The 60,671-nt window shown below is 44.2% G+C and overlaps 9 protein-coding genes across 12 annotated transcripts; 6 read left to right on the forward strand and 3 right to left on the reverse strand.

Moving 5' to 3' along the window:
- Positions 1-13,984: 13,984 nt before the first annotated feature.
- Positions 13,985-21,396, forward strand: mrps5 (mitochondrial ribosomal protein S5). 2 transcript variants are annotated; one of them, XR_011087887.1, is made up of 13 exons: positions 13,985-14,081; positions 14,375-14,506; positions 14,664-14,789; positions 14,862-14,975; positions 15,082-15,201; positions 15,311-15,345; positions 16,321-16,411; positions 16,741-16,787; positions 17,010-17,067; positions 17,294-17,356; positions 17,454-17,590; positions 19,003-19,179; positions 21,325-21,396. XR_011087887.1 is itself a non-coding variant. In XM_049736834.1 (12 exons), exons 1-12 carry the CDS (start codon positions 14,033-14,035, stop codon positions 18,169-18,171), a joined length of 1,197 nt encoding a protein of 398 aa, XP_049592791.1. In that variant the 5' UTR covers positions 13,985-14,032; the 3' UTR covers positions 18,172-18,297. The 2 variants fall into 2 exon arrangements, 1 of the variants encoding a protein (XP_049592791.1); XM_049736834.1 differs by lacking the exons at positions 19,003-19,179; positions 21,325-21,396 and adding an exon at positions 17,947-18,297.
- LOC125978922 (myelin and lymphocyte protein) lies at positions 18,513-20,156 on the reverse strand. The gene is made up of 4 exons (XM_049736838.2): positions 19,918-20,156; positions 19,001-19,168; positions 18,808-18,930; positions 18,513-18,721 (listed from the first exon to the last, which is right to left on the reverse strand). The coding sequence occupies exons 1-4, from the start codon at positions 20,008-20,010 to the stop codon at positions 18,647-18,649; spliced, it is 459 nt and encodes a 152-aa protein (XP_049592795.1). The 5' UTR covers positions 20,011-20,156; the 3' UTR covers positions 18,513-18,646.
- On the reverse strand, positions 20,301-24,852 carry LOC125978921 (myelin and lymphocyte protein-like). Its single transcript, XM_049736837.2, has 4 exons — positions 24,669-24,852; positions 21,767-21,931; positions 21,515-21,688; positions 20,301-21,395 (listed from the first exon to the last, which is right to left on the reverse strand). The coding sequence occupies exons 1-4, from the start codon at positions 24,753-24,755 to the stop codon at positions 21,321-21,323; spliced, it is 501 nt and encodes a 166-aa protein (XP_049592794.1). The 5' UTR covers positions 24,756-24,852; the 3' UTR covers positions 20,301-21,320.
- A 1,482-nt stretch (positions 24,853-26,334) lies between these two features.
- Positions 26,335-30,646, reverse strand: nphp1 (nephronophthisis 1). The gene is made up of 20 exons (XM_049736828.2): positions 30,419-30,646; positions 30,132-30,193; positions 29,996-30,056; positions 29,785-29,924; positions 29,506-29,701; positions 29,321-29,422; positions 29,107-29,231; positions 28,982-29,030; positions 28,824-28,911; positions 28,635-28,729; positions 28,417-28,545; positions 28,250-28,324; positions 28,072-28,182; positions 27,914-27,996; positions 27,744-27,820; positions 27,561-27,660; positions 27,384-27,496; positions 27,248-27,321; positions 26,991-27,035; positions 26,335-26,912 (listed from the first exon to the last, which is right to left on the reverse strand). The coding sequence occupies exons 1-20, from the start codon at positions 30,482-30,484 to the stop codon at positions 26,643-26,645; spliced, it is 2,061 nt and encodes a 686-aa protein (XP_049592785.1). The 5' UTR covers positions 30,485-30,646; the 3' UTR covers positions 26,335-26,642.
- Positions 30,647-30,898: 252 nt separating this feature from the next.
- Positions 30,899-32,835, forward strand: zgc:65997 (uncharacterized protein LOC794398 homolog). Its single transcript, XM_049736836.2, has 4 exons — positions 30,899-31,367; positions 31,536-31,713; positions 31,787-31,881; positions 31,962-32,835. The coding sequence occupies exons 1-4, from the start codon at positions 31,041-31,043 to the stop codon at positions 32,151-32,153; spliced, it is 792 nt and encodes a 263-aa protein (XP_049592793.1). The 5' UTR covers positions 30,899-31,040; the 3' UTR covers positions 32,154-32,835.
- Positions 32,836-32,968: 133 nt separating this feature from the next.
- On the forward strand, positions 32,969-42,333 carry pank1a (pantothenate kinase 1a). 2 transcript variants are annotated; one of them, XM_049736831.2, is made up of 8 exons: positions 32,969-33,773; positions 36,836-36,982; positions 37,046-37,251; positions 37,321-37,574; positions 38,168-38,344; positions 38,688-38,811; positions 39,201-39,326; positions 39,487-42,333. In XM_049736831.2, exons 1-8 carry the CDS (start codon positions 33,536-33,538, stop codon positions 39,544-39,546), a joined length of 1,332 nt encoding a protein of 443 aa, XP_049592788.1. In that variant the 5' UTR covers positions 32,969-33,535; the 3' UTR covers positions 39,547-42,333. The 2 variants fall into 2 exon arrangements, with proteins under 2 accessions (XP_049592788.1, XP_049592789.1); XM_049736832.2 differs by lacking the exon at positions 32,969-33,773 and adding an exon at positions 34,140-34,311.
- A 1,278-nt stretch (positions 42,334-43,611) lies between these two features.
- slc16a12b (solute carrier family 16 member 12b) lies at positions 43,612-49,586 on the forward strand. 2 transcript variants are annotated; one of them, XM_049736829.1, is made up of 9 exons: positions 43,612-43,750; positions 45,752-45,934; positions 46,833-46,936; positions 47,023-47,166; positions 47,221-47,316; positions 47,390-47,549; positions 47,636-48,271; positions 48,354-48,613; positions 48,767-49,586. In XM_049736829.1, the coding sequence occupies exons 2-9, from the start codon at positions 45,810-45,812 to the stop codon at positions 48,952-48,954; spliced, it is 1,713 nt and encodes a 570-aa protein (XP_049592786.1). In that variant the 5' UTR covers positions 43,612-43,750; positions 45,752-45,809; the 3' UTR covers positions 48,955-49,586. The 2 variants fall into 2 exon arrangements, with proteins under 2 accessions (XP_049592786.1, XP_049592787.1); XM_049736830.1 differs by lacking the exon at positions 43,612-43,750 and having other exon boundaries at positions 45,651-45,934.
- Positions 49,587-49,734: 148 nt separating this feature from the next.
- On the forward strand, positions 49,735-52,609 carry LOC125978919 (aftiphilin). Its single transcript, XM_049736835.1, has 6 exons — positions 49,735-49,988; positions 50,603-51,339; positions 51,406-51,530; positions 51,652-51,778; positions 51,851-51,920; positions 51,994-52,609. Exons 2-6 carry the CDS (start codon positions 50,614-50,616, stop codon positions 52,011-52,013), a joined length of 1,068 nt encoding a protein of 355 aa, XP_049592792.1. The 5' UTR covers positions 49,735-49,988; positions 50,603-50,613; the 3' UTR covers positions 52,014-52,609.
- A 244-nt stretch (positions 52,610-52,853) lies between these two features.
- LOC125978916 (actin-related protein 2) lies at positions 52,854-59,917 on the forward strand. The gene is made up of 9 exons (XM_049736833.1): positions 52,854-53,022; positions 54,470-54,580; positions 55,345-55,560; positions 55,679-55,751; positions 55,839-55,975; positions 56,047-56,196; positions 57,242-57,387; positions 57,461-57,593; positions 58,365-59,917. The coding sequence occupies exons 1-9, from the start codon at positions 52,864-52,866 to the stop codon at positions 58,533-58,535; spliced, it is 1,296 nt and encodes a 431-aa protein (XP_049592790.1). The 5' UTR covers positions 52,854-52,863; the 3' UTR covers positions 58,536-59,917.
- Positions 59,918-60,671: the final 754 nt, after the last annotated feature.

The following is a 60,671-nucleotide window of genomic DNA, read 5'->3' on the forward strand; positions in this document are numbered from 1 at the left end:
ATTGTATGTTCATGCTTTTATTTTGAAGGTCTAACTGAGTAGAGGTTCACACTCCATTGAGTGTCGTCCGACTAAATATCGAATTTTCTCTTTGCCTTCCCCCCGTCCATGCTTGGCATTTAGCCTAACACATGACAGCGGCACGCCTCGTTAGCATGCAGCGTTAGCCCTCTGACATTTCTTACCTGGCCAGCGAAACGAGGTTGACATGACCTTGAGGATGTGTCATCATTTTAAGACTACCTGGTGTTTTTGAATCCAAAATGAAAGACTTTTTTTCATAACCTGCGTGGCCTCGGATGTCGCACCTCTGCCATTGTGCGTGTACGCAAATCCGATTGTACGCTGTATATAATACGACACACAAATTAGCATGTGCGGCAGCTGGAGATAAGAAGGTGGTACTGGGAGGATCCACCTTTCCACCTTGAACTTCCACAACCAAACAGGTGCAAAACAAAGGAGTGCCGCATAGATGGATGACAGGATAGAGTGGGAAGTATCGCAGTGTGTGTGTGTGTGTGCGTGTGTGTGTGTGTGTGTGTTTTCATTGCAAGCCATTCAATTCCACTAAGTGCAGCAAGCAGGGAGATGGTTTTTCATCCAAAGCATAAAGATGGAAGAGAAGAATACAGAGTGCTGGCTAAATGTGAGCGCAAACACACACACGGGCACAGACACACACACACACACACACACTGATTTCCACAAGCAAGCATTTTATCATTGGGTAAAAAATAGCATTTGGAGCGTACCTTGGCCATGAAATAGCCAGCCTGCGTCTTGAGGAGGAAAGATAAGTGTTCACGCTGTCGGAGACTCCAGCTGGATATGAAAGAGAAATTGGAGCACAATAAAATAAGATAGAGTTGTCAATTTCTATGTATCTATAGTCAAGCATTTGGACATAATTATTGCTATAATAATATTTGAATAAAATTATAAAACAAGATTAAAATGATGGTACTGTAGATTTAATTACCTACTGTAAGTTTAATCGTATAAAAGATGAACTGAGAAATTAAATCAAGATAGTAAGATGAAAGGGCCTCATTTGCATCATAATTAGAATCATAAATTTATGCTCATAATGAATGCGGTACAGTTTAGGGCAGGGCAAGGGCAAGGGCAAGGGCAAGGGCAAGGGCAAGGGCAAGGGCAAGGGCAAGGGCAAGGGCAAGTCAAGTCAAGTCAAGTCAAGTCAAGTCAAGTCAGGGCAAGTCAAGTCAAGTCAAGTCAAGTCAAGTCAAGTCAAGTCAAGTCAAGTCAAGTCAAGTGAAGTGAAGTGAAGTGAAGTGAAGTGAAGTGAAGTGAAGTGAAGTGAAGTGAAGTGAAGTGAAGTGAAGTGAAGTGAAGTTAAGTGAAGTTAAGTTAAGTTAAGTTAAGTTAAGTTAAGGCAAGGCAAGGCAAGGCAAGGCAAGGCAAGGCAAGTACAAGGGAAGGCAAGTACAAGGCAAGGCAAGTACAAGGCAAGGCAAGGTAAGGCAAGGCAAGGCAAGGCAAGTACAAGGCAAGTACAAGGCAAGTACAAGGCAAGGGAAGGCAAGGCAAGGCAAGGCAAGGCAAGGCAAGGCAAGGCAAGGCAAGGCAAGTACAAGGCAAGGCAAGGCAAGGCAAGGCAAGTCAAGGCAAGTACAAGGCAAGGCAAGGCAAGGCAAGGCAAGGCAAGGCAAGGCAAGGCAAGGCAAGGCAAGGCAAGGCAAGGCAAGGCAAGTAGAAGGCAAGGCAAGTACAAGGCAAGTACAAGGCAAGGCAAGGCAAGGCAAGGCAAGGCAAGGCAAGGCAAGGCAAGGCAAGGCAAGGCAAGGCAAGGCAAGGCAAGGCAAGGCAAGGCAAGGCAAGGCAAGGCAAGGCAGCGCAAGGCAGCGCAAGGCAGCGCAAGGCAGCGCACGCAAGGCAGCGCACGCAAGGCAGCGCAAGGCAGCGCACGCAAGGCAGCGCAAGGCAGCGCAAGGCAGCGCAAGGCAGCGCAGGGCAGCGCAAGGCAGCGCAAGGCAAGGCAAGGCAAGTACAAGGCAAGTACAAGGCAAGTACAAGGCAAGTTCAAGGCAAGGCAGCGCAGGGCAGCGCAGGGCAGCGCAAGGCAGCGCAAGGCAGCGCAAGGCAGCGCAAGGCAAGGCAAGGCAAGTACAAGGCAAGTACAAGGCAAGTTCAAGGCAAGTTCAAGGCAAGGCAGCGCAGGGCAGCGCAGGGCAGCGCAAGGCAGCGCAAGGCAGCGCAAGGCAGCGCAAGGCAGCGCAAGGCAAGGCATCTGTGGTCTCTTAAGGCAAATACAAGGCAAATACAAGGCAAGGCAAGTACAAGGCAAGGCAAGGCAAGGCAAGGCAAGGCAAGGCAAGGCAAGGCAAGGCAAGGCAAGGCAAGGCAAGGCAAGGCAAGGCAAGGCAAGTACGAGGCGAGGCGAGACGAGGCGAGGCGAGGCGAGGCGAGGCGAGGCGAGGCGAGGCGAGGCGAGGCGAGGCGAGGCGAGGCGAGGCGAGGCGAGGCAAGTACAAGGCGAGGCGAGGCAAGGCAAGGCGAGGCAAGGCAAGGCCAAGTACAAGTACAAGTACAAGTACAAGTACAAGTACAAGTACAAGTACAAGGCAAGGCAAGGCAAGGCAAGGCAAGGCAAGGCAAGGCAAGGCAAGGCAAGGCAAGTACTAGGCAAGTACAAGGCAAATACAAGGCAAGGCAAGGCAAGGCAAGTACAAGGCAAGGCAAGGCAAGTCAAGGCAAGGCAAGTACAAGGCAAGGCAAGGCAAGTCAAGGCAAGGCAAGTACAAGGTACAAGGCAAATACAAGGCAAGGCAAGTACAAGGCAAGTACAAGGCAAGTACAAGGCAAGGCAAGGCAAGGCAAGGCAAGGCAAGGCAAGGCAAGGCAAGGCAAGGCAAGGCAAGGCAAGGCAAGGCAAGGCAAGGCAAGGCAAGGCAAGGCAAGGCAAGTACAAGGCAAGTAAGTACAAGGCAAGGCAAGGCGAGGCGAGGCGAGGCGAGGCGAGGCGAGGCGAGGCGAGGCGAGGCGAGGCGAGGCGAGGCAAGTACAAGGCAAGGCAAGGCAAGGCAAGGCAAGGCAAGGCAAGGCAAGGCAAGGCAAGGCAAGGCAAGGCAAGGCAAGGCAAGGCAAGGCAACGCAAGTACAAGGCAAGGCAAGGCAATTACAAGGCAATTACAAGGCAAGGCAAGGCAAGGCAACGCAAGTACAAGGCAAGTACAAGGCAAGGCAAGTACATGGCGAGACGAGGCAAGTACAAGGCAAGGCAAGTACAAGGCAAGGCAAGGCAACGCAAGGCAAGGCAAGTACAAGGTAAGTACAAGGCAAGTACAAGTCAATTCAAGTCAAGTCAAGTCCAAGCACAAGCACAAGCACAAGCACAAATCCAAATCCAAATCCAAGTCCAAGCACAAGTCCAAATCCAAGTCTAAGCACAAGCACAACCACAAGCACAACCATAAGCACAACCACAAGCCAGACACAAGCACAAGCACAAGCACAAGCACAAGCACAAGCACAAGCACAACCACAAGCACAAGCACAGGCACAGGCACAGGCACAAGCACAAGCACAGGCACAGGCACAAGCACAAGCACAAGCACAGGCACAAGCACAAGCACAGGCACAAGCACAGGCACAAGCACAGGCACAAGCACAGGCACAAGCACAGGCACAGGCACAAGCACAGGCACAGGTACAAGCACAGGCACAAGCACAGGCACAAGCACAGACAGGATCGAGCACGGGCAAAGCGCTGGCACCAGCACAAGCACAAGCATGCGCAGGCTCAAGCAGTGGCACAAGTACAGGCGTGGCGGAGCACAAGCAGGCACAAGCACAGGCACAGGCCCAGGTTCGGCACAGTATTGTACGGCTCGACGCAGGCACGGGCACAAGCACAAGCCAAGCACAAGCTGGAGCACAGGCACAGGCACGGCCCAGGAGAGCACGGCACTGGCACGGGCGGAAGCACAGGCACGGGCACGGCACGGCACGTCAAGGCTCGGCACGGCACAGGCGCGGGCAGCCACAAGCACAAGCTGGCACGCCACAGCACGGTACGGCACGGCATGACACAGCAAGGCATGGCGCAGCAAGGCAAGGCAAGGCAAGGCAAAAGCCAGGCAAGGCACCGCAAGAGACGGCGAGGCAAGTACAAGGCGAAAGCATGGCGAGACGACAGAGCAAGGCAAGGCAAAGTTACTCAGGGCTAGGCAAGGCAAGGCAAGGCTGGGCAAGGCAAGTACAAGGCAAGGCAAGTACAAGGCAAGGCAAGTACAAGGCAAGGCAAGTACAAGGCAAGGCAAGTACAAGGCAAGTACAAGGCAAGGCAAGTACAAGGCAAGGCAAGTACAAGTACAAGTACAAGGCAAGGCAAGTACAAGGCAAGGCAAGTACAAGGCAAGTACAAGGCAAGGCAAGTACAAGGCAAGTACAAGGCAAGTACAAGGCAAGTACAAGGCAAGGCAAGGCAAGGCAAGGCAAGGCAAGGCAAGGCAAGGCAAGGCAAGGCAAGGCAAGGCAAGGCAAGGCAAGGCAAGGCAAGGCAAGGCAAGGCAAGGCAACGCAAGTACAAGGCAAGTACAAGGCAAGTACAAGGCAAGTACAAGTACAAGTACAAGGCAAGGCAAGGCAAGGCAAGGCAAGGCAAGGCAAGGCAAGGCAAGGCAAGGCAAGGCAAGGCAAGTAGAAGGCAAGGCAAGTACAAGGCAAGGCAAGTAGAAGGCAAGGCAAGGCAAGGCAAGGCAAGGCAAGGCAAGGCAAGGCAAGGCAAGGCAAGGCAAGGCAAGGCAAGGCAAGGCAAGGCAAGGCAAGGCAAGGAAGGGCAAGGCAAGTATGAGGCAAGGCAAGGCGAGGCAAGGCAAGGCAAGGCGAGGCGAGGCGAGGCGAGGCGAGGCGAGGCGAGGCAAGGCAAGGCAAGGCAAGGCAAGGCAAGGCAAGGCAAGGCAAGGCAAGGCAAGGCAAGGCAAGGCAAGGCAAGGCAAGGCAAGGCAAGGCAAGGCAAAGCAAGGCAACGCAAGTACAAGGCAAGGCAAGTACAAGGCAAGTACAAGGCAAGGCAAGTACATGGCGAGACGAGGCAAGTACAAGGCAAGGCAAGTACAAGGCAAGGCAAGGCAACGCAAGGCAAGGCAAGTACAAGGTAAGTACAAGGCAAGTACAAGTCAATTCAAGTCAAGTCAAGTCCAAGCACAAGCACAAGTCCAAAATCCAAGTCCAAGCACAAGTCCAAATCCAAGTCTAAGCACAAGCACAACCACAAGCACAACCACAAGCCAGACACAAGCACAAGCACAAGCACAAGCACAAGCACAACCACAAGCACAAGCACAGGCACAAGCACAAGCACAGGCACAGGCACAGGCACAAGCACAGGCACAAGCACAGGCACAGGCACAAGCACAGGCACAAGCACAGGCACAGGCACAGGCACAAGCACAGGCACAGGCACAAGCACAGGCACAGGTACAAGCACAGGCACAAGCACAGGCACAAGCACAGACAGGATCGAGCACGGGCAAAGCGCTGGCACCCGCAAAGCACAGGCATGCGCAGGCTCAAGCAGTGGCACAAGTACAGGCGTGGCGGAGCACAAGCAGGCACAAGCACAGGCACAGGCCCAGGTTCGGCACAGTATTGTACGGCTCGACGCAGGCACGGGCACAAGCACAAGCCAAGCACAAGCTTAAGCACAGGCACAGGCACGGCCCGGGAGAGCACGGCACTGGCACGGGCGGAAGCACAGGCACGGGCACGTCACGGCACGTCAAGGCTCGGTACGGCACAGGCGCGGGCAGGCACAAGCACAAGCTGGCACGGCACGGCACGGTACGGCACGGCATGACACAGCAAGGCATGGCGCAGCAAGGCAAGGCAAGGCAAGGCAAAAGCCAGGCAAGGCACCGCAAGAGACGGCGAGGCAAGTACAAGGCGAAAGCATGGCGAGACGACAGAGCCAGGCAAGGCAAAGTTACTCAGGGCTAGGCAAGGCAAGGCAAGGCTGGGCAAGGCAAGTACAAGGCAAGGCAAGTACAAGGCAAGTACAAGGCAAGTACAAGGCAAGTACAAGGCAAGTACAAGGCAAGGCAAGTACAAGGCAAGGCAAGGCAAGTACAAGTACAAGTACAAGTACAAGTACAAGGCAAGGCAAGTACAAGGCAAGTACAAGGCAAGTACAAGGCAAGTACAAGGCAAGGCAAGGCAAGGCAAGGCAAGGCAAGGCAAGGCAAGGCAAGGCAAGGCAAGGCAAGGCAAGGCAAGGCAAGTATGAGGCAAGGCGAGGCGAGGCGAGGCGAGGCGAGGCGAGGCGAGGCAAGGCAAGGCAAGGCAAGGCAAGGCAAGGCAAGGCAAGGCAAGGCAAGGCAAGGCAAGTAGAAGGCAAGGCAAGTAGAAGGCAAGGCAAGTACAAGGCAAGGCAAGTACAAGGCAAGGCAAGTACAAGGCAAGTACAAGGCAAGTACAAGGCAAGGCAAGGCAAGGCAAGGCAAGGCAAGGCAAGGCAAGGCAAGGCAAGGCAAGTATGAGGCAAGGCGAGGCAAGGCAAGGCAAGTACAAGGCAAGGCAAGGCAAGTAGAAGGCAAGGCAAGTACAAGGCAAGTACAAGGCAAGGCAAGGCAAGGCAAGGCCATGGCAAGTACAAGGCAAGTAGAAGGCAAGGCAGCGCAAGGCAAGGCAAGGCAAGGCAAGGCAAGGCAAGGCAAGGCAAGGCAAGGCAAGGCAAGGCAAGGCAAGGCAAGGCAAGTACAAGAAGTACAAGTACAAGTCAAGTCGAGGGAAGTACAAGGCGAGGCGAGGCGAGGCGAGGCGAGTACAAGGCAAGTACAAGGCAAGTACAAGGCAGGTTCAAGGCAGGTTCAAGGCAAGTTCAAGGCAAGTTCAAGGCAGGTTCAAGGCAAGTTCAAGGCAAGTTCAAGGCAAGGCCAAGGCAAGGCCAAGGTAAGGCAGCGCAAGGCAGCGCAAGGCAGCGCAAGGCAGCGCAAGGCAGCGCAGGGCAGCGCAGGGCAGCGCAAGGCAGCGCAAGGCAGCGCAAGGCAGCGCAAGGCAGCGCAAGGCAGCGCAAGGCAAGTACAAGGCAGCGCAAGGCAGCGCAAGGCAGCGCAAGGCAGCGCAGGGCAGCGCAGGGCAGCGCAAAGCAGCGCAGGGCAGCGCAAGGCAGCGCAAGGCAGCGCAAGGCAGCGCAGGGCAAGTACAAGGCAAGTACAAGGCAAGTACAAGGCAAGGCAGCGCACGCAAGGCAGCGCAAGGCAGCGCAAGGCAGTGCAAGGCAGCGCAAGGCAGCGCAAGGCAGCGCAAGGCAAGTACAAGGCAAGTACAAGGCAAGGCAGCGCAAGGCAGCGCAAGGCAGCGCAAGGCAGCGCAAGGCAGCGCAAGGCAGCGCAAGGCAGCGCAAGGCAGCGCAAGGCAAGGCAAGTACAAGGCAAGTACAAGGCAAGTACAAGGCAAGTCAGCGCAAGTCAGCGCAAGGCAGCGCAAGGCAGCGCAAGGCAGCGCAAGGCAGCGCAAGGCAGCGCAAGGCAGCGCAAGGCAAGTACAAGGCAGCGCAAGGCAGCGCAAGGCAGCGCAAGGCAGCGCAGGGCAGCGCAGGGCAGCGCAAAGCAGCGCAGGGCAGCGCAAGGCAGCGCAAGGCAGCGCAAGGCAGCGCAGGGCAAGTACAAGGCAAGTACAAGGCAAGTACAAGGCAAGGCAGCGCACGCAAGGCAGCGCAAGGCAGCGCAAGGCAGTGCAAGGCAGCGCAAGGCAGCGCAAGGCAGCGCAAGGCAAGTACAAGGCAAGTACAAGGCAAGGCAGCGCAAGGCAGCGCAAGGCAGCGCAAGGCAGCGCAAGGCAGCGCAAGGCAGCGCAAGGCAGCGCAAGGCAGCGCAAGGCAAGGCAAGTACAAGGCAAGTACAAGGCAAGTACAAGGCAAGTCAGCGCAAGTCAGCGCAAGGCAGCGCAAGGCAGCGCAAGGCAGCGCAAGGCAGCGCAAGGCAGCGCAAGGCAGCGCAAGGCAGCGCAAGGCAGCGCAGGGCAGCGCAAGGCAGCGCAGGGCAGCGCAGGGCAGCGCAGGGCAGCGCAGGGCAGCGCAGGGCAGCGCAGGGCAGCGCAGGGCAGCGCAAGGCATCTGTGGTCTCTTAAGGTTTCTCATTTCCGCTAGCTGGAGTTTTGAGTTTTCCCCTTGCCCTCTTGGGAGTTTAAGATCAGGGGATGTTTGAGAATATTTGCCATTTTTCACATGTCATGAGTGTTGTTGTTAGTCACCTAAATGTTGAACAGAGGCTGTGATTTACCGAAGTCAAATTCTTTGTTTGGCAGCCTCAGACATGGCAAATAAAAACTCTTGAATCTTGAACATTGTTACATAATGGAAACTGCTAACACCGTTAGCAAAGTGTGGAGTAGCACACTAGTTCTCATTTGTGTCTGCATGTTTGAATTTGTTTTAGGATTGCCCCAGCGAGCTGACACATCATGGAATCCGCCACTGAGGGGCTGACACCGTGAGCAAAGCGTGGAGTAACACGTCGACAGACGATTTAAATAAGTCATAGTTGTTGTTCAACTATTCCTCTTTTTTTTTTCTTTTTTTTTTCATGAAAAATGTAGTGTAAATGTAATGTAGCGTTGGCCATCGCCTGAACGCCGACGGCAGTTGCGCCTCCGTGCGTCAACTGCTAAGGAACATTGAACGGGACGACGCCGCGCGGCGCATCCCCCGATAAATAAAAATAGAATAAAGGCTTCACCGTGTTATGTTGCAGGTGCATATGCTGTCCACCGTCCGTAGAGACGGCAGGCGGGCGGAGAATCGATTAAATCCCCGCGATCGTTATAATCCAAGGAAAACGCTGACACTTCGGGCAGCCTGTTATTTTGAATGACTGGGGGGTGTAACGCGCGCCAAGCAAATGCATTCTATATGGACAGGGGAGCGCGGGAAGATCAGGGGCCGAAATGCATTAATGTCACATGTCATTATTATTTGCCGCCAAAAAGCCTCGTCCGCTACCACTAGACTCGTGAGGGTGGGGGCCTTGGGTGGGTGGGGGTCGTGAGGCCGAAATGCATTAACGTCGCAAGTCCGGGCGGCCATTATTATTTGCCGCCAAAAAGCCTCGTCCGCTACCACTAGACTCGTGAGGGTGGGGGCCTTGGGTGGGTGTAGTGAGGCCGAAATGCATTAACGTCACATGTTCGGGCGGCCATTATTATTTGGCGCCAAAAAGCCTCGTCCGCTGCAAGAAAGCCGCAAGACATACCTTGAAAAGTTGAAAAAAAATATTTAAAAAAATAAAAATATAATCCGCTGTGGAAACCAAGTAAGAACGCCATCAGAGGGAAAAAGGGAATATCCGAGTAATAATAATAAATTTTATTACAGGCTCTTGGCCCACAGGGTAAAAAAAATACAATACAACTGTTTTGCTTTTATTTTGAAAACTTCACACCCAGAGATGCAGCGGCTTTATCATTTGAGGAAAAGTTAAAGAAGTTAAGAATAAATTGTACTGATTAATAATTGTTTTTTTATTTGACCTTTACACCACAATTTCACATAGCTTAATATAAACATAAATAGAATTCTTCTAATTACCAGTACCAACTATTTAAAATAAATAATTTAGTGCATTTTACAATGGAAGAAAATTGAGCAGGTTTAAGTTATCGTAGGTGTGGCCCTCTGACACAACTCAGGTTTTTCATGTGGCCCCTTGTAAAAATAAAATTAATTGCCCACCCCTGCTCTATTGTAAAGCTACGTCAGCTGACAGCGCCCCCTAGTGGCAAGAGTGGCGCAGTTTAAGATGTTGCTCATTCATGCATTGATTTTTTTTTTTTTTTTTTTTTTTTTTTTTTTTTTGCACTCCCATTGATCAGGATAAGTGTTAGTGACGGAGCAGAGGCTTGAACGAAGGAAACCAAAGCTGGGCTGACAGCCATGTGCATGCCCTTCCAACATGGAACATGAAACGCCGTCCATCCAGGATTTTACTTTATACATTCTTTTTCTGTCAATAAAGTGCCTCAAATGTTTACCAAATGCTTGGTTTGTTGAATACTGTCTTTAATGAATACTAAACAGTTGCGGTTTATGGGACATTCAGAAAAACATGAAATTGCCTTGCGTTTATTTAGAGACATTTATTATTGAGGGAGGTCAAAATATTAGGATCAGCTCTGTCTTCTGTTTTCGTATTCATCAAAGACAGTAAAGCGGTGACCAAAGCAGGCAGGAAAACAAGACGGATGGACTGTCAAAATTGAGCAAAGAACGGAGAGAGAGAAAAAGAAGGACGACGAGAGCATGAATGATGGAGCGATTACGAAAAAGTGGAACATGAGGGAAGGAGGGAGAAGTAATGGGCAGAAAGTCCCTCATGCATTTGGAGTGCATAAAAATACAGTCACTATTTATTAAATATGAAAACAGACAAAAAAGAGGAGAGGATGTTGGGAAGGGGTGATGTCACCAGCGTTCTACAGATGCTAAGCTAACCAGATACTTGTCAGTTCTAGAGCTCCAGTTTAGCGGTGTAGCAGTTAGCCACTAGCTATACGTGCATGTGTAGAGTTGACAAATTGCGCTTGCCTGGAATTCGTCAGAAATCGAATCAGCTTCTGCGTCTGCGAGGAAATGGAACTGTCACATCAGATAAAGTGATGGATTAAAACTGCCTACATACATACATATATACATATGGATATGTTGATTCATGCAATTTGTGTGTGTATGTGTGTGTTCAAAGGAAACACACAAGTGATGATCAACACTTGCTTCCGCATAGCAGTGTTAGGACGAAACCTTCAGGTCACCTCTCGAAAGCATAAAAACATCCGGAAAAGTCTACTAGATTATCTGAACTTTAAATTGTGACACTCTGAATAGTGGCAGCTGCTCATTCGACACTTGTTTGAATGTGATTGGTTAATTTGGAACACAACTTCTTTTCTAATTTTAAGGAGGGTGTGCACACTTGTGCAACCACGTATCAGTTTACTTTTAGGTCCACTTTCAAATTGATTTTTCTAAAGTGTACCACAAAATATACATCACCATACTTAAATAATAATATTAACATTTATTTATTTATTGTCCTCGGAGTGCTTGTTAAATGTCTACACATCTCAAAAACTCTACCTACGTTTTAATACATCTCACGATTGATATGTGAGGCCTGATTTTATGGCTTTCAGAGGCACACTCTACTGCACATATCGTATACGCAGCTATGACAGTGATTTAGAGAGCGGAAAAGGCGGATCGTACACACACATCATTCTCACGCAACTCTGATGGAGAGATCAGCATCATTGCACCAGTGGCTTCTATCAATGACTCCTGAAATTGTTCTGTGGATGAAAAAGTCAGAGTAGAGGTTTTTGGCACGGCGGGGGCGGCATTTTTTTATGTCACACTTCCCCTTGGTGACATCATCGGGAACATAAACAATTTTTTAATATTTTTTTTTAACCATCCGATTTGCAATGGCCTTTCCAGGTATCTGTACTTGGTGTTACCCTATTCGACCTAAAATGTATAAATATTAAATATTCGGCCTATTAGTGCGTGTGCATTAATATCATTATTTCAAGTAAAATAAAGGAATGAGAAAATGACGATTGACAGGTTGGAGTAATTTTACCTTTTCACAAAAATCTTGCTATCGCACTCATTAGCAGGTCACAAAGCTGTTTGAGAAGCCATTCAAGGTTACAAGCGCCGTCGTGTGATTCAAACGTGTGATTCAAACGTGTGATTCAAACGTGTGATTCAAAGTGATGCGGAAAGAGGAGGCCATAAATCAAAGTGTCAGCATCCTTGCCATGCTCACCTGAAAATGTCCACACTTCTAAACGTCTACCAAGTTTTCCACTCCCAAGTTTAAAGCGGCAAATGTTTTGACTTTCAAAGAAAGGTAAACAATATGTTTGTGCTGTTATAATGTCTCGCTGCTCCTTTTGTATGAAAATCACACATAATATGGCGCTCAGAAAAAGCTCCACTTATCACTTTACTGACAAGCTGATAATAACATGGCTTTACGGCCACCGGCTCCCACGCAAACACACTCTCACACACATTATATTGTATTCCTTTGAATACATCAATGATTCATGGCTTATGGCCAGTGTCCATGTTGTTTCTGCCCACAGCCAAAAATCCTTGTTTGATGTTTTCATCCGCGCACTGATTGTTTTTATTCTCACGAGGAGCAGAATATTACGTATGACGTCAGACGCTATTGCTTCGAGAGGGGCAGGAATGGGAATAAAGCTGTCTGACCTGAATGGAAATCACAGGTGCTTTTCTAGGGACATGGTGAAGCAGCATGTGGCTCGTTATCGAAGGGTACCGAAGGCGCTGTTTCGTCCCCGTCACAGGAAGTTGTCGCGCATGTGTTACCTTTCTCCAGAGGTGGGAAAATTGCAAGTCCAAAAAAAAATAATCATTCTCCCACCTATACTAGGTGTAAAAAAAAAAAAAAAAATTGGATCTTTCACAGATTTTCATCAAGCATAGTAGCGGGAAAATCATGGTGCTGAGCAGGAATTAATCCACCTTGGGGCATCCACTTGTGTCACATTTGAGGATGTTTGTCTGCAAAATTACTTATTGATTTTTTTTTTTTAGGGGACTATGGCACTCTCTTGCTCTCTGCTCTGGCCTTTTGCTCTCTCGTTTATTGACTTTTTGGCGTGTTAACACCATCATTCTTATGTCAGCTTCGTCGCAAATGTTTGCGATTCATCTTACTGCTGAAACAATCGTTTTTATTACACTTTGGTGGCAGCATTACCAAACAACAAAAAAATCACCAAAAAAAACTGAAATTATGTTTAGTAATAGTTGTATTTACAGAGATGATATGAGATTTGCTGGGCTGTCTGACATTGACATAGAATGGGGCCACTGTGAGATAGTGATGTGTTCATATTAATAGCGGCGTACATGCTTTTTGCCCCTCAAGCTAGCAAGCATGTAGTAGCCACATGCCAAAAAGAATTAAAATTACACCGCTTGAGAGCAAATGAAGGCCAGTGCTGCTTCATATGCTTTGGACTCCCAGCCAAAGTTGCCGTTTAAAAAAGAGCAAACAGTGTCTTATACTCTTCCATGCGGAAAAAAAAAAGTATTGGGATATGTGCTTGTAACGTTCTATAGGAATCGTATCGGGAACTTTTAAAATATTTTCCATGTAGGGCCAAAGAGTCAAATAATGCCTTGAAGTCAATTCTTTGTGTTTATTCAATGTGACATCACAAGTTGAGCTATCAGTGCCCGTTGGCCGAGTCGTGATACATTCATTTTGGAAGGGGAAGATAATATGACACAACAGTATAATACTGAAGAAGATACAGTGTGAGACCCAAGCACAAACCTGATGATATCAGCTCGAAAGTAGAAGCTTAAAATCGACTGTTAGCTCGCCACTAAATGCTTACAAAGATTTACCATTTGGCCTGAAGTGGGAAGTCAATGACGGTGCATTTAAACTTGGATTCATGAAAATGACCTTTGTTGTTATTCAGGATGCAGGTGGACGAATATTGATCGGCGATCAAAGGCGCTATTGTCGTATAATGGCTCACGTTAGCATCCATTTGACTAGGAATAGTTAAAAGTTGGCTTTTTGTATTCATTTGTTTCATCTGTGACTTCAATTTATTCTGCATCTTCTAATTGTTCCTTGTCTCTTGATAGGATAATTGATGCCAAAGGGGGGAAATGAGGCTCTGCGGGGTCTTGCACATGCACTCAATCGTCACAGAAGCATCTGACTCAAAGAGTCTGTAATTTTTTTTTTCTTCAGTTTTCTTCTTCATTAATGTTACTAATTAAACACATGATTATTTTCAAATGAGTGAGAAAGTAGTACAATAAAATTACAATCCTATAATACAAATCCTATATTACAAATAAAATAATGCAATATAAAATGAACAAGAAGAATATAATATAGAATAGAATAGAAAAAATATATATATAACGAAATTGTCATTGTAAATATTCGAATTTCGAACAGGCAAAGCTCGGCCACCTCTCTTCTGCCTTCTGAGGACCCGTCAGAAATCCAAAATGGCGGCGGCCATACGCGTGTGTTGTGCCCTCCGCATCACCGTTGGAGGTGAAGTATTCCTTGTTTATATCATTTTTTGGACTAGTTTATTGTGTATATGTGTTGTATGATATCGCTTATGATTTAAAATGTCACGTCTGTGTTTCAATTGGGACAAATCCCACATAATCCGTCTGTCATGACTGGCGACTTAACCGTATACCTTCTATTAAGGCGTCTGTCCTTTTTTTTGTTCTTCCTATTTTTGAGTCTACAATGTAGTGGAGAGATGAACAATAGCCTACACTTGCACTAACTCTGACTGTCTGTATTTATCGAATAACGCCTAGCTGTCTTCTCAGGTATGTCTTCCTTCCGCGCCATAGGTGGCGCTATCCATGGATGCCAGGTGCTAAATCGAGCGAACCCCGCACTACCTTGTGTGCCCGTCGGATGTTGGCAGCCAAGCAGACACGGCAGCTTCTTCAACAAGCGTAAGAACACGTTATCATCATACAGCATTACCTGCTGAGCCCTTTTAAATTGCGTTGCTAACCAAAACGGTAGCACCAGTAGAGGGAATGATATTTTGTGAAAATGTGTTGAAAGATGATCCTGCAAGATGATCATTGTCATTTCCATGTGTGCCAGTGACGGCCGAAGAGCTTTGGAAAGGCGTACTGGCCGAGTCTGGAGCTGGCGCCAGGAAGGGCAGAGGAAAGAGAACCAAACGCAAACTGAGGCGCGATCTGAACCGAGGCCAAAGCATCGGAGAAGGTGACTTTGGACTTCTGAAGTGTTCACGAGTTAACTTTAAGAGACCATTTTGTCCCTGAATCTACTGCGTAGGTCACGGAGGCTTCCTGTGGCCTGGTCTCAACATGCCCGTGTTAAAGGACGGCACCGTGCAGAGTATGAGCCGGAGAGGTCAGGCAGAGCAGCAGGAAGTGAAAGCTGAACTCGGTACTCGCACACGTACACACTGACATTTTTCTACATGAACAAATGCACACTCTTTTGTTGATGTTGTGAAATGGAATGTACGTTGATGTCGTTTCCTCCCTTTCAGTGCGTCAACGTGACGAGTGGGAGAAGAGGAGGAAGATGAAGGTGAAGCGGGAGCGAGGCTGGACGGGGAATTCCTGGGGGGGCATCAGTCTGGGCCCCCCTGATCCAGGACCTAATGGAGGTACATTGACTTTTTTTTTTAAATCACTGTATGGAATAAGATAATTTAGTTACAAGAAGATGCAAGTACAGGCACAAATATATATACTTTTTTTTTTTTTTTTTTGCAGAGACCTATGAAGACTTCGATTCTCGTGTCATCGAGGTGAGTGCCGTTTGTTACCATGCAGTCGCACAATATTATTAAAAAATAAAATCTAGAGTCAAAATGTCACTCTACTCACATTTCAACTGCACTGCAGCCATAGAAAATGGATTAACCACTGTTGACGTCATCGTACAAATTGTATTTAGTTGCTAAAAAGGAAAAAATGAGTCATGTGTGTGTGCTCGCAATGGCGTACTGATCTATGCATGTGTAGACAGAAGGTGTGTCTCTTCATTTGTGCGTGCAGGTGTAATGGTCTCAGTGTGTGTGTGCGTGCAATGTACCATTTTTATCCCAATGCAAAATTGCAAATGTGTGTGTCCGTATGGGTGTGCTGATGGTAAACAAAATCTAACCCGAACTCAATTGGCATTTGCTCATTTGCCACTTTGGTATATATGTACATATGTCCCTCTATTCTCTTTTGTTGGCGTACACACACACGCTATTAATTTATGTGCGTGTGCGTTTTATTGCCGCTTCTAGAGCCCTCCATGAATAAAGAGCCCTGCTGCCAGGAATTAGACTACCCCCGATGGCCACTTGAGTGCTTTTCTGTGCGCATGCACATTCACTGTAGCCTAATGAAATGAAAAAGCCTTACTGGAATAAAAAGGCCGGGCTCCCAAGGACAATGACATCAGCAGGCAGTGACAGACTGCAGTCGGTGAAGAGGAGCAGGCAAAAAGAAGATAGTGAAGGATGTGGCTAGAGAAAAGGGTGCCAGTCGGTTTAGCTTCCGTTTATTAAATTGGTATTTTCTTTTTATTAGTGAAATGTGCAACCTTGACATTTGTGTTGACTCACATTGGAAGAGAAAGCGTACACACATAAAAACAATTAAAACATTGAAATAAAGTTGGGTTCAGCCTAAAATCAAGAACAAGGCCATTTCAGTGCCGCCCCCCCAGTGTTTGTAACGCCATTTTATACTTGTTTGAATGTCTCACTTTAGCGATTGTTGTGCCGCAGGTGAAAAGCGTGTTCAACATGACAGCAAAGGAAGGCAGGAAGAGGTCCATTAGCTGTTTGGTTGCCGTGGGCAACGGCCAAGGCGCAGCAGGTATATACACTCACCCAGGGACTTCAATTGTCCGCCAATGCAAACCACAAACATTGGTTATATTATGTAAATAATTGTGTTTGACTGATCCCATTTCAATGCCCTTTAGGATTTTATATGAATCTTTTTTGTCCGTGCACCTTAAGTCTCATTTCTGCTAAAGTTGACTTAGTTCAGCGCCGTGTGGTACGCCATTCTTGATTTAGATTTAATACAACATTGATCTGTATAGGATGGATTGAAAGGAAAACAATTTCACTGCAAAATCGGTAGTTCTTTTTCAATCTAGTTACAAGGTGTGAATGGGGGGGGCTCCGTTTTGTGCCCAGGTTTTGCCTTGGGGAAGGCAGCAGACAGACCCACAGCTCTGAGGAAGGTGAGAGCAATGATTATTACTCTTTGAAATCATAAGCACCTTGAACATTGATTTTTTTTTTTTTCACTTGTTGCCGGACGTAATCGTCCTGTCAAAGCAAGAGTTTTTCAATCGGCTCTCGAACCAGATGTTTTATAGCGCAGACTCTGAAGTGTCTCTCATTGTATTTTATTGACGTTGGAGTCGGAATTGCTTCTATTGTATGTGTGTGTGTTTGCGCAGGCAAAGAATCGAGCCATCCACTACTTGTACTACATCGAACGATACAACAACCACACCAGTAAGTACAATCGCAAATTTTGAGAAGTTGTTTGGAGGAGAAATGTCTCAAAAAAAAATTTCACATGATGTCATCAGCTAGCAAGATGAAGAACATAAGAAAAGAAAGCCGGTAGTTGGAGAGACTCCTAGAAAAGCGACGAGCAATTCACAATAATTTCCAGTGGTCAAAGATATAATGACACCTTTTTGTTTTCTTTCAATTTGATCTCTGTGTTTGTCAACAGTTTATCACGACATTGAATCCAAGTTCAAGAGGACGACGCTCCGTATGAAGAAACAAAACGAAGGTACTCAGTCGACCCGTCCAACCGAGTCATTATTGTCTTAGTTTGAACGATTTCTAAAGCGTTCAAACGCATCTCCTCCGCCGATGTGCCCATCCAGGTTACGGCCTTCACTGTCACCGCGCCATCATCACCATGTGCAAGCTGATTGGCTTGAAAGACATGTATTGTAAAGTGGAAGGGTCGGTCAACATGCTCAACATCACCAGAGCGCTCTTCGCTGGCCTGGCCAAGCAGGTAAAGGTTCTCATTTTGCTAAGGCGGCTTTATTTATAGTGCACCTTTTGATAATCGAGGTAACAACCAAAAGCACATCGAAACTGAACTGAAGAAAAAGACAGCAGAAAGTATCTTATTAAAAATGCTAAAAGAACGTAGATTGACATTTCAAAATATTCGAAGATATTTAAAAGCAATGGGAAGAAACAAAAAGTAGCCTGCTGAGATATGGAAAAAAAATATATATAATATTTAAAACGGCACCAGCAATATTTTTTGACGTAATATTAGACTATATATAGATACACAAATACCTGCAAGAAAGCGCGTGATCACCCTGCCAACGACCGCCGCCATCCTCATGCGTCTCCCAGGAAACCCACCAGATGCTAGCGGAGAAGAAACAGCTCCACGTAGTGGAGTTCCGGCAGGAGCGCGGCTTGTTACCCGTGGTGGTGGCGTCCCCCAAGAATGGGGTTCAGGCCCAACCGGAGCCGGAGGACGAAATCCCTGACACGCGTCTGCACTGGGACGACGTGCGCGCCGCCCAGGGATTCAAACGCTCCATCTGGGCTGGTGTCAAACGCACCATCTGGTAGAACTGCTTTGTTTTATTTTGGTTATTATTTTGTGTTTTTTTTTTTTTGTATAATATTATGAAAATCATAATTACAAGCCGACATTCTTCTGTGATGCATTGAAATAAAGTGCAACTTGAAAAGGAACTGATTCATTCTTACATTTTGTTTTCATGCTCAATTTTGAGGTGCTCTTTTCATCAAAATGTCTGACCTCCTTTTCAATTCCAGGTATTGAAAATTTTTTTTGTATGTCCTGTTACTTATCCACCTAATTTTGTATATATATCGATTCTCGACACTTGCAAAAATGTCAGTGTTGATGTATCCAACATGAAAACAAAAAAAGCTGGAATAACAAGTCAGACCAACGTGATTTATTTTATTTTTTGAAAGTATAAAAGTAGTAGAAAAGAAATAAATGGCTAAAGCTAGTGCAGGTTAATGAGGAAATGCTAAAGTTTTTGAAATGTTGCTCAAAAATCAAATTGTCTTTTTAGAAGTGTTTCCATCGTAGGGACGACAGGACGGCGTGAATGAAGTAGAGCAGCGTGGCCATGAAGGCAAACACCTGCAACACACAAAAACACAATAGACAAAAAAAAAAAAAAAGAACCGACTCAATATAAGCTTTTTTTGTGTGTGTGTAAATGTTACCACAGCAGCAATGTCAATCCGGTAGATTCTGAGCTCTCCAAATTTCATAACGAAGGTGATGTAGGCTAAATTGACCCCAGCACTGAGGTAGAACAACGCAGCCAAAGAGTGATAGGCAAAATCCTAACACACACAGAAAATAAATTAACCCCAATCTCATTTCATTTTTATTTCCCTTTATGTGTGGCCTTACAGCGGCGACCCACGCTGAGCTGTTCTTGTGACACCCGGCGATGAAGATGATCACCCAGAGGAGCGTCATGACGAAGCAGAAGACAGACACGAACATCACCCAGCCCAGAGGGTTGGGGGGCTCCACATGGGTGGAGGCCACCAGGATCCAAACCAGCCCACCCGTCACCTGCACGTAAGGTGAAAATAATTTGTGCTTTTCTCTCACATGGTGGACTTTTTAGTATTACACATTTGAAAGTACGTGAAGATGCACCTCCCATAGAAGTGCCTGAATATTTTTTTTTTACCTGTTACCAGTGGTGGAGCTAGAGGGTTTGCCTCAGGGGCACTGCCCCCCCCCCCCCTCCTCCTGGTGCCACATGATTGACTTTTAGGTATTTTCAGATTTTTCCGGAATTTTTTTTCCACATTAAATTGGATCTTTATCAATCTTTATGTTTTGGGTTTGCAAAAAAAATAAAAATTGCTGACCCTGAGATATTCTCCCCCCCCCCCCAGGAAAAAATCCTAGCTCCGCCAGTGCCCCTTACGTAAATTATTAAAAATTGCGTTTTAGGGAAAGTGGAAACATTGTTGAACAATTTCTATTTATAGACATCTTACAGATCACATTTTACATTTTTACAATTGATAAAAAAACTAAATTGATCAAATGAAACTCTTACTGCAATGCATTTTTTTTTTTAATATTTAATATTAATATTTACCACATTCTATTGACAGAAAATGACATCATAGTGCCGAACGGGCTCAGCTAACGACCATTTTTTTTTTTTCTTTCAACCAGATCATGTTAGTCATCAATTTTCAGAGAAGTTATCAATTTCATCTAACATTCTTTTTTATTTTTTGTGTCAAATCAAATGAATGACGTCATTTCACATCTGAATGCCGTCATCGGTGAAGGTCACTCACCAGTTCAGGCAGGTAGAACAAATCCGGCACAGTCACGCATATTGCTAGTCCGCTTGGCAGACTTCCCATGGACTGGGTAGTGGTCGCCGCCATTCCGGAATAGTCCGACCTTTGTTCCGATCGGTGGGGACTAAAGAAAGAACAAGCAGGTGGAAATGCTAGTGAGGCCAATTTGGCTGCCAAACCTGTTCTGGTATTGTTAGTGTTTCCCTCATCTTCATACACGCCCTTTTTTTTTTTTTTTGAAGAGCTAAGGTAAAATTTTGTGGCCCCGGGGCCTCAGTGAAGCCAGATGGAATATCACTCTTGTTTTCTTTTTGTTTGCGTTTGACACACTGGACAAGAATCCCAACACATCGATAAAAGATCCAGCCTTCAACACGTTTGAAATCTAGTTATTTTATTTCACATTTTGTAAATATACGTGAAATCAATCAAATATATACAACATGTAAGTGTTTTTAATCATTTTGGAACATTCCTTCGGATGTGATGTTTATAGTTAGCCTTTCAGAAATGAAAAGTAGGATTAAAAAGGTTGAGGATGTTTTATAGGTTTGGTTGTAAACAGAAAAGGAAGAAAATGTATTTTGTATACACGTGTCGCAAAAGGTCGTCGAGATTGGCGAGTCAATGTCGACAGTTGGTTTCATCTATTTAGCTCGATTCTGATTTTAAAAATGGACAGGTGGTTTTGTTAGTAAAATATAAAACGATTTTTGGGTCACTGATAGTTTAGTAGGCAATTATAAAAAACACAATTGTAACTTTGAAAATGGTGCTGCATTGAATGTATTTTATTTTAAAATGTAAGTTTTTTTGCATTTAAAAATTTTTTGTTTTTAATTTTTGTTTGTATTTTTTTTTTTCTTTCAGATTTATATTCCAGACGAATGCATTATTTTAACATGGTGCATGTGCGGTGCTATAAACGCTAAATTTAAGCACAATTTGAAGAGTTTCATTGATTTTTATACATTATTTTATGTTATATTGTGTATATAGATTGGACAAATCCTATTTTATTATGTTTGAAGTTGGAACTGGTTAAACAATAATATTTCAAGTGTCCAAAAAATATAAGTGACGATGACTTAAGTGTCTGTTTCCGCGACATAAAAAGTAATTTGATATTTTTTAATACCAATCTGAACAACAAATAAAAAAAAATGCTTTTAGAATGCCAAATATTTCATAATTTGATATATTTTTTGCAGAATTGATTAGTTAACCTCACACATGTGACATTTAGTTTGTTTACCGCTCATTCAGTCATGTGACTTTTGCAACTTGCCTGTAACAGCTTATAAAAGAATGTATGTATATAATAATGAGAATAAAAGCATGAATAAGTGTTTCTGTCATCAGGATGAAGCGTTTGACATCTTTTTTGGTCGTCCCCTTTAGGCTCTGTGCCATCGGATGGCGGAGAAAATGGCGTGCAGGAAGTAGAGCAGCGTGGCCAGGTATGACATCACCTGGATGACATCACAAAGACAGGTCAGTCATTTTTAAAGTCGAGAAAAAAAAAGCTGCTTCTCTAAGAATATGGAATGAATGTTACATCAGACAAAAAAAATCACTTGAGACATCCTACCACGGCGGCTATGTCCAGCCTGTAGATCTTAAGACCTTCTCCGATGAGGGGCACGATGGTCAAGGTCCCCCCCGAGTTGATGGTGACCCCCCAGCCTTTGAGCACGGTAATATAAGCCAGGATCACCGAGGCGCTCAGATAGAACACCACCGCCAAGAAATGGTAGAACGTGTCCTGCGAGATGGAGGAGGGAAATGATGATGGGATTCCGCTAGACGTAGCCAATCGGTGTTCGGGGTGGGTGTGTCTTACCAGAGCTGGCCAGACACCGCTCTGATTAGCCCCGCACAGGAAGAGGAAGAACCAGAGCGTGGTGAAGACAAAACAGAAGACGGAAACGAACATGACCCAGCCTAGCGGGTGGTCCGGGTACACTCGAGTGGACGCCACCAGGATCCACACCAGACCGCCAAAAACCTGTCGGAAAAATAAAATGGATCAGAGTTTGGGAAGATGAGCCAAAGTCAAAGTTGAGGTAGTTAAAGCGGTGATCAAACAGCTCCTAGGACTTCTCGGCATCTCTTAAAGGAAACCATAAGGGCACTCGAGAAGCCTTCAAAAAGGCGTAACTGCCCCCACCCCGCCCTCCTTTGACAAACATTCCCAATGAGAGATGTTAACATGGACACAATCCACAATGGTGAATATTTAACTCCACCGCCCTGTTCATGAAAGCATGAAAAAGTTGGATTTGACTCCGAGATATGACTAGAAAGGCGGCATTGTTGGAAGAATTAGTGCCACCTGGTCTAGTCACATGACCACAAACAAGGACCAATCTGTCTACGGGCTCATTTACCAGAGCAGAAATGATGTTGGTGAAGCAGCATGTGGTTCACGGTCTACTATATTCCTCGTTGTATGCAATTTTTTCTCTAATCGTGTATGCACACAATCGGAGCCACACCCCGAATATTACAAGCGGCTTTGTGTACTTCTCAAATATGAAACGCTTTATTTGATCTCGGATTTCCGCTCAAGGAATTTTCTTGGCTCGTATTTGCACTCACTGGCCACTTCCTTGGGCACGCCCCTTTCTTGAGATTGGAATATAATCGAAAGTTCGCAAAGACAAAAAAATAGCACTTAAGCTAGCTTGGCTAATCGGCACTTAGCAGTTTAAATACATTCACATTCATTAAAACATGCTTCAAGCAAATCTTATCATTTGAGCTAACGAAATTTTGCTAGCTTAATGCTAATACAAAGAGAAATGTTATAGACAAACAAAATCCTAAAAACATGAGATGAACCGTGATACTGCAGGAATTGACTTTTTGTTACTCGCGGCTAAATCCCCGCCGCCAAAAGCAAACATTTCGAGTCTGCCGCGCTCCGGCCACTTGTTGTCGGAAAACACGGGCCGCGTTTGTCCCAAAACCAGACTGGCAGGTTTTTGAATGATTGACTCGACCGGCCCACACCGTAAAAGGAGCCGAGAAGATGCCTGGTTTCGATTTACGCCCTCTCTCACCTCTTTGAGGTTTCCCCCCCAAACTGAATCAAACAGATTTAATCGCTCTCTTTCTACTACACCAAAGAAAAATTGCCTCCAATTGTGGGCGGGAAGGAGGACATAGGATTTTTGAGGCCCGAACGGCTCAAGGAAAGGAAGTTAGCTCTAAAAGTTAATAAAATACCAGTTTTATGAAACACAAATTTAATTATAAGAAATTGTTTCGCTACAATCGGTGCAGCGTCGGCAGTAATGCGGACCCTGTACCGGTCCGTGGTGGTGAAGAGAGAGCTGAGCCAAAAGGCAAAGCTCTCAATTTACCGGTCGATTTACGCTCCTACCCTCACCTATGGTCACGAGCTATGGGTCGTGACCGAAAGAACGAGATCTCGGATACAAGCGGCCGAAATGAGTTTTCTCCGCAGGATGTCCGGGCTCTCCCTTAGAGATAGGGTGAGAAGCTCGGTCATCCGGGAGAGACTCGGAGTAGAGTCGCTACTCCTCCACGTTGAGAGGAGCCAGATGAGGTGGCTCGGGCATCTTATCAGGATGCCTCCTGGACGCCTCCCTGGGGAGGTGTTCCGGGCATGTCCCACCGGTAGGAGACCCCGGGGACGACCCAGGACGCGCTGGAGAGACTATGTCTCTCAGCTGGCCTGGGAACGCCTTGGGATCCCCCGGGATGAGCTGGATGAAGTGGCTGGGGAGAGGGAAGTCTGGGAGTCCCTCCTGAAGCTGTTGCCCCCGCGACCCGACCCCGGATAAGCGGAAGAAGATGGATGGATGGATGGATGGATGGATGTTTCGCTACAAAAAAATACTCAATTTAATTTTGTGAAGTGATTGCACAAAAAAAATCTGGATTCAGATACAGTTTAAAAATTTAATTCAGATTATTTTATTTCACGCAATTATTTGAAGAAGTCAATTCAGTCCAATATTTTATTTTTTTCCTCAGTGAAAAAAATGAGATGTGCTTTTCATAACAAGCAAAAATTGATATTAGCACATAATGTACTTTGACCCCTCCCTAAAAATATATTTAACGCTATAAAACATTTGAAAAGCCTTTCTCCCAAATTGAGCACATATTCTGTGTCGTACATTTCTCCCGCTCGGGGACATAACCAAACTTTATCCGACTCGACGAGTTTGTGTGAATTTGTTCAGTCAAATGTTTTGTTTGTCACCGTTATAACGTGACGATGAACCAAAAAGTCAACAGTAACCTGCTAAAGTCTGCACAAAAATGCTCCTTATATTAGACAGCACATTTAAACATTTTAATGTTTCTCTGTGTTTTTTGTTGTTGTTGCTATGGCGATTGACTGGCCTCAACTGTCCATAGTTGCCATGGTGCCACTATAAAAAAAAAAATAGTCGATTGGAAATGAAATAAGTCAAACTAACATAAAAACAACCTAAAATTAAGTATAAGAGTGCAAATAAAATATTGAAAAAAAAATCAACCAAAATGAATTTAAAAATAAAAATAGATATTTTTTAAAACCTTCCTGGTTCTAATTTTCCAAACTCTTCATCCTGATTGGTCAGCCTCGCTCATCCTCGACACCCCTAGCAACACTCACCCCTCATTTGAGCGCAAAATCGAGACAACTATACACAACAAGCTCAAAAAAAAAACCAACACAACGCGCGACACACATCTCCGTATCCCAAGTCACCAAAACGACTCACAAATTCCGGGATGAAGAACAAGTCAGGGATGCTGGTGAAGATTCTGCCGCCGGTGGGCAAAACATCTGCCGACGTGGTGGAGGCCATAGTCCTAAACGCGCTATCAATGTGTGTGTTTATGTAGAATGAGATGTGCGGTCGCTTTTAATATGCTTTTTACGTAAAGGCCGCCTCCCGCACCTCCTCCTCCACCACCTGCCCTCCGCCTACCATCCATGTGTGCATGTGTGTGTGTGTGTGTGTGTGTGTGTGTGTTTGTAGAAGGGCCTGTAAGAGGCAAAGTGGCTGTTTACATACACATACAAAAAGTGATTGTGAGGCAAATTGTGCATGTGGGACATGAAAAGGAGATGCAAGTCGCTTGACTGCACGGAAAATGAGAATTGAATGTGTCAAAATAAAACAGGATTGTTCGCCAAAGTCTGCTAGCTTGTTGCTAACATGCAATGCAAAATGCCATAGACGGGCTAACGGAATTAGCATTGTCTATTGCAAAATTGAACAAAATCTTCCACAAAAAATGCAGACAGAGTAGAACAAAATACTCACAGGAGTATATTTTTTTTATCCTCTGGTTAATGTCTCCAAAATAAAAGCATGGGTTGAACGATGTTGACAAAAGTATTGGAACAGGTGGTTCATGCTACCTAGAGGCAGTAGTTACATTTGATAAAAATGAAGAAAAAAAAAACAAGCTGTGAATTTAGGATTCAGTCCATGTTATTAAACTTATGCTTTTATTTTGTCACATTTGGCGACTTCCTACAATGAGTCCTAATCCGCCCGTGTCGAATACCGTTTTGTACACCCCATCTTGTTGATAGTGCAGCTACTTGGAATCTGTTACCGTGGAAACCACTTACACTGTGTTTGGATGCATAGCTGCCAGGAGACACACTCATTCACACACACACACACAGACACACACTCTTCTTTCCCAATCCTGCCTTTTGTCACTCCTCAGTTCTTGTTGAACCTGCTCAAAACTTTTTGTTTTTTTCCTTTGCTTTTGGTTTCAATTGACTTGAGTAAATCGACCAAAATAGAAAACCCTTGACCGTTTCCGCCTTTATTAAGTACAAAAAAAAAGTCTGCCGCACCGACTACTTTTTAGCTGTTCTTCCACACCAAAGTCGTTAAAGCGGAAAAGGGATTTTTTTTTCAAACTGGAGGAAAATCAAAAGTAAATCTGTGCTGTTGTTACCTGGGCTTATAATAGCGTGACCTATGAGGGTTAAAAAAAAAAAAAAAAACTGGTCACCTGGGGGATGGCAATGGAATGTGGAAATACACGCTCTATTTGCCAGCAAACAAGCAGTCCGGGGGGGGGATAATAATATGTTTACACACCAGCATTGTCAATTTTGAATTCAATCCATACAATAAAGTATCATATTAAACTTTGTCAAGGGCTTTTGTGGCTCTACCACTAAAAACATAAAAGCAGAAAAATAAGTAGAAAGTTTTTGTAGCCGTAGCAGGGAAGCTGAGACACAAAAAAATGTGGACCAAAGCAAACCAATGTTCTGAAGCCATTCCAGTGGACTGACCAAGTGAGTGGCGACATGGCTCCTTTTATAAGGAACTATAAAAAGAACGCACACTACCACTAATAATTAACACACAACACTCCTTTGGTACCCCATAACTCGACACTACACACACAGTGAGTGATGTTGACTTTATGGGTGGAAGTGGAAGGATGCGGTTCAGTAAGCACGTTAATGGCAAGCCTAGAAAAATGACGATTTATGATTGGACCATGAGGAGAATGTGCCAAACTAAATCATTCATTTATAGCTATGTGATTTAAATTTTAAAAAAACAATTGTAATGGTTCACAAGATATTTTTTATGGTAATGTGCAGTTTACATTTGATTAAAAACATTACAAAAATATTTACGTGTTTTTTTTTTTTTTTACTGATCTCAATGTGTTTAAAAGTTTAATATTGCTGTGTTCTCTCTTTTGCTCTAGCGCGCCACCCGCAGGAGGTCAAAAGTCATCTCGTTGATGTCAAAGGCCAGGGGAGAGTGGGCGGGGTCGGCCAGGACCTCCAAGCTCTCCGACTGTCCGCGGGTCCGCTTGAGCGCCTCCAGAGTGGACAGGATGAGACAGTACCGCTGTTCCTCTGATGGAGTGTCGGCCCAACGGTGGGGCGGGAAAGAAGACGTGTGGAGCAAGAAAGATGCCGACGACTGGAACACCTTTGCGAACTCCTGCTTCACCTGCGCCTCGTCTTTCTGAGTACGTGCACACACACACACAAAACAATTTAGGTAGGCGAGCTCCCTCTATAGGTGAAACCAAGTACCACACACCTTCTGTGCCCTGCTCATGTTGCTTTCCGCATCCATCCAGGCACTCTGAAAATTTGAAAAAACATTTTTTGCATGTCTAGAAATGTATTTATTATAGCATAAAACTAATCAATTTACAATTACAATGTTACAATTGTATTTTGATTACTTTTTTAACAACATTCAATCTTTTTAAGAGAGGGGCTCTAATTTTGCTCCCTTAAAACATCAGCCTTGAAAACCATTTTATAAATAATAATTACAAAGTGGATACGCACTCTGACCGCATCCAGCAGATCCACTTGGTCCAGCAGGATCGGGAAGGTGGCAACCACGGGACTGAATATCAAATCTGAACAAAAGAAAGTTGAGGAGTGATGCGGAAACCAAAGTGTGTGTGTGTGTGTGTCTTACCTGCGTTCTGCATGGTGGGCCGGTTCACCAGCAGCTCGTCGGCTAGCAGTTGTCTGTACATGGCCAGCAGGGGGACGCAGCTCAGACAGTGCAGCAGCGTGTCGGGGAGGAGGCTGGAGAAGGAAAACGTACTCGCCGATTAGTTACACACACTCGTACGCACGTCAAACCTCTCACCTGAGTTGCGTCTTGATGCGGCTGTTGGGCGTCTTGAACTTGACGATGAGTTTGGATAGTCGCCGCGCTTTGAGCATCTGCTGGAACACGCCAGTCGCAGCTGAAAAGAAAATAACACTTTTAAAGTTCGTTTTTTTATAATACCGTAATTATGATCGGAGCAGGTTTGTGCGTCGCTCTTACATGATCGAGGGAGCAACCCCTCCATGTCGACGTCCTTCTCGTAAGGAGTGCCGCCGCTCACCGGCATCTCGTATGTCCTGTGCAATAACACAATTTAGTCATCAATAAAAAAAAAAAAAAAATGTGGCAGGCTGCTATTGAGTGTAGTGTTATACGAAATATGAAGATACCTGTTCAGGAGTGGATTTCCTGCAGCGTCATTTAGTTTGAGGAAAGCCCAACCGCAGCTCAAGTCGCCTCGCTCGCCTGTGGACTTAAAACACAGCACGGAGCGCTCCTTCAAACGACTGCTCGGCTCAGCGCCTTTGATTTGTGTTTTTCTCATTACGTTGCGGATGAAGGTGACGCCGAGCTCAAAGAGGATACCGAGGTCGGGGCTGTCGGCGTCGCAGCGCAGGAAGCAGTCTCCGTCCAGGAGGGTCGGCAGGATGCCGGTGGTCTGCGACAAACATGGGGTTAGTCAAATGTGAAGTTGCTTAATATCTGTGTGTATTGGGGGGGGGTACCCGTGGAGAGAAAAGCCAGGTCTTGGGGCTCTTGGGGTTGTAGGTGGCCCTCACTGTGTGGATGTTACTCAGCACCTGGAGTGTAACAAAAGCAGGATTTAAAATTTCCAGAGGAATTAACGGATTGATAAAATATCATAATAATGAATAGAATATCTTCGACAAACCCGAGTGCCATCAAAGGCGCAGAGTCGGATGTGTCTGCTAAGGACCTGGACGCCGACCCCGGGTGTGGGGATCCTCTTGCAGCTCCACAGGGAGAAGCAAACGCACGTTCGAGGGTGTCGTGGGCGCACCTGCGTGGCGGGAGGAAACCCGAGAGTGACAGCGGCTCCACGTTACTTGTATAAATACACAGGCAGAAAATGGTCTGATATTTTCTCACCCTGCCAGTGTCAGGATCCAAGAAGAGGTCGCTGAAGGAGAGCTGTGATTGGCTGAGCTGTGGTTGCATCAAATGACTTCCTCTGTATTTGGCGCCTAAAACACAATCATCACGTCGACATTCAACGATGTACTTTCGATCTTGATTAGCGGCTAGTTTAGCAGTTTTGTTTAACCAGATGACACCAACCTTCGTCCGTCAGCAGTTTACTGAGAGTGGAGGGCCTGAACCCGGAAGGGATGGCGCCCATTGCGGAGAGGACATCGGTAGCGTCAATCTGTCACGAGAATCATGCAGGAATTAAAACGAATGTTTTAGAGATGGTGGTCATAAATGATTTCTTGTACCTCGGTTAGAGCCTTTCGTAAAGTGGACCAGTTGGCGTGAGGAGTGTGGCTGTGGAAGAGCAAGTCTGTTTTTCGATGAATGAATAAACAGATGACTTCACAAGGGAAAGAAAACCAAATCAAACCTCTGCTTCTCCTCTTCTTCTTCGCTTTCCTGTTCTTCCGAGTCCTCTCGCTCCTCCTCAGCCTCGTCGGACTCTTCATCTTCTTCCTCCTCCTTGTCGTCGTCGTCACCGAGGACAGAACCGATCTGAATAGAAGAAAAGTGTTTTGATACTGTTGATGTACTATCATTGGATTATGCAGCTGTGCCTAATATTTTGAATGGCGAGCCTGGACCTTGAGGTACGTTCTCGGCACCACTCCTCTGTCGCCTTTGGCATTCTCGGCCAGCCACCAGCCATCACTTGTCTTCTTGAGGATTTTCAACGTGTCACCACGCTGAAGCAGTATTGTTAAATTGGTGAATTTGCTATCATGTTCCAGATTGGAACCAGTTTCAAACCCTTATATAAACACATCACCTCAACTGTCAAATCTCCTTCCTGGTCCCCCTTGAAATCACTAAGCGCCGTGTAGACGCAAGGCTCCGACTGCGGGGGTGCGGTCGACGCCTGACTCTCATTTTTGGGGATGTCCTCCTTATCGGCGGTGTCTTCGTCACTGTCCTCCTCGTCACTTTCTTCAGTTCCGTCCTCGCCATCTTCATTCTGGGCTTCACTGCGAATGAAAAGGACTTTTTTTTTTTTTTTTTTTTTTCTCCGAGAATGGCCTTTGGAAATTATACCATGAAAGCTATGGACCTTGTTGATGGCTCCGTGCTTGGTCCCGGTGGCGAGAGCTCCACGGAGAGTTTGTTCAGCTGCTCCAGGACGTTGTGCAGTCGTCCTTGCTCGTCTCGTTTTCTCTGGTCGTAGTTGCCCACAGGAGCAATCTCATCGGCCTACAACGTACACCGCTACTTTTAAATGTCTTGCAGCAAAGTAACCTGAAGACACTTCATAAAAATGTCACCTTGGTCAGTTTTGTCAGATGTTTCAGTGTTTTCTCTGCAGATATCTGAAGGTCTTGGCATCTTTAAAATTGGACACTTTTAGACACAAAACACAAATTTAAATGTTGAATAGTTCTAAAAGGATGAGAAGTTCACCTTCTAAAGGACTCCTCTTTGGTTTCCACCTCACCCTTAACATCTTTCAACAGACTCTCCAGCTGGGAACAAAGAATACAAGTGAATCATTTATACATAGGACTAAAATGTGTCATTTAAACAACAAAATATGGGCAACACTTAGCTTTTAAAATGTCTGGGGTTGCATTATTGCCAAAATATTCTCCTGAAGTGGAGCGAAAGCTAAAGCTAGCTGGTGACTGACGTGTTTAGGAACACCCCCCTCGAGTTTAACGTCATAAAAGTCTGCGTTTTCGATGACAAACCTTCCCCCTCATGTCGTCCACCTCTCTGTGGACCACCTGCAGGGGCCCCTTTCCCTTGGATGGCATTTAATCGTCCTTTTTAGCGACCATAATTTTAATTTCTGTGCATGCCGGCTAGCGGCTAGTGACGCCGTGCGGCCATTGGTCAGCTGGTCGCTTAGCAACAAGGGTCTACTTCCGGGTAGTGTCGCTTCATATTCAAAACAAAATTTTAACTGTTCGACCACTTTCACCAGTCTACAGTTAATTTTGGCGTGCGAAGGTAAACCTAATGTAAAAAAAAAAAAAACTAAATTAGCTTTGTGTAACTACTCCGATGACCTTCACCGGGCGTATCGTGCTTGTTGTGAAACGCGTTGCCTTCTGGAACAGCTCGTTATCTTTAAACGGTCTAAACTCAGCACAATATATAATTAAAATAATTTTAGTCCAAACTATGTGCATTAAATGTTCAAGTCAGTTTACGCAGTTTAGTATGTTCTGCACATTCAACAACACTCATCTACTTCTATCCCGTGAGAACGAATTTATTTTAGTTAGAATCCCCACGCGTTTTTTTAGACAGTGAACGCAACAAACACATGTTACTTTCTTCTGCATAGCATTATGTCATTTCGGTGTCATGGCGGCTCCCGTGGCCCTCGTCCAAGGTGCAAGCCGGGGTCTGGGACTGCAGTTTTGCAAATACATTTTAAAAGACAAACCCCCAGCGAGTGTCATAGCAACGTGTCGGAACCCGGACGGGGCCACGGAACTGCAGGGCTTGGTCGGACAACACCCGAACCGGCTGACGGTGCTTCAGCTGGACGTGAATCACGAGGAGGACATCCGCAAGGCAGCTGAGCGGGTGAAGAAGAGCTTTGGTCGGCTTGATTTGATGGTCAACTCGTCTGCTCTGCTTCACCCCTCCGGGAAAGGAGAGACGAGCCTGAGGGATGTTTCTGCACAAGTATGCCATTCACTTGTAAAAAGAAGCACCAAAAACAGTTTTTATTTAACTTGCTCATTAAGAAGTGCTTCCATCAAACTTCTAATTATCCCCCACTTCACATGTTACTCCTCAAACTATGTTCTGCGATCAGCATGTTTATTTTTACTCCTGGTTTTCTCTTTTCAGGGCATCATCGCCACCTTGACCACAAACACGGTGGGTCCGCTTGTGATGGCCAAGTACTTTGCTCCACTCCTGCAGAAGGGCGGAGGTGGCTTCGGTCAACAACCAACAGACCAGGCTAAGCGGCACAGCGGCATTATCGTCAACGTTACTGCCAAAGTTGGCTCCATTGGCGACAACGGTAACATAAGAACCATTACATGTTCTACAATATGTTTGAATACACGTGATATACATATTTTTTTAACCTGAAGGTCTTGGCGGCTGGTACAGCTACAGAATGTCTAAAGCGGCTCTAAACATGGCCACAAAAAATCTTTCCATTGAGCTGGGCCGAAGTCGACCCAAGGTAATTTAATCTTATTTGCATTTATACATCAGTAAAATACCAGTGGCCTACCAAATGATGCTGTATCCTACCCCCGCTAGGTGGTATGCGTTTCCTTGCATCCAGGAACATTGGACACCGACTTGTCTAAGCCGTATCACAAGAACGTACCCGAAGGGAAACTTTTCAGCACGGAACGTTCTGTGGAGTACCTGATGGGCATCATAGAAGCACTGGATGTGGAAAAGACAGGTAACGCCTACAGCTGGGATGGAACTCAACTGCCCTGGTAGCAAAAAGTAGGAAGAACAGGGACTCTTTATATATTAATCTAAGTAATGGGATTGACAATATTCATTTGAGCAAGACATTATGGTGTGATGTGATTTTCATATATCTAATGTAAAGTTGTGCTCTTGAATTTAGATTTGGATAAATTTGAGAAATATTGGCAAATGACCACTCTCTTTATTTCATCAAATTCTGCAAACTAATGATGTTAAACTAAATGTTATTGTGCATTATTTCCCTTTTATATGTTTACAGATGCTTTTTTATACTATTATAGCAGTAGCCTATTTTTCAACTGGTTATTGCTCACTTTTCTTCCAATATATTACAGTACAGTAGGCGCTGTCCAATGTGTCTTACCCCAACCCACCGCCAGATGGTGCAAAAGTACCTTGTGAAGAATTGAGCTGGGTAAAAACGCAGGCCAAAAAAAAAAAAAAAAAAAAAATTCTATCTTTCCCGACATCATGAACTGCTGCGTTTGCACGACACGCCTGCAAAAATCACAGATCATCTTATTTGTTTTTAAAACATTCAAATACTTTGTCACGGTAGCTTATGAGCTGTCATTTTATCTCTTAATCCGCGCGTCTTTTCTGCAATTGTACTTTGCATTGTTGCGTTGAGGCGATCGATATGTAATTATGCTGTGGCGTGCAATAAAAGCAACATGTCGTGACTGTGTGTTGACAGCCGGCTTTGTGCACATCAGTCGTCAGTCCGGTATGTGGAGGGGAGGGGGAGCACTCCACGCTGCACAAGGGAATGACAGCGGGTCTTTATAAATAAAGACCCCCCCCCACCCCACCCCCCAGCTGCACACTCCCTGTCTGCTTGCGTGGGCTAACACACCCCCCGCTTAAAAAGTGGGCGAGGGGAGGAAGAGTGGACTCAGTTGTACGTTTTGACACGGTTGGAAGAAAGAACCGGTCCAAGGAGGTTAACGGGTTTTTTCCGCGACTTCGCTCGGTGACGTCGAAGACGACGCGGAGTCGTTCGGTCCGTCGCCCGCTTTTCGACGCGCTCGCGAATGTAGGGAAATGACCGCGAGTGACCTCGAAGCGACTGCTGTGTTGTTTTCAAACGATTTGCACGTTTTATCTTAAAACAATAACATGCACCCGTGATAAAGGTTTTGACCTGTAGGAGGGGTTCGGTTGGGTTCATTTGAGAGGACGGAACGGCTGTCACTACGGGGCTGGCTAAGGCTAATTTAGATCCCGTGTTAGCTTCGCCGCCATTCAATTGCTTAGCCGAAGCTAAGCTAATTTAGCACTTCCCGGCACCCGTAGATGCTTCAGCGAAACTAGGCCAGTTTCTCCGTTTTTTAGCGACTCTCTTCCCCCCTTGTAGAGGCTAGACTGGCGTAGCTATCGTTGCTGCTATGGATAAAGCAAAATCAGTGATGGACAAAAAGGGGGCGTCGGGACCTTTTTGCGTCAGCAACGGCCCGAGTCAGAGGAGCTACAACGGGCACATCAACAGCAGCACCAGCAGCAGCAGCGGCCAGTATGACAACAATCGCCATATGCACCGAGGGGAGAAGGTGGAGTGCAACGGCTCGCCGGCCAAGAAGAGCCGGCTACGGAGAAGGACCGAGTCGATGAGGCGGCACAGACCCCGTAAGTGTGAGAGGAAATGTTTGGTGCATGAAGTCAGGATGTTTACACATCAATGAAACATCTTTTTTTTTGTCATTTTAAGTTTTTAAAAAAAATCAAAATAACATTTATTTTATATACGCTGTGGTTAAATATTCACAGTTTTCTCCATCTCGTTTATTGACGGGCGATGTCGCCTTTTCGGCTCCTATATACGTCGACTGCGTTAGCCGCGTTCTGATTGGTCGACAGCCGGCGGTGGAAAAGCTCCTGATAAGTGGGCTTGGCTTGAAGCGGCCAATCAGCGCTCGACTCTTGTCTCCAGGCTGGCGTATGAATGGGACAAGACCACGCCCCCTTTATTTACTCAGGGCAACGTGAGTGAAAAATCACCCTGCTAAAAACTTTTATCAGTGCAGGATATTGAAAACTGTCAGAGTGAGCATCACACTGGGATGCTTTGCAGTTTTGGTAGTCATACGTGACATTTCTTTTTTTGTTTTATTTGGTGAGCTGATATTTTGCCTCATTATGAAGCTGAGAGATCAGAAGAAACCTGGTGAGTGTTAATTTGTAATATTTCCACACATTTTTTATTGCATCTGCGCTAGGTATTTCTCACCTCTTTAATATTTAACCCACGTTTAATCTAATAACTTTACAGGGTTTAAAGTCTCTTCGGTATGACGCTGCACATATCTTCGAGATGAACAGAGAACAGCTTGTCGTAACAAAACCAGTCGTTATTGTTCAGCCGGCAGAGATTAGCTGCACGTTTAGGGACTTGGTGATAACTGTAGACTGTCAACATTCCTAACTTAAAGGGGGCGGAGAATGTGGGGTGTGTGCATCACATTTTTTTTGTTTCCATTCTCAAGGAAACTCCAGTCACGTTGTGTCTTTTTCAGATTACTCCTGATCCCCAATTTATTTCCTGTGAAAATGATTTGATATCCAAGCGGGTTTTTAAACTTCGTCAAACTGAGGTAGAAATGTGACTGTTGCCCTGAAAATTATTTACTTCTTGTGTGACACCCCATTTCACATGATTTATTGGTTCACATAAAGATTTGCACTCACCAAGCCAATTTTATCGATAATAATAATATGAATAAGAAATGAGAAGCATGAGAAATAATTGCTTAATAAACAATGCAGAAGACCAGAGCATTCCCAATGTATACAAAATGGACTTCCTGGTGATAAATGATGGTTTCAAGAAGATTAGCGATGGGTGTGCATCACGGCAAGCTGTGATCAGCCGGCAAACATGTCGCTCTTACGTAATAGTGGTTGCGGGGTCCCGCTTGCACACCCACCTCCTTTTTTATGGTCATGTTATCTTTGGATGAAGGCCAGTCAGCCGTCCCGATGAACCCGAATGCCACTCAGATCCTTTCGGCGGCAATGTGTGTCCCCTCGAGCGTGTGATTTTTTAACCCCGTTTGTTTCCTGCTCCACTTTTAAGCACAAAAGCCCTTTATTTTATCTCACAGCATCAGCCTTAGGCTGTTTAAATGGCTCAGTATGAAAGAGGAAACTTTATTCTTTTGACCTTTTCTGAAAAGTCTGTAAAATGACACCGGAAAACAATCGCTATTCATACAAACCAGCAAAATAAAATGACTCACACGGATGTAATATGCATGCCAGGCCAGTAGGTGGTAGTGTCAGTATTTATGGATGATGCAAATCAACAGCAATGAAATAATAAATAATTTGGAGAACAGGACCTAAAATTGGTTTTATTTGTAAGTGCAAATTTGGAGTGTAATTAGAATGGCCGCTTCACCCTCGGGTCATGTTGGAACACTCAAGAAGTGGATGAATAATTTCAATTGGTTTGGGGAAAAAGGTGTGTCTGTTCAAAGTTCCAACAGTAAAAAAAAAAGTTGCTTCATAAAGTTAAATGTCAACCAAGCCCGAATCTAAACGTGACGAATGCTAAACTTCATGTACGTCACTTTAATCAAACTTCTTTGGTTTTCTTATCACATGAGTCAAGTCAAAGAGTTAGTTAATTAAAAAGTACAGAGAAAAAAAAAAAACACGTTCATGCCAAGAGGCTGATCAGTAAGCATTGATATAATATGAATCACTTGAGTACTGCTTGTACAGACACACACACACACACACACACAGTCCTTTTAACAACATGAACGTAAGTGTCGCCCATTTCCGAATCTTCTCCCTTGTCATGTTGACCCTTGGCTTGATGACAAAGCGTGCGTGCAGGTGATAAGCGTGATAAATCAGTTTTTGGTTGTTCTTCAAACAAGTTATATTGTGGATTTAGCTGCTTGATTAACTCAATCATAAGCAAGCAACACTGCGGGATTTTAAAGTCAACAATAAAAATGTCTATTGAAGATTTATTGAATGAAAGGTAAAAAGTCATTTAAGTTTATTATTGGATGCTGTTGTGTTATTTGGGGGGGGGGGGCTCATGTTTACAGACCGTTTAGCAGGTCAGTGGGTGAGGGGGCAGTCGAACAAGAGTCGAGGTGACCCGGCCGGGTTTAGAAACGGAACACGGCTCATCCAGTGGCGGCGTCACGAGCAGGAGGTGTGTGACAAGGTGGAAAAAAACATCTCCTGACTGCTCTGTTTCCGTTATGGTGATCATATGGAAAGGGAGTTTCCAGAAACTTTTTCAAATTAACACCTGTAGTTCCCGAAGCCCAAAAAGTTTCCGTTGCTCCAATATTGACATGAATCAAGTTGATGAGTCAATTCGACCTGTTCAGAACTGCAAGTAGTAGCAACTCGACTCTTTCATCATTTTCTGGGTTCATGAACGAAAGATTAAATTAGACCGCGTAAAAATATGAATAAGAGAGAAGCGTAAAATCAACTTGGAGGTGGCGACGGAAAAATGGAGGAAGATTGATGGCTATATGAAAGTGTCTGTCTCCATGCCAACCCGCGCAGTATGTTCTCGCCAACCGGACGAGCAAGTTGCGCTCCTGTTACCCACCGTCACCTCCCTCCCGTGTTATACGACGACAATACGTTACACGATCGCCTTTTGTTATGGCGGAGCTCCAAAACAAATGACGCGTCCTCCTTTTGTCTCCCGGTAGCGTTCCCATGGTTCGGGATGGACATCGGCGGCACGCTGGTCAAGATGGTCTATTTTGAGCCGGTGGACATCACAGCGGAAGAAGAGCAGGAGGAGGTGGAGAACCTCAAGTCCATCCGCAAATACCTTACCTCAAACGTGGCCTATGGTAAAAAAAATATATAAATACTGACTTGACAGAAATTAGCGTAAACGACGTCCCCTCTTCCAGGCAAGACAGGTGTGCGCGACGTCCACCTGGAGTTGCGCAACCTAACCATGTGCGGCCGCACGGGCAACCTGCACTTCATCCGCTTCCCCACGCAGGCCATGCCGCTCTTCATCCAGATGGGCCGCGACAAGAACTTTTCCAGTCTCCACACCACGCTCTGCGCCACCGGCGGCGGCGCCTACAAATTTGAGGAGGACTTCCGCTCCGTGAGTGTTACCTCACACACACACACACACACATACTTCCATGTCCTCACATTGAAACGTGTTACCCAGATGGCCAACCTGGAGCTACTGAAGCTGGACGAGCTGGACTGCCTGATCCGCGGGCTGCTGTTCATGGATCGGGTGGGCTTCAACGGTCACCCGGAGTGCTACTACTTCCACAACCCCTCGGACACGGAGAGCTGCGTCAAACAGCAGTGCACGCTGGACAACCCTTTCCCCATGCTGCTGGTCAACATCGGTTCCGGCGTCTCCATCCTGGCCGTCTACTCCGAGGACGACTACAAGCGTGTCACCGGGACCAGGTCAGTGCATTTGATCGCTTTATTAGGGACAGCTACACAAATGAGATGGGAAAAGCTCTGATTTTGTCTTAGAAAGCTTCAATGTGCTGATTCTCAAAGTGTGGGGCTCCCCCTGGTGGCCCTTCAAAGTATTACTAATAATTGAAAAAAACATTTAAAGTGTAATCCTACATTTTAGGACAATTAAAATGTTTTATGTGCTGCCAAGAAAATACCTTTTTGGCTTAATGTCTATTTTCGATATAAAATTAATTCTATGATTATGATGTAGTATTGCCAATGCGGTATTTTGTATTATATAATAAAGATTTGGTAGGAACACCTCAAAATGGCTTTTGAGATTGAAAAAGATAACGTATCCCCTTAACTGTGAAATGAGTGACTGCTAAAGCTGCTTTGTCACCAAGAAAACATGATAAAGGTGAACATAGTTAACATATTTTGGCCACTCATCTTTATGTAACATCTCCTTGCATTATGCAACAAATAAGATCAGATGAAAGATATTTTTTCCATATATTTTAAATGACAGTAGTATTAGTAATTGTAAATCTATTTTATTGATATAAACTGTGACACCCCACCCCCCCCAGTCTGGGAGGTGGTACATTCCTCGGCCTTTGCTGCCTGCTGACGGGCTGCGAGACGTTTGAGGAAGCTCTGGAGATGGCGAGCAAGGGCGACTCCACCAACGTGGACAAGTTGGTCAAGGACATCTACGGCGGCGACTACGAGCGCTTTGGTTTGCAGGGCTCGGCCGTGGCGTCCAGGTGAGTTGAGTGCAACCACAGAAAACCGAAGCGCTTTCCAATCTCGATATAATAATTAGGAAGCTAATTCTGCAAAATCTGCAACTCACTTCAACATACACTCTTAAGCATCAAGCAAACTCAATTCATATTGAGCAAGATTACAAATGGAAATGCAATTTTTTTTTAAGATTTCAAGGTACACAACTCAGACCTTTTTCCTGTTAATCTGCATTCAGCTCAGATCAAAGGTTAAGCCGTAAAGCAAAAGTTTGACCAAAAGAAGTCGTTTTTATCTCCCGCCGTTATCTGTTACCGTGTCAAAAACAACACACGCCATCACACGGAATATGATTTTCTTCAGTTTCGGTCACATGATGGGCAAAGAGAAGCGCGACACCATCAGCAAGGAAGACCTGGCGCGGGCCACGTTGGTCACCATCACCAATAACATCGGCTCCATCGCGCGCATGTGCGCCGTCAATGAGGTAATTGTGGGGAAATTCACAACAATGAATCTTCCAAATGCACGACTTGTGACTTTCTGCGCTCGGTGAGCTTCTTTACAGTGTTGTCTTGTGGCAATGGCGATCAAGCAGCATTGTACAGGGCTATCACGGCACGCAGAGCCGCAGCAAACGAATCGTACCATTGGTACAGTTGTTGAATTTTCACCTGTTTTCATATTGCTTTTGGAGATCCATCCATTGCCCTGGATGTGCTCCTCATTCCTCAATCTGCTCTTGAATTAGCTCACCCACACCACCATGTGGCGAGGAAGTGGCATTGACACATGTACTATATATACGCATATAAACTGCATCAAACTTTTATTATTGCTTCGATAGTAACACGATTTTTTTTCTTTGCCTGACAGAAAATCGAGCGTGTGGTGTTTATGGGCAACTTCCTACGCATCAACACGGTGTCCACCAAACTGTTGGCCTACGCTATGGACTTCTGGTCCAAAGGACAACTGCGAGCGCTCTTCCTAGAGCACGAGGTAAGAAGTCACATTTTAACAACATTAACTCTTATATAAGTACGACTTGCTCTCAAGCATTCCAAAACATGTTTAAACATAACACAAGGCAACAAAAGACACAAAACTTGCACCGCTAGCTAACAAATGAACCAAAACACATTTGGCCGGTTTCCCTCAGGGTTACTTCGGAGCCGTCGGTGCTTTGATGGAGCTTCTCAAGACGACCGAAGACCCATGAGTGGCCTCTCGCCCTCCAACGCTGTGATGTCATCAACTCTGGAAAAGCTGCGAACGCCGCAGAGGCTGCTAAAGGAATTATTACTACAAGACACGAGGAGAAAGCAAGAGGAACTGGGGAGAAGCCATCGGGTGATCGCATGTACATAGCCTTCAAAGCGTAGAGGTTGTAATCACTAATTTATGCTAATTGACTTCTTGCCTGAGTTTTTGATGATGAGCTACTGTAGCATCTGCACCCCCCTGAAGAGGGAGCGTCTATTTATGATAAGAGGAACTCAAACAGAGGATTAGCCAACATGTGGCTAAGATCATGCAAAGGTTGCCCCTCTGTGGTCAAATAGGAATGTCATTGCCTAAGGCCTTTTTGCTTTTTTCGTTTCGCTCTGTGTGGACCAACCTTACGTCTTCTTCCGAGCTACGCTTCAGGTAGCATCTCTTCCGCATGTCTTCGCCTTGTTTATCGGCCGTTTCTCGTCACCCACTCGGACCAAGACGTAGATGTCCGTGTCCTAATATTTATAGACCTGTCGCCAAACCAATGTCCAGCAGTTAACAAAACGGTCAAGCCAACGAGAATGGGAACACGAGCAGGAAGTAGAAAGCCCGCCAAAGTAAATCATAGTAACCATGGCCTTCTGCATCCATGCTAAAAGTGCAGCTAACCATTGAGCAGCTCGCGCAAATTGCTAACCAAGTAGCTAAAGGTTTGGTCAGTCATCCTGTTAAAGCGACTGCAATGGGAACAAAACCTGGAAGTCAACAACACTAAACATGGCCTTCAGTGTCCACTTGACCCGAAATGCTAAAAGTGGACCATCTCAAGCTCCTCTGCCACTTTCTTACGCCTTCTTGTCACGGTTCTTTGTGCTATCTACCCTTTTGTTAAATACTGTTGAAATATTATCATGGACCCTCTTTTTAGAATTTTAAATTAGCTCGAGAATTGTTTTTTTTATCAAATTGTTTCCCTCCCAGGTGGTTGATTTGGTCAGGTCTGAATCCAGGAAACAGTTTTGCGGAACTCCGCTAAAGAAATCAACCATTTTCCTTACACCTTCTGTCTTCTCTGTGCCACCTCATCCAAATACTTCTGTAATGTCTCTTGACAACACATTCTAGCGTAATTTTTTAGCATTTAGCATTAGCACTTACATTTGTTTTCATCAAACTGTAGTTCTTACCCCCTACTGGTATAGTTCATTGGTCTTGTAAGAATTTTATTATGAGCCAAAATTTTGTGATAATCACCGCGGTAGTTAGCATTAGCATAGCATCTTTGGCAGGTCAAGACGTACCCTTAAAAATGCACCCGGCTAACTTGACGGTACTCCACGGCCTTGCTTGATTATCCAATTTCAGTTTGTTAGCGCTAGTGGAACGTCTCAAAGGTTTCACACCTGTTAACCATCAGCCAGAAACTGATAAAAAAAAGAACTAACCAACAGATTCTCTTCACTGCTTTTTACTTTTTTGTTTTTTTTGTGGTACTGGTTGCCTTGGTGGCGCTCGAGCGTGTCCTCGAACCCCGACCCCTGTTTGCATCCATGCCTTCATGTTGTAACCTCATACGTGTTCCTCACGTTGTTTTTCACTTCAGTGTCTTTTGCTGTTGCACACAAAGAGTCCTCAAAACCGTTTGTAGCAGAGCCGTAACGGACGATCCTTACAAACGTTGGCAACCTAACCTTTTTACTCATCTGTTACGGCTCTGACGCTAACTCCGACGTGTATGCAATCGTTGTCGGTGTGAAAAGTGAGTCAGGTCTTCCCAACCCGGTCCCACCGCCTTCCCGGCCTTACGCAATCTCGCCTTTGTTACGGCTCTGATACTACCTCCAAAGCCGGAATATTGCCGAATAGATTTTTTTCCCCTCATTCCATGTCAGCGCTGTAAACCCCACTCTTGTTACGCAGTGGTACTAAAATTTGAAAAACCTCAACATTCATCGGATACTGTACATACAACTGGATTGTTTTATTGGATTATTCTTGTTATTAATATTTAATTGTTTGTTTGTTTTCATGTTGGTTTACAAGTTCTGTAAAGACTGCGAGCATGTGGTGCATCGGAACCGCAAAATGTCTTCCCAGGCGGCCATTTTGTGGTTAAAAACACCAAGTACACTACAGATTATTTATGGTTAATATATAATGTAAAACTCGCAGGGTTTTTCCTAGCTCAAATTGAGGCTGAGGTGGTCCCACTCTGATCAAGTATTTACATTTATTTTTATTTTTAACATTTCTTTAAACACACCACCTGCCTTCATAGATACTTCAAATACTTGTGCGTATTTTCTTAGACACATTGGCAGTAGGCAAGAAAATTATTTTAGCAGTATTTCATTTATAAATAAATGGTGGTTGGGGAATAATTAGTTTTCATGATGTCAGTGCCCTAAATTAGGAGATGGACACCTCAAAGTCTTGTGCTGGAAAAATCCTGCAATTTAAGGTACAACTTATACAAGCTCTTGATGATTTAATGTTAAATAATAACGCTAACAAATTATTTAATTTTTAGTGTTTCTTTTCCTATCAAACCTTAAGATCTGTGATTATTTGTGTTAGCAACAATGCTAACTCAAAAAAGTGCTGGGACCATGCCTATATTACAAAAATAACTTTTGCCCATGCGCTACTTGGCTATGCAGTTAGCATCCTAATATATGGAAGCAGTCTGAGCATTTATTTGATAAACTTGATATCCATTTAAGGTCCATGTACTTTGACCTTTGCTAAAAAATGGCCAGTTGGATATGCAAACCTGACAGTAAAAAGAGAGGTCCTGCTGATTTTTAATTGTTTGCTATTTGAGGCGTTTTTAATTTTTTATTTTTACCCATTCAACACCAGTTAGAGTGGACAAATGTTTCACGATGAGCACTTTGTATCTGGGTCGACCTCGCTTGTTGTGACTTTATTGCCTCTTGCACAACTTGAGAAAGATTTTACTTTTTTTTTTTTTTTTTTTCCTTGTTGGTTGTCATAAAAACATCCCGTTGACCAGTCCAAGCCTTTAAACTAGTGATACTGAGGAGAAAACGTTCATTTAAATGATTGTCTGAAATGCTTGATATGTTTAATTCGTTGTGTATGTGTATATATAGACAAAAGAATTTTTTTTTTTTTGTAAATATGAATAATAATGATCTATCCGACACCAGCAATTTTTCTCTCATTTTAACTAGGCAAGCTTTCACATACATCGTCTGTATTGTAATACGAGTGATAGAGACACTAATTGACAATAGTGAAAAAAACATGAGCGATGCGAGCAGTGTCTCTGGAAGTATGACGATATCCTACGATTATTTCAACGATACAAATCGGTATCATGATACATAATTTATATGATTGGGTGGGGAAAAATAGAGTATAATAAGTCAATAGGAGTTACAAGGGAAAATGCACGATATTTTTATTCACTGTTCAAATTGTGTCAAATACGGTGATTGCACGAGAAATTCATCGTAAGAAAACGACATAAGATTGATTGTATATATATGGATCCATATAAAAATACCAGTGTGATATAATGGAAGGAAACTAATTACTAAAAATGAAATCTTATCGTTACAACTAATGAACTAATGAAATCAGTAGTTTGACGATACAGCTCCACACAAATTCAATTTTAGCATTTATTTTGGGTAATGTAAATTTGACATGCTTGTGAAAGCTGCCGCTGGTTGTTTCGTCATTTCTTCTGCTTTTAACACAAAAAAAGAAAGAAAGAAACTATGCTATGTGCAATGCGTATGTAATGGTGTGAATAACACTTTTTCTCAAAAGGAATAAAAGTGAAACTGGATGAATTCTTCTCAGTGTTTATTCACCCATTGTGGCCTTTCCAATACCAACCATATTTTGTTCTTTATTTATTAATTTTTTTTTTTTCAACAATAATTTCAGCAAGCTAACTTTTTTCTTTGTTTGAAGCATGCTTAGCAGGAGTCAAAGTTAAGGTCTGATAAAACGGCTAAGCTAATGACAACGCACACAGTATAATGGGGTGTTGTGCAGAATGTAGGGATTCTCCTCCCACTTTCTCACTGACACACACACACACACACACACACACACACACACAGATATATGTTGTTTGCTCAGCTACAAGTGTTGCAGAACACCGCGGTGTGACAGCAGGCCCAGCGAGACTGCACTCCTCAAGGTCTCTGGAGGTGTGATGCCGGGAAACTGTAAGTTAAAAAACAGCTATTGTTATTCATATAAAGTTTTTATTATTATTGTTGTTAAGTGAGGTTTTTTTTTTCCAAGGCTAATTTGAACACTTTGCAAACTTTTTGCAAAAGTAATGCTCACTTTTTGCTGTGTTGTAATACTGTGAGGTGTTACACATTTGCTAGGATTTCTTTTTTTTTTTTAACCAACACTTGTTAATCAGCAAGTGTTTTTTCCACAGTTTTCTTGGTAACTAATTCATTATTTTGCACCTAGTAGCTAGATTTATATTAGCTTTCTGGTTCTCTTTCAGTATGTAACAAAATCCTAGTTTCAAGTCGAATAAGTTTGTTATTTTTTCTCCTAGACAATTTCTTTTTCCTTGTCCTCCTGTGGGACAAAATCAGGAGAAGTTAATATTTGTCTTCAGACGGCTGTACTAAATAATTTCATTTAATTTTGATTTTGATAATGGGATTCAGTATATATTTAGTATTTAGATTTAGCAAGATTTATTACCAGGTTGACTTTGGGTAACTAGATTTCTTGGCTTTAAATTGGTAGCTGTATTGTATATTGCTTTATATATCTTGGTTGGCGAGATTGAAATTAGTATCTTGAAAGGTGTGCTACAACTAGTTGGCAAATTAGCTAACTAGCTTCGACTTACATTTATTCATTTCAACATGGGCGCTAGTTTTAGGTTTGTAAAATACAGATCGCTGGTTAGATTTACATTAGAACGAAGAACGTTTTCTTATTAGTTTCATCTTATTTACCCGTTTGATGCATATAAAAAAGTTTCAATGACCCAAGCCTGAAATGAAAGAAAGTCAGCCATTTTGTTTTTCAGAAATGGTCAGGGATTGTACCTCAGCAAACATGCCACTGTCTGAAAATATATCTAGACATATGGTCAAGTGCAAATTGCTAAACTTTTGTTTCCCACATCATCTAATCTGGGCAGATCATTGTCTCAAAAGAAGTCCTTGTGTGTGTCAGTGTAAGCAGCCTCCACGCCAGCTGTGCTCTATTTGCGTTGCGGCCTTTCAGAAGAACTCACATCACGCATGAGCTCCAAGAATCCACAACAACACACGTGCACGTGTGACAACTCAACATAAAAGCAAGCATGTTGGAAAAGGATTTAATGCTGTGATGAAAGTGTTAGCTACAGTGGAAGGGTCAAAGTTCACTTTTTTTTTTTTTGCTTTGTCATCTTTAGCCTCAAAATGTTACCCATGCAGTAAAGTTCAAACTTGTGTCGATTGACAGAAGTGCTGAAGACAAATTCTGCAGACGTTGTACTTCATCTTTAAAAACAAACACCAAAAATTATCAAATGTACTTTATGGGGAAAGCCAAGTCAGATAAATTGTGAGACAAGCTACCAATTCAAAGCTAATAAAGCTAGTTAGCGACCAAGCGGAAGCTAGCTTAGCTTTTAATGTAAATATAGCTAGCTAAAAGATATGTTAATTTAGCTGATGAAGAAAAAAGTACTATAATAATAATAAGAAGAAGAAATTCCATCAAATTAGTTATGTGGTTGTCTGTTTCTGTAACTTTACCTCCTAAGTGTCAAATCTCCTCATAAAAAAGACAATGAGTGTGCACTTGTTTTTCAGATAAAAATAGACCGCTGCACAAATTCGTGGAAAGGGCGTCAAACTTCAAAGTATTGATACTGTATTGTTTGTTTGTGTGGGTCAGTGATAAACCGTAATCTCGTCCATTCTTGCTAGCCGCTAGGTTGTTGCATAAGTCTCTCGCCGTATCGCTTGCTAGTCCTTTATGCTTTTATCCTTTTATTATGTCAGCTTTATTTATGCTTTTATCCTTTTTTTTTTATGATTTTGTCATATATGTCGTATAGGCCGCACTCTGTTGAAACTTGATAAAGACTTCCGTGTCCAAATCCTGCCCAATATGTGACACTTGAAAGGAGGATGAATAAAGTCAATGCAAAATGAAGCTAATGAATTAACAACTGGAATGTTTGTGTGTATGTGTGTCAGAGAAGCTAAGGGCGAAGGGGCCACTGATGACAACTAGGCCCGTAATTGGTCGGTAGCCATGGCTGTCAGCGCGCAGGAGAAGGCTCGCCCGGGCCGCGGCCAGGCGACCGAAGAGGGCGGCTGGGGGTGGATGGTTGTTGCGGCCTGCTTCCTTGCAACCATCTGCATACGTGCAGTCACCAGGTGTGTTTGCATTGCGTTCAAATTTAAAAAGTATATATTTCTTTAACATCGCCATAGTTGTAACTTTATTACCACCACTAAATTCACTTCGCAGGAGTACATTCCTAAACAGCTTAGTGTTTTGTTTTTTTTAATCCACTAAGACTCTAAATTCCTCATGAGGTATTTCCATGTTGACATTTTTGTTTTTTTGCAAAGTCAGCACAATTCCCGGACTCAAAGTTATACGGCCTATGTTGATTTTGTTGAGGAACACGTGTGATGCTGCTTTTCCAGAAGTGGTCGATCTCCTTTTAAACCCGAAAATAAAGGCGTCAATGAGTGGCAGGTGTCTTTGATGACCTCATTTTTGACTTGTCCTTATCGTCCACAGCGGGCTAGCAGAAGAAATGACATTATATAAGCGTGCTTATGCAAGGCTCAATATAAGCAAGGCCTCACAGTTTGCGCACTTTCTGACCTCACACGTTGCTGAGTACAAACAAAACGTGAAAGGATAGCATGCAATGAGGAAACAATACTGGTGCTGTGCTTACAGAAATAAATCAAACAACACATCAAAATTAAAATATTATATTTGATATTGGTCTGTCAGTACTGTGCTTTGAAAGACATTGGTATTTAATACTATTTTTGATACTCATGCGTGACATCAAGGATATTTCAAAACACGTTAAAATATTAGATAAAACAGAAATCTTTTATTAGCCTGTACGAGCGGTTAAAATTGCCTCCTATAAAGTCTGCCTAGCAACAAGCTACAAAAAAAATCCCAGCAGTTAAATTGATCTAAATGACTGCTCAGGGGATTGTTGATGGACCAGTATCAATAAAGGTTCCTGTGCTATATTTATTTTTTTAAATTAAGAATGATGATGTCCACTGTCCCTGTGTCCAGATGTGTTTCCTTGTTCTTCGTGGAGTTTCAGCTGCACTTTGAGCGAGATTATTCCACCACGGCCTGGATCCACAGCCTCATTGATTGCACCACTATGCTCTGCGGTATTACAACACATCATTTTTATTTGAAAAGTGATTTAAAAACAAAAAAGTATTTTAGCTTGCTTAATTCAGACATGTGTTTCCAGCACCTCTGGGTGGTTTCCTTGGCAACCGCCTATCATGCAGAGCCACAGTGATGCTGGGGGGCCTCTTGTCCTCGGTGGGTCTGGTCATCAGCTGCTTCGCCTCCAGTCTGGAACATCTCTACGTCTCGCTGGGCATCCTCACAGGTACGGCCTCCGGCGTCAGGTATTGTGTTGTCTTGATACTTGATTTTTTTTTAGGTTTGGGCTTTGCTCTGAGCTACACTCCTTCCATCGCCATGGTTGGCCGCTACTTCAGCAAGAGGAAAGCTTTGGCGTACGGCATCGCCCAGTCTGGTGGGGTCCTCACTGTGTTTTCCCGCCTTTCCACCACTCGGCTCTGTCATTATCGTCACATTCTGCCATTCAGGCAGCGGCATCGGGACCTTCATCCTGGCTCCGGTAGTTCAGCTGCTCATCGAACGTTACTCGTGGAGGGGGGCCATGCTGGTCTTGGGGGGCATTGTTTCCAACTTGTGTGTGTGTGGAGCCTTGATGAGGCCGGTGGTGGAGTCCAGCCAGAAGCAAAGGTGGGATGGCTATGAAAAACCTGTTAGGCCATTTGGAATACCTTGGATTGAAATAAACCTGAATAATACTTGATTTCCTTATAAAGGATGCCAGATGAATCCAACAAGGAAAAAGAAGAAACCAAAGAAGTCCCAACAAAGATGCCAGAAATCAGCACGCTCGGCTACAGTGAAGGACTACTGATTGCTAACAGAGCGCTGAGAAACTGCCAACTGGAGAACAACAAGCTAGCCAAGGTTGACAAGCTAGCTCAGGCTAACATGCTAGCCTTTATGTCCAGCGGGCCCGATGCCAGGATAACGGATCACAAGCTAGCAGAGTGCCTTTTACTTAGCAACACGCTAACGGCAGCCTTGCTCGAGGAGGTAGCCGAGACAAAGCTCGCTAGCACTGTGGAGAGTCGTAACTTGTGCAACAAAATGGCTGCCGCAAAGACGGAAGTCGTCCTTTCTGAACCGTTGGTGAAAACTAACGTCCCAAGAGATCGTTGTTATTGCCTCCAGCCAGGAGAGGACTTTGGCTTCCTAGTAGCTCCGGACTTCCTGGTTTTGTGCCTGTCCTTCTTGTTCCTGGCATATGGCTGCAGTACTCCTGTGGTCTACCTGGTCCCTTATGCCCTTAGTATAGGGGTAGAGCAAAAGCAGGCCGCCTTCATTATGTCCATTTTTGGAATCAGCGGCATTGTGGGTAACATTACCTTTGGTTGGATCACAGACAGGAAGTAGGTAGTGGCTTAAAACCTTTTGATAATACTGTCAACAAAAAGCCAATAATGACATTTGATACCGCTGTGTCCTTTGCAGGTGTCTGAAACGGTACCGTATGCTAAGCTACATGCTAGCGATAGCAGTAGAAGGCCTGAGCTGCCTGTGGGTTCCACTCCTCCACTCCTTCGCCCCGCTGACCATGTTCGCCGTGGTCTACGGTTACTTTGACGGTGCTTATGTGGCACTCATCCCTGTGGTCACTTCGGACGCCGTGGGCTCCGCTTACCTTACCTCAGCCCTCGGCATGGTCTACTTCCTGCATGCTGTGCCTTACCTCGTCAGCCCACCCATAGGCGGTGAGACATTGGCGATATTTAATTAGTAGTCTAGTCATTTATTGTGTTGTTGAAAGGAAAATACTGTACAAAAATTTTTTTGGTCAAATACACAAATGGCAAAATCATTTTAGATACACATTTGACCTCAATATGAAGTGTGTTTTTCTCCAGGTTGGTTGGTGGACATGACTGAAAACTACACAGCGACTTTCTTTGTCAGTGGTGCTTCCTACATTTGCAGCGCTGCCATTCTAGCGGCGGCCATATTGGTCCGACGGGCCCGTCGGTCAGGACCAAAGGAGCTCTGCTCAAAATTTGCCACCACCACCTCCACTGTGTGTCATCACGATATCATCTAAGCACTCTGATGTGTATATTTTGTAATAACCAAATACCCGTATTTCTTTTTTTTACTACAACTCTGATATTTTTGTATACACAACTGTGTTGTGTATTGATACCGTACTATGCAAGACTAAGATACAACATAAAAATAGATGATACTGGTATTGATCCTGAACTGTGAGAAATAACAATACCACACATCAGTATTAATGTTACCGACATATATATATGATATGTGACAAAACAAACAATAATTGATACCTGTTCGACTACTGCTACGACTAAGTTACATAAAATATACAATACTTGACGCTGGTGCTTTGATACTTGGACTGTGAACAATATTGATACAATTGATCAAAATATCTATTTGTTATCAGTGTAACAATACTGTGAGTGACGAGTATTGATATTTGATAGTGGTGTATTGATTATTATACTGTGAGTGATAAGGATTTGATATATCAAAAGGACGTGATCCTGGTGTATTGCTGCTAAGTAATACGAAACATGGCATATCGGTATTTAGTATCTGCGTATTGATACTGTACTGTATTTTTGTTTCAATTCATTTATGCAACTACTATACATGTATGTACGTGAAGGAATAAATGAATTCATGGGACCAAACATGTAAATTAATAAACCCTGTCCATATGTTGTGTTTCATGATAGTATTAAGGGATTATGAATTTTTACTACAATGTTTAGTTTGCTGACAAAATATAGTTGAAAAAAGTGAACTATTTGTTTCTCACAATGATTAGTGGAAAAATATATTACTGTAATTTACCGTTTTATTTTATAATCTAACAATATTTTCAAATAATAGTTTGAAAATATTCCTCCATGCATCAGTTACACTTTTGTCCAGCAGACGGCAGTGTATACAAGGGCTGGACCTTGAAGTGTCGAGTGATGTCACATATAATCGACCATTTCCTGGCGCTTACCTATGACGACGATGACGTCAGGACTCGGAGATGATGGCTGAATTACTAATCGCCTAAAACACCCACAGGAGGACTAACGTGATTTAACTGGACAGGTATAAGTTTATCAGTGTCACTTTTTGTTATTAGGTAGTTGTTAATGGTGTGATTATTGTTTGGACGGGCTAAATGCCTGTCTTGCCAGTAGCGATCCATCAAATTGCCTTTGACAAAATGGCAGAATGTAAAATGTGTGGGATTAAATGTTGGTTTCTTTACTTTTCGGATTGTTATTACTTATTTAATAAAAAAAAGTCTGCTTTCGAGATGTTTGGTGGTAGTCCTATTAGTGTGTTGACTTGATTTGAGGGTTTTCATACAGGCAACAGGACACCTGTCAATCACCAGATTAGTGGCCATGTTAAGATTCTTAAAATCGGAATTTGCTTAAAATTTCCAAGATTAAATGATTGACATGAAATGATTATTAAAATGCACTTTTAAAGACGATTCAAGTGGTAGAGATTTGGCTGTGACAAATATTAAAGAACGTTAGGATTTATTATATAAGTGTGAAAATGCATTAATATTTGCTCAACAAAGTCAATGTCATTTTAGCTGGGAACTTTTTGTTCAATTCAAGTATCGTTAAGCTTTCACTTTTCTATTGTTATTGTTTTGTCGGACTGTTTGTGAAATGACCAAACTAATATTTGGTGTCTCCTTCAAGTGAATGAGTGAATGGAGCCAGACATCCTGACTGATCAACGCCCAGCAACTTCATTGGACGATGACATCAAGGAGGCGGGATCAGACAAGGAAGAGTTCCGGGGATTCTCTCCTGGCCTCGTCGTTTCCGCTATTCCGGCGTCCCACCTCAAGTGCAACTTTCTTCACCAAGTGGAACCGCCTGGAGGGCCGCTTTTGCCCCTTACTAACGGGATCCGCCACACCCCTGAGGAGGAGGCCGGATTTGCCGATTTTGCCGTATTTGCGGAGCAGACGACCCACCCGTGGTGTTGCGGCTTCTCGGGTGCTACGACACCCTCGATTGGGCTGAGGGAAGCACGAGACATCATCATGGACTCCGAACCCGCATCATCCCACCACCGCCTTCATCTCAGGACTCAGAATGTTCCTCAAATGCCCCCCACCTGTGATGATCAGGACTCCCTCTTGATGGAAGAACCGTCCGAGGGCTCGGAACCCAACGTGTCCTCGCTTACCTCCTACGGGGATCACACCGATGATGACGATGATGATCGCATGGTCGAGGACAGGTGTGCTGCATCTCAGGAAACATGTCCTACCTCCAAGCAGTCCTCGCAATTCCTTCCCGACAACTCCCGGGGTCCGCCGAGTCTTCCACCGAGTGAAAGCTTTGCAGACTTCTGCTCAGCCGCTACGCAGCAAGATGGCGGTGAAAAGTGGGCTGACTTTAAAGACCAGAGCAACCACACGCAACAAGTAGGTCGACCTCAGGTGGTCTAAGGGTTAGGAACAGTAACGCCATTTTTCTTTCCTGTCCACTAGCTCCTCCAGGTGTCATTTCCTGAGACTGTGGGCAAGGAAGAGAAAGAGGAAGAGGAGGTGCCCAGCTTGGAAGCACTGCTTCATCCTCAACATCAACCTGTCTGTGAGGAAGACACATTTGAGCGGTATGACCCAAAAAAATAAAAGCCCTTTAGGAAAACATTTGAGATTTATTTCCCTTCTTGAAAAGTTTTCAAAATAATATCAAGTTGTGTTTAAAACCATCTCCGCTCTTATTTTTGCCAGTCCCCGGACTGTCTTGTGGCTCCCTCACCAGGACGTGCACTGCGCCGCAGGCCTGAAGTTCCGATGGGGCACCTCCCACGCCAAGAGGACTCTGCTCAGGTGTCTCGGTGTAGTTTCCGGGAACATGGTAAGTTCATGTCGTTACAGTCGTCGCTGTTCCCATCTGTGTCAAAACGGTACTTTTTTATTTTTATTCCAGGAGTCCAGGAAGGACTGTTATCTGGGGCACACCTACAAAACCCAAACACTCAATCAACTCAATGCTGCAAGTATGTGTAATTATTCATTTCAGTTTCGTGGAGGCCATGCCAACTTAATTGTTGTCATTTTTTTCTCTTGTAGAGGAGAAGCCCAGGACTTAAGAGCTCTCAGGTGGTCCTCCTTCTCTTCTCACTGTGTTCCGTCCCTGCAAGCAGAGGTTGGGGAAAGTTGTCATGGTAACGCTGTGCACAGTGTGAAATGACTAGGATTTGCACTTTTTTTTTTTTTTCTTTATCTTTCCTGGGACCTGGGACTGATCCTATGAATGAATTTATTTAAAAGAAACCACACAACTGTGACAGGACTTAATGCAAACTCAAAAATGGTGCGACTCAACTTTATCAGGTGTTATTTATTTATTTTGTTTATTTATTTAAGTCCTATTTATTCATCATTCCCTGACCACTGAAGTATTAAATGTACAAGCATATTAACTCTGTAACTTCCTAGTGTGTTGTCATAAAAAAGTTCCTCTTGTTGTAAATATGATCTCCATCCATCTCCTTGTTAATCTGTGCATTTTATATGCCACCAATTGCATCCCAAAAACAATTTTCATTTTTGGACCTATTTTTCTTTGACAAATGTTTTTTTCCCCCCAGGTCTTCAGGGTTACTGCTTGAATCAAAATGGAATGCAATAAAGATATGTGATGCAAAAGTGTAAATAATGAAATAAATCAGATGATACTACCGAATTGTTTCACATCTATCTACTACATTTCCGCAACTTCGTGCATGGGTTGTTTTTTGGGCCTGTTATAGTCTCCATTTCAAAATTCAATTTTTGGAACCAACTTCCATTCTGCATTTATTTTACCCAAATAGTCCGCTGTTTGTGATTTATTTCTACGCATATTTTTCTGATTTTTTTTTTTTTAAATGTCCCACACAAAATAAACAAGTATACATTTGCACGCACCACACACACACACACGTACACACAACCCGGATGAGCCCTCGTCTCTTCCGCCTCCTTTCGTCCGGGCTGGCGTGGCTTCCTTCCGGGCTTGCCGAAGAAAAGTTACGGGGAGGTTCAGTGGCAACCGGGGCTTTAGACAGAATGGACAGCCATGGACGGAAAGTGGTGGTGTGTGACAACGGCACCGGAGTGAGTTTCGAATCTCGTCCCCTTGTTTAGTTCGATCGTCGCCATTTTAACCGTTTTGCCAGAATCAGGAAGTAGAGCCGCTGTGCTAACTGGGCGTGTAGCTAACTAGCTGGGCTAATTTTCATTCATCCAGACGTGACATGGAAACGACATTTAGCGACGTCGCTATTATTACCCCCTCAAACCGAATACAGCAATGTAACATCCGTAACATAATGTCGCCAATGAAATTAAAATCGAAATAAAGAAAAGTGTGTAGTATTCTACCCACTGATACGACTGCGGCTAGCCACCTAGCTTGCTAGCTTTCCAGCTGTCTGTCTGCTGTTTTTCGACGGGCTACGGAAACCTTTGATGTGCTTTAACGTCAGGATAACGTCCACGTCATGAACTTAATCTTTCTAGCGCTTATTCTAACTTGTTAAAAACTCTATAAATCATCTTTTGAGGAGTATTTAATATTTTATAGCAGCGTAGTTGTCTAGGCCGTGTCAGGACAATTAAGGTTTAATCGTTTTTCCATCCGCCAGTTTGAGTTCCTACTATTAAAACTGCTGATTTAGTTTTTTTCATCTAAGTTTTGTGTCACGATACTAATAATAATAGTCATAATAATCTCAATAATACGCTTTTTTTGTGTGTGGGGAAAGACCCACCAGGAAGTGGCCGATTTGCTAAATCATTACCGATTCCACATGTACACGTCGTACCTGCGCTTTAAGGTATCGTTTTATTTGAGTTAATATTTTCTCATTGTAGTTTTGTTTAATTACAGAGTTAGTAGCCGGCCAATTAGCATGTTGCTACGTGGTATGCATTACTGCGGTGTGCAGGAATGTCAGAGTTGACTCTTTCAAAGAAGAGACTTCCTCTCATGCTGCTTGTCAGCATTGAAACAGGATGTTGCAGAAAATAAGCCGTAAAAGGTCTTCATCGGTACACTTTTTCAAAGGTCTTTTTTTTTTAAATCAAAAATGTTCTCTTCACCCTCACAGATTTTTTTTCTTCATATTTTCAGGTGTGGTTGTTAATGGAAGGAAAAGACAAAAACGAAACTTGTGCTTTTAAATTCTACACGAGGACTTAAAGAACCAAAATGCTGTTTAAACATGTTATTTTAGAAATATAAAATAAAAGAAGAACCTGGTGAATAATAGAAGAGTGTTACTGCACTAAAGGATGCACAATGGCTGTCTTGATTTGATCTTGATTTGATGGTGATAAACTTAATTTTGATTCTTTTGAATGTGAAGAAATTGACAAAATGGCAGACATTGAATATTCCTTTTTGTTTGGTCATGGTTTTCCTGGGGCAGTATGGACTGGGAAGATAATCTCACCCCCTTCCCAAATGACATTTATTGTAGTTTAAACTATAGCTGCACCAATCACTTCATGTTGTAATTCTTAAACACTGTTTCCTTTTGCACCTTTTTTTGTTTTGTAGTTTGTCAAGTGCGGCTATGCTGGCTCCAACTTTCCAGAGCACATCTTCCCCGCCTTGGTGGGCAGGCCCATCATTCGCTCAACAGCCAAAGTGGGAAACATTGAGATCAAGGTACACAACGCCTCCTATTTATTTTTCTCACGTAAATGGAAAAACGACAATTGGTTAAACAACAAATGTCCAGTTTTTGGTCTTATTGTGGTTTTATACGCACAAACCTCCTCTCCCTCCATGTTTCCCCTCCGTTGAAGTAGAATTCCCAAAAGATGGTAAGTCTAGGTCGGCGTGTTCTCCTTTGCATCATCATCTTACCTGCCTGGAATGTTGTGACCACTTTCTTCGTTCTTTTCCCTTTCTACTCACACGTTGAAGCCGTCGTCGTGACTGAAGTGGTGAAGCATTGTTTGAATTTGTATTTTGAGTGAGTGCCAAACTGCTCCAAAGTTAGTTTTACCGATGGACACCAAATTGGGTGGCTGTAGAATTGATGAAAAGGTCAGAACATCACCTGATTATAAAACAGGATGTTGTCAAAGCTTCCTCATTTTTTTACCCTTTTTACAGGAGAAATGACAAAAACCACAATCGCAAAGTCTAAACTCATTAAAATGGCCGCCATAGTCATCTGCTTGAAAGTTGCCAGATGCAATGTTGGGACTGGCTGCACAGAGCTGATGAGCATCATTGAAACTAAAAAAAATATATTTTGCGCATGCCGAGTGATGGTGCAATGCCTGCTGGGTAATGGAGTTCAAAGGCAAGCATCGGCGTGATGTTTGACTACCGGTTGGAGTTCTGATCTGAAATACTCACAGCTTACCTGGTTGCTCTTAAGATGAATTTGGACTTTGAAATCAAATGTTAACCTTTTTCAGGATTTGATGGTGGGGGACGAGGCCAGCGAGCTGCGCTCCATGCTGGAGGTCAACTACCCCATGGAGAACGGCATCGTGCGCAACTGGGACGACATGAAGCACCTGTGGGACTACACGTTCGGGTCCGAGAAGCTCAACATCGACACGCGCAACTGCAAGATCCTCCTCACCGAGCCCCCCATGAATCCCACCAAGAACCGGGAGAAGATCATCGAGGTAGGCCAAAGCCCAGTTTATTTATATCCGAGGTTAATTGGTGTCGCTGTACATGGGGGAGGAGCTAAGTTTAGCTTCTTTGCGGAGCTCTGTAAAAGGCGCCATACATGTCTTGCAGATGATGTTCGAGACGTACCAGTTCTCAGGCGTCTACATCGCCATTCAAGCCGTGCTGACGCTGTACGCTCAAGGTAAGAACCGAGACGTTCGTTCCGGCCGAGCGGTTGAAGGACAGCGGCTTATTAGCGAGCGCATGGTCGCCACGTTTGTTTGGACAGGCCTTCTGACCGGCGTGGTGGTGGACTCTGGCGACGGCGTGACGCACATCTGTCCCGTGTATGAAGGATTCAGCCTGCCACACTTGACCAGACGTCTGGACATCGCCGGGCGGGATATCACCCGCTACCTCATCAAGGTAGATATATGGAGTTTAAATATTTTTTTTTTTTCCATTGCTCTTCTCATGGACGTTTATTTTCTCTGCAGTTGCTGCTTCTGCGAGGCTACGCCTTCAACCACTCGGCCGACTTTGAGACAGTGCGCATGATGAAGGAGAAGCTGTGCTATGTGGGCTACAACATAGAGCAGGAGCAGAAGCTGGCGCTGGAGACCACCGTGTTGGTGGAGTCCTACACGGTAAGAGGGGTGGCTGGCACAGCGTGGCTTTTGCACGGCTGGTCTTTCCGGCCGTGTCATGTGGCCGACTGGTTTGTTTGGTGCACAGCCAAAGCGTTCAAATCATCACCACACGATTCCTTCAGACGTGACAAATTCAAATGTTCCAGTCCAGCTGCTCAATGCCACGAAATCTGAGATTTTATGTACCACTGCATTTACAAAGAGACATCAGTGCATAAAAAAAAGGAGGCTCGTTTGTAATTTTGTTCAACATAAACGCAGCTGTGTGTCTTTTTTTTTTTAAATTTTATTTATAGTTTGACAAGCGGCATGTTTGTAGCCTGGTGTTTACCCATTTGGATGACAAATGACCTCTTGGCTTAAAAGCACGGGTTTATATAACAAGCGTGCACTCTTAATTAATGGCCTTTGTTGCGGGGGCCGCTGTAAAGTCGAAATTCAAACATCTGGCAGTCGGCGCGGTGGTGCTCCTCCGCCAGTCTTGCTTTTCTTTCCGATGTCTTTTTTTTTTTTTCCCCCTTCTCTCACTCTCCAGAACCACAGAATCCAAAAGCATGCCTTGGCTAACTGGTGTTGTGTCTCTGAGCTCACTGTGACCGCATGTGTGTGTGTGTGTGTTTGGGTCCCCTCGAAACAAGGAGGGCAATGTGAGTGCGGCCCGTGGAGCGCCCGTGGACCGCCCGTGGCGTCATTTCCTGCGTAGCCACTTTTGCAGCAGTGGCGGCGGGCGGCTTCCTTTGGCTACCCTTGCGGCTCAATGAGGCCTTTCTATACACTCGCACACACACACTTGTTCAGGTACAAGTTGTGCTTTAGCGTCGACACTTTAGTCCGACCAAAATCTTTTGCTAAAAATAGCTCGTGAGCAAATTGATTTGAGTTAGGAGCTTTGTCACGGATTAAATCAAATTTGTAAGCCAAACTACCAGCGTATTATTTTTAGACGAGCTAATTTTGCTACCTGTATGAGTCCCTGAAGAGTTTTTCTGATTCTTTATTCAAATTCAAACTTAATTTTTTTTTACGCGTCTTCCGTCTGCAGCTCCCAGACGGCCGTGTGATCAAGGTGGGCGGCGAGCGTTTCGAGGCGCCCGAGGCCCTCTTCCAGCCTCACCTCATCAACGTGGAGGGCGTGGGCGTGGCCGAGCTACTCTTCAACACCATCCAGGCAGCTGACATCGACACCAGGTGAGCCCGCCGCTGCCACCTATATGTGACGAGCGGGAAAAAGATTATTTTCAACAAAAATCTTTCTCACCAGGCCCGAGTTCTACAAGCACATTGTGCTGTCGGGAGGTTCCACCATGTACCCGGGGCTGCCCTCGCGACTGGAGAGGGAGCTCAAGCAGCTGTATCTGGAACGTGTGCTCAAGGGGGATGTGGATAAACTATCGGTGAGAAAGAAATCCATTTGTGCTTCTGCTGTCATAATAATTAAAACTTAAGTGAAGTATAGTGAACCCCTTGCTAACACCCACCATGCGTCATAAACATAAATATGGTTTTAGTTCCCGAAAGTTGCTGTTTCATCCCAAAATGTAATCATAACACCCGCCACACATTTTAAACGCAGTAAATTTGCCTCGTGTAAATTCAACTGGTGCAGTGCACTTGTCTGCCACCAGGTGGTGCCCTGAGCCCAATGCTTTATTTACTCAGATTTAGTGTGTAGGTGGTGATAAAAATGCTGTTTTCTAGCATGACTACTATCTAATTAACTAGTTCAGTGCTAAATAAGTTAATCACTCTTCATGTTAAAATTGGTAAAACACTCATGATTAAATGTAATCGTGTACTGCGACTGTTAAAATGATGATTGCTACTTAAAAACATGAATCCTTTTAGCCAAAGAAGAAGCAGTAGATGAAAATAAGTAAAGGAAGGTGTAATTTAAAACATACATGTGACCTCATGGGTGTTTGTTTGGTGCTTGCAAATATAGAGGTGCCGTTTTAATACATGGAGGTTAGAATAGCACAAACAGGTGATCGGGGCCAGAATCCAGATCAATTCAGACCCCCTTATAGTTTGGCGCTACTTTCAAAATTGCAAGAAAATAATGTGAGAATTCTGAAGCATGCCATCTCATCTGACGGTGATGTTTGCAAATCAGGAAGTGCGCTTGACATTCACTTCCTGTCTCTTTTTTTTTTTTGTGTTAACAGAAATTCAAGATCCGCATCGAAGACCCTCCCAGGCGGAAGCACATGGTGTTCCTGGGCGGGGCGGTACTAGCTGACATAATGAAGGACAAGGACAACTTCTGGCTCACCCGCGAGGAGTACCAGGAGAAGGGGGTGCGCGTTCTGCAAAAGCTGGGTGTCACTGTCAGATAAAAACACACACACACACGAAAAAAAAAAAAAATCTATTTATCCTTCTCCTCTTTCCGCCTTCACCTCTCCTCTTTCTCGCTGTCGCCTTTCCCCTTTTCCGCCTTCACCTCTCCTGGCAAACGGTTCCATCTTTTTTTGCACAATTCCCGGTATAACGTTAAAAATATAAGGTTGATGTCCCCGCCAATTCACGGAGAAAGTCGGGGACGTCTCGAAGGGAAGCCTACAAGTTTTTTTATATCACAATCAGGGTCCACCCAGCGTATTTTCTTCCCCCCCGTGACTAATCACATTTTTATAAACCATTTTTTTTTTTGGAGAGGGGTGACTTTTCTTTTATTGCGGGTTTTTCAGTTGCTTTCCCCTCGCCATTGTTGCAGTGCACTACTACCATTGTGAATGGAGTGTAACCGTGGTAACAGAAGTTTGCTTTTAATGAAGTCCAACTCCCTTCTAAGCAGGGTTTCCCTCCCAAAAATTTGGGCCCATCCTCGGAACGGTGGCGCCGAAACCCAAATTTGGAAACTTCTTCGGAACACTTGCCAACCATATTGTAAAAAACATTAAATAAAATATTATGTAGGACATGCGTAGAAATTGATAACTGGAGCGTTATCGCTAATTGAAGGAACCTGAAACGTTGGCGACATACAAGGCTTCGAGATTACCGAATTTGTCGCTAAACTACGCTAATGCAATACTAATGTTGGAATAACAGTATTCGTATCAATTCACTTTCCGACCATAAATATTTGAAATCCAATAAAAAAACACGATGTTAATTGTTTCACGATGTAAACTAATTATCAGATTTGTGAATTCACCCAAAAAAGTGACCCCCGAACGGTTTGCCGAATTGATAAAAATGTACGACCCATGGAAAAATTATGTTATTTTGGGAAACCCTGTCTTAAAGGAGAACATAGGTAAAAATGAAAGACGACCAAGAATCTTACGACGATTCATTTGTGTGATGGTACTTTCCGGCATGAGGGGGCGTTTAATCTGCCTTAGTGTTGATCAAAAAGGCCTGCTGTTGTATATTTACTCGAAGCGCAGCAAATCACAGAAGGTTTAAATGGAAAAGGCTGTTTTTGAGATTTTTTTTTTTGAGACCCCCCCCCCTCTGGCCTGATCAATACTCGAGGCACTTCACCAAGATTGTTTGGGGGGGGTGACGGTTGATAATGATTCTTGGATTGTATATTTTTCTTTTCCTCCTTTTCCATGGATGTCTTATCCAGTGCCAAGTGCAGTTCATGTTTTGTTGTACGTCTCTGCTGGCTTTTTATTTTGTTGTCGCCACCATTTTGTTTTGACTCTGTTGTTCATAGCATAACTGCCTAACGCTGATTTAAATAAAGAAAAGTGATTTATAAGGATGCCTGCCTCGCTTTTTATCAGTTACTTGTGTATTTAACGATCTAGCCTTTCTCCGGCCATTGTTCCATCGGTTCATTATTCCTCTATTGTTTCATCCTTCCTTAATCTATTCCAGTCATTCCTCCAGCTCCCATTTATCATTTCACCAATCAATGATTTGATCCATTGATCATGTCTATCCCTTCTGTCATTCATCCATATATTGCTCACATATATCCTTAATTCATCCATCCCATCTTGTTTCCTCCATCTTTCATCTGTCAATCCGTCCACTGTCATCGGCCATTTATGCAACTATCGCTTATCCATTTATTGCTCCGTCCATCCTTCATGCATCTCTTTTTTTTTTTTTAGCCATCTCTGTATCTTTCTACCTCTCTATGTATCCATCCATCTCTTGGTAGACATTTGAAGTAAACGGGAGGTGGAGGAAATGGAAGAGTGGCGCCAGCAGAGGAAGAGGGTGTCTTTTCCTTGTCTGTAATAAAATAAAAACCAGAAGAAAGCCCTCTCCAGCCTTGGTTCCATTTTAATCCCTCTACTCCTCCTGCCACTTCCCCGGCGGCCGTGATCTCTTACCTCCCGTTTGAAGTTTCCCTCTCCTCAGACAGGAAGCGGGGAAGGTCATTTGGCAGTGGAGCGACTTGTTGCCAATTATTATTCTACGATTGCACCTTTTTTTCCCTCATCATTTGGAAAAGTAAATAGAATGTTCCTCATTCAAGTTCAACTGGAGCAAAGAGAAGAAACTTT

This window comes from Syngnathus scovelli, chromosome 12, assembly GCF_024217435.2.
Source record: "Syngnathus scovelli strain Florida chromosome 12, RoL_Ssco_1.2, whole genome shotgun sequence".
NCBI lineage: Eukaryota > Metazoa > Chordata > Actinopteri > Syngnathiformes > Syngnathidae > Syngnathus > Syngnathus scovelli.

What these genes read in the sequence shown, in the direction of transcription:
- slc16a12b (XM_049736829.1), top strand. Translation starts at nt 45,810, where the DNA reads ATGGCTGTCAGCGCGCAGGAGAAGGCTCGCCCGGGCCGCGGCCAGGCG. An exon ending in CTCGCTGGGCATCCTCACAG is followed by an intron (nt 47,167 to 47,220) that starts GTACGGCCTCCG and finishes ATTTTTTTTTAG; the next exon opens with GTTTGGGCTTTGCTCTGAGC. An exon ending in GTACGGCATCGCCCAGTCTG is followed by an intron (nt 47,317 to 47,389) that starts GTGGGGTCCTCA and finishes TCTGCCATTCAG; the next exon opens with GCAGCGGCATCGGGACCTTC.
- pank1a (XM_049736831.2), top strand. Translation starts at nt 33,536, where the DNA reads ATGGATAAAGCAAAATCAGTGATGGACAAAAAGGGGGCGTCGGGACCT. An exon ending in TACCTCAAACGTGGCCTATG is followed by an intron (nt 36,983 to 37,045) that starts GTAAAAAAAATA and finishes CCCCTCTTCCAG; the next exon opens with GCAAGACAGGTGTGCGCGAC. An exon ending in CGCTCTTCCTAGAGCACGAG is followed by an intron (nt 39,327 to 39,486) that starts GTAAGAAGTCAC and finishes GGTTTCCCTCAG; the next exon opens with GGTTACTTCGGAGCCGTCGG.
- LOC125978922 (XM_049736838.2), bottom strand. Translation starts at nt 20,010, where the DNA reads ATGGCGGCGACCACTACCCAGTCCATGGGAAGTCTGCCAAGCGGACTA. An exon ending in GCTCAGCGTGGGTCGCCGCT is followed by an intron (nt 18,931 to 19,000) that starts GTAAGGCCACAC and finishes TGTGTGTGTTAG; the next exon opens with GATTTTGCCTATCACTCTTT. An exon ending in GGATTGACATTGCTGCTGTG is followed by an intron (nt 18,722 to 18,807) that starts GTAACATTTACA and finishes TGTGTGTTGCAG; the next exon opens with GTGTTTGCCTTCATGGCCAC.
- zgc:65997 (XM_049736836.2), top strand. Translation starts at nt 31,041, where the DNA reads ATGGCGGCTCCCGTGGCCCTCGTCCAAGGTGCAAGCCGGGGTCTGGGA. An exon ending in TGGCTCCATTGGCGACAACG is followed by an intron (nt 31,714 to 31,786) that starts GTAACATAAGAA and finishes TTTAACCTGAAG; the next exon opens with GTCTTGGCGGCTGGTACAGC. An exon ending in TGGGCCGAAGTCGACCCAAG is followed by an intron (nt 31,882 to 31,961) that starts GTAATTTAATCT and finishes TACCCCCGCTAG; the next exon opens with GTGGTATGCGTTTCCTTGCA.
- LOC125978916 (XM_049736833.1), top strand. Translation starts at nt 52,864, where the DNA reads ATGAGCCCTCGTCTCTTCCGCCTCCTTTCGTCCGGGCTGGCGTGGCTT. An exon ending in GCTGACGCTGTACGCTCAAG is followed by an intron (nt 55,752 to 55,838) that starts GTAAGAACCGAG and finishes TTGTTTGGACAG; the next exon opens with GCCTTCTGACCGGCGTGGTG. An exon ending in TCACCCGCTACCTCATCAAG is followed by an intron (nt 55,976 to 56,046) that starts GTAGATATATGG and finishes TTTTCTCTGCAG; the next exon opens with TTGCTGCTTCTGCGAGGCTA.
- nphp1 (XM_049736828.2), bottom strand. Translation starts at nt 30,484, where the DNA reads ATGCCATCCAAGGGAAAGGGGCCCCTGCAGGTGGTCCACAGAGAGGTG. An exon ending in TACGAAAGGCTCTAACCGAG is followed by an intron (nt 28,912 to 28,981) that starts GTACAAGAAATC and finishes TTCTCGTGACAG; the next exon opens with ATTGACGCTACCGATGTCCT. An exon ending in GGAAATCCACTCCTGAACAG is followed by an intron (nt 27,821 to 27,913) that starts GTATCTTCATAT and finishes GTTATTGCACAG; the next exon opens with GACATACGAGATGCCGGTGA.
- LOC125978919 (XM_049736835.1), top strand. Translation starts at nt 50,614, where the DNA reads ATGGAGCCAGACATCCTGACTGATCAACGCCCAGCAACTTCATTGGAC. An exon ending in GTGTAGTTTCCGGGAACATG is followed by an intron (nt 51,779 to 51,850) that starts GTAAGTTCATGT and finishes TTTTTATTCCAG; the next exon opens with GAGTCCAGGAAGGACTGTTA. An exon ending in CAATCAACTCAATGCTGCAA is followed by an intron (nt 51,921 to 51,993) that starts GTATGTGTAATT and finishes TTTCTCTTGTAG; the next exon opens with AGGAGAAGCCCAGGACTTAA.
- mrps5 (XM_049736834.1), top strand. Translation starts at nt 14,033, where the DNA reads ATGGCGGCGGCCATACGCGTGTGTTGTGCCCTCCGCATCACCGTTGGA. An exon ending in TGATCCAGGACCTAATGGAG is followed by an intron (nt 15,202 to 15,310) that starts GTACATTGACTT and finishes TTTTTTTTGCAG; the next exon opens with AGACCTATGAAGACTTCGAT. An exon ending in TCGCTGGCCTGGCCAAGCAG is followed by an intron (nt 17,591 to 17,946) that starts GTAAAGGTTCTC and finishes TGCGTCTCCCAG; the next exon opens with GAAACCCACCAGATGCTAGC.
- LOC125978921 (XM_049736837.2), bottom strand. Translation starts at nt 24,755, where the DNA reads ATGGCCTCCACCACGTCGGCAGATGTTTTGCCCACCGGCGGCAGAATC. An exon ending in TGTTCTTCATCCCGGAATTT is followed by an intron (nt 21,932 to 24,668) that starts GTGAGTCGTTTT and finishes TTTTTCCGACAG; the next exon opens with GTTTTTGGCGGTCTGGTGTG. An exon ending in GGCTGGACATAGCCGCCGTG is followed by an intron (nt 21,396 to 21,514) that starts GTAGGATGTCTC and finishes GATGTCATCCAG; the next exon opens with GTGATGTCATACCTGGCCAC.